Source organism: Coturnix japonica, chromosome 2, assembly GCF_001577835.2.
Source record: "Coturnix japonica isolate 7356 chromosome 2, Coturnix japonica 2.1, whole genome shotgun sequence".
Classification (NCBI taxonomy): domain Eukaryota; kingdom Metazoa; phylum Chordata; class Aves; order Galliformes; family Phasianidae; genus Coturnix; species Coturnix japonica.
In genome coordinates, this window is record NC_029517.1 from 74,111,389 (window position 1) to 74,183,477 (window position 72,089).

At 41.1% G+C, this 72,089-nt stretch overlaps 1 protein-coding gene across 8 annotated transcripts; it reads right to left on the minus strand.

Moving 5' to 3' along the window:
* Positions 1-18,185: 18,185 nt before the first annotated feature.
* On the minus strand, positions 18,186-54,585 carry BLVRA (biliverdin reductase A). 8 transcript variants are annotated; one of them, XM_032443013.1, is made up of 12 exons: positions 53,822-54,088; positions 46,811-47,069; positions 43,449-43,554; positions 41,424-41,555; positions 39,155-39,274; positions 38,200-38,297; positions 36,697-36,804; positions 35,848-36,019; positions 23,057-30,580; positions 22,599-22,680; positions 21,071-21,252; positions 18,186-18,371 (listed from the first exon to the last, which is right to left on the minus strand). In XM_032443013.1, exons 4-9 carry the CDS (start codon positions 41,540-41,542, stop codon positions 30,307-30,309), a joined length of 891 nt encoding a protein of 296 aa, XP_032298904.1. In that variant the 5' UTR covers positions 41,543-41,555; positions 43,449-43,554; positions 46,811-47,069; positions 53,822-54,088; the 3' UTR covers positions 18,186-18,371; positions 21,071-21,252; positions 22,599-22,680; positions 23,057-30,306. The 8 variants fall into 8 exon arrangements, with proteins under 8 accessions (XP_032298904.1, XP_015710390.1, XP_015710394.1 ...); XM_015854904.2 differs by lacking the exon at positions 43,449-43,554 and having other exon boundaries at positions 53,822-54,095; XM_015854908.2 differs by lacking the exon at positions 46,811-47,069.
* Positions 54,586-72,089: the final 17,504 nt, after the last annotated feature.

Genomic DNA, 72,089 nt, shown 5'->3' on the forward strand with positions numbered 1-72,089 from the left:
TAGACCCTTTTTCCATGTATCATGTACTTTCTTCTTTCTGCGGAGCTTGCACATGAGCTCCTTACTCATCCATGCAGGTCTCCTTGCACCTTTTCCCGATTTCTTAGTCACAGGGACGCACCGATCCTGAGCTTGGAAGAAGAGCTGTTTAAATGCTAACCATCTCTCACAGGCCCCCTTGCCTTCTAGCACCCTGGCCCACGGGATAGCCCCAAGTAGGTCCCGAAGGAGATCAAAGTTGTCTCTCCTAAAGTTCAGGGTAGCAATCCTACTTTTTGCTTTGCTTCCTCCACTCAGGATCTCGAACTCCACCATCTCATGGTCACTACATCCCAAGCTGCCCCCAACTTTTACTTCCTTAACAAGTCCTTCCTTATTGGTGAGAATAAGGTCCAGCAACGTCCCACCCCGCATTGGTTCCTCTATCACCTGCATCAGGAAGTTATCTTCAATGCACTGCAAGAATTGTCTGGACTGCGCATGCCTGGCCATGTTGGTTGTCCAGCAAATATCTGGATAATTGAAATCCCCCATAAGCACCAGTGCCTGGGAGCGTGCTGCTACTTCCAGTTGCTTTTAGAAGACCTCATCAACTTCATCCTCCTGATCAGATGACCTATAGTTCACACCCACAACAGTGTCCCCTTTGCCAGCCTGGCCCTTGATTCTCACCCACAAGCTCTCGACTTCTACATTACTCTCCCCCAGGTGGAGTTCAATACATTCTAGCTGCTCTCTCACATAAAGAGCAACTCCACCACCCCGCCTTGCCAGCCGATCTTTCCTAAAAAGCACATAGCCCTCCATGACAGCATTCCAGTCATGCGAGCTGTCCCACCACGTCTCCATGACTGCAATGAGATCATGGCCATGTGACCGCACACAGAACTCCAATTCTTCCTGTTTATTCCCCATGCTTTGCGTGTTGGTATAGAGGCACTTGAGAGAGGCAGCATCTCTCCACCCCTCTCCATGCCTTTTAACTCCATTGTCTGCACCCAGCGAGTTCTGCTTTAAGACCTGAACTGCCGCCTCAGACCCAGCGGCCCTCAAAATAAACAATGGCAGACTGCCCCATGCAGTGCCTCACTTGGATGTGTCTGCAGTCTTGGAAGCTTGATTACCCTACGTTCTCCTACAAATGGACCTTGAGCTTGTTTGGAGGTTCTAGCAGGGGAGCGCAGCTACTGTATACCCTTGACTGATGAACGGTACCGTCTCTATCGGGGAAGGTCGTCCTCTTTGACCGAGCGCAGCTTCAGGAGGGACGCACATGGAGCGGTGAGGGAGGAAGGGGACACCCGCCTAGCCAGCCAGATCAGCCGAATCAACCCTGGCGATCAATGGGGTGACAGATGTCGCAGCCAGATCGCCCTCACATCCATTATATTATCCATCCTCACATTATAGCTGAAAGTAAAGCAGAGAAAATATTATGTTTCCAAACAAAATAAATAACTGATCACTTTGTCTCCTTGAGTCCTAATAGAATATCATCAGACCTGCAATTGTAAGAGTGTACATGAAGTAGCTCTAATAGCTGCCCTTTCATCCAGCCACCCTTGCTTGTAGAAATAAAGACAAATGCAGCACGTTACAGTTCTTTTCAGATCACTAGGCCAACCCAATCTAATTTATGCTTGCAGCCTTTAATTTTAACTAGGTCAGTTTATTCTGATACCACAGAGAAATCCATCCTGACAATGTAAAATTACAAAGTATTGGGAAAAATACAAAAGTGAAATTGAACATACAAGAACAGCAGTGTTCAAAATGGAAAATACTGTGTGAAGCTTTTGCAGGAAAAAAAAGAAACGTATTTTAGAGCAATGTAATTGGGTGAGATCCAGCAAGCTATTGAAATCAGCAGGGGATCTCTTTCTTGATTTCAGCAGGCTTTGGCTCACAGCCATTGTTTTTCATAGTTCAGAGAATCAGTTTGCTTCTTTGACTGTTGAGGCTGAATTGAACAAATAATACTAATTTTGATAATGTGAAGACCAGCTTGACTAATTCAACTATGTTTTGAATGCCTGTGTGCACACAAGCTCTACTGCCAGTAATGCTGAGCATTACTGAACCAGGACCCCAGGAATGCCGTCAGCATTCTGAGCATCTGGGTGCACTGAGGGGTATGATACCTGGAATGCTGCTTTTGGAGATATTCAAGAGTTGGTATGTATTTTAATATTCCTAACTTAGAGATTTAAATTAAATTAAATGTCACTGGAATTATTTTCTACTGGATAGATTTTAATGAAGTTTTAAACTTATCTTTCACTGTAATGAAATAATTATGTAATGCAGGGATGTGTTCTATTGGTCTGAATTAATAACGATTGCTTTGTATGCTGTCATTTAATTCCAAGGAAGACGAATATACAAATATATTCTGTCTGCAGCTAAATGAAGCAGAATTCTTCCCATTTGTGTTTACTGATACAAGATATGAGCTTTCTCCTTTAGACCATCTCTTACTTACATTTCCTCCTTCACCTTCTCCTACTCCCAAAACTCATGGAGTCAATTTTGCCTCTAGCTAAAGAAGCCAAGTTAGCACTTTGAGGCCGGATAATCTTTGCCTGGCTGCTTGAAGCAATGTTAGCAGAGTACACAGAGCTTACTCAGTTACAATAAATGAAGCATTAAAGCCTTCTGTTACAGGCAGGGAGCAAAAATAAATCCAAGCAGCTTTGAGAAACAGGAGGGTGGGTTAGGATAAAAAGCTGTTTAAAGGAAGTGTGTAGTCAATGCTGAGTTAAAACAACAGGTCAATAGGAAAAAAAAAAAAAAGAGGAGATGGTGGCAGCATTAGACCTTGTGTCTCTGTACTTCATCTTTCCATCCTTCTTCTGTAGTTATTCTGTATGCAATGAAGGCATTAAGAAAATGCTTGGTGCTCTGATGAGCTTCAGTAATTCATTCATTTTCTGCAATAGTCCCACCTATGCAAGAGACACAGATTCTTCAGGGAAAAGTTGTAGAAACCCCACATGTGCACCCCAGTGAAAGTTCCTCTTTGTCTCAGCACCCTCATGCAGTATTCACCACACTTTTTAAATTTTCACCTCTAAAAAGTAAACAAAAAGAGACAGATTTATTATCTAGATATACAAGATTAAAAAAAAAAACTAAAAAAAAAAACCCAAAAAACAAAAAACTGATGCCTCTTTTCACCTGGACATGGTTAGTTTAAAAGATCTCACAGGTATCTTCTCTGAAGGATAAAATTTCTATGCAAAACCAAGCAGATAAATTCTTAATGCAATCTTATCTCATTATACTGCTGTACACATAAACTGCCTCCAGAGAATAAGAGGAAACTGCTGCCAGCAGAGTGCTCTGATCCACAAATTATTAGCACTCCAGCAATAACACAGCCAAGACACTTTTCACACCTTCTGAAAGCCATGCCTTCCTCATATTTCATGCTCAAACACACTCATCTTCAACTTCAAGCAGCCTCAGGTTACTCCAGTTTTAGCCCAAAATCTAGGTTTTCCCAGCCTCTCATGCTTTACTGCATAAAATGGCCTGAGCCTCTTGTTTGACCTGAAGGAGAAGAATTACCAAGAGCTGTGACTTTCCCTGGATTTAAATTTCACCATAAGTTTATCAAAAATTGATCTTGCCACTAATCCATTTCTGAGCGAACTCATTATTCCATGTTTCCATGTTAAGAAAAGAATAGAAGCATAGAATATCACAAATTGAAAGGGATCCACAAGGATCATAAGGTCCAACTTCTGGTGCCACACAGGACCACACAAAAATCAAACCCTGTATCTGAGAGAGTTGTCCAAAACCTTTTTGAACTACTTGGTGCCATGACTACCACCCTAGGGAGACCAAACTCAAATCTCAGTTAACTTCCAAATTAAATATCCTTTTAAATTCTTTGCAGTTTGCCTGCTTATCTTTCAACCAAGGCAAAGACTAACTGGCCATAGTTCACAGACCAGCGTGATCCCCTATTAGCATTAACTGATGTCCAGCAGTAACACTGCAGCTGCCTTTAACCTTGTCCTCATAGCTTTCTAGGGTTTCTCATACTTGTCCACTAAATTTTTGGGTGGAGAAATTTGTTATTATACTGACTCCAGATCTGATCTGCCATCCATCACTGCATTATCAACTATAGTAGCAGGACATGGAAATGTTTTTCTTTCCGTAACAATATATGTGTCAAGAATTTCTGAACTCTGCTAACCACTTTTTTTTTTTTTTCTTTTTATCTTCTCCCAGGAGTTTGAAATGTGTGTAGGTTAATATAAGAACTGTCTCAACAGGCTTTTTGCAGTGTGGTAAATTCTAGGTTCCTCTTTTTCATGAAGTGTCACGTTTTTGCCATATTGGTAAAGCTCCCATGATTAAATCAGAGGCCTATATATCTGCTGTGAGTATTTGGGGAATTTGCCTAGTTTGTACAATTTTGCATTTACTTCTGATGGTGGAAATTCCCTTTTTACTGATTGTGTGACAAGCAGCTTCTTCTGTAACAACTCTCATTTCTCTGATTTCTTTTTCAGAAGAGCACATTACTTTCCCTCTCTCTCCCTCCACCTCCCCTCCCCCCCTCAGCCCCAGCAATTTGTAAATATTTCTGTTACTATTCCCAGCTTTAGCACGTGCTAGGGTATGTAGAAAGATTTCCAGTGCTTCTGTGGAGCTGTTGCTAACATCCCCTTTAGGGACCAGACCTGGTCCACTTTCAGGGGTTAAGCTTGAATCTTACAGGAAGAACCAAAATCCTTTCTGGCTGCTGGAGGTGAGAACCATGGGAAGTGCCAAAGAACTAGGAGACAACAGGGAGAAGCAGGAGAACTTGCAGAAGCTTTCTCTTGGAGGGGAGAGAAAGGTAGAAGTGTAACCGAGCAGGAAGAGGCTGTTTTCCAACTAGCAAAAGACATTTTTAAAGCTGACTTTTCTAATCATTTCGCTTTAGCTAGCAAACAAGAAATAGGCATATTTATGAAGCAACACCTAGTAATAACCCAAGCTGAACTCCATGATAGATGATGAAAAGTTCAGAGGCTCAATAAAGCACTTTGCATTTCTGTACCTTTCAGAGTTGGTGACATCAGCCAAAGAAGTTCCTAAATTAAACTCATTTTTTCTTTTTCAGGTCCTGGTAACCAGAAATGGTTACTTTTTACAGAGATTATTCAGGCATCTGTCTGCTGCTCATCTGACTGTGCAGCATTTTTGTTGCTTCAGTAATTTTGTCTGTCAGCTTAAGGGAGAGAAGAAAGAGGTAGACTTTAAGGGTTCAGCTAATCCAGGATCCTCCACATCAACCATAATGGCATGTACTTGTATACTCTATACTTAGGACTTAAAAGAAGAGCACTACTGTGGCCATTTCTAAACAGTTTTCAGTTCAGAGCTCTTCTTATTTCTGTTGGTACTTAAATGACAGAACTGGTATGACACATTGCTGTCCTTAGCAGAGCATTAAGAAGTTTCACTCATTTTAGCTTGTATTCTGTAGTTAACCTAAACTGCCTCTTGACAGAGTTTCCCCATTTCAAAGTCTACCATGTTGTTCTTCCTACTGCCCTTCATCCTGGTTGTATGAGGAGAGGAGTTAGGTATGTGGATACCTGGACGCTGTTTCCCATGTGGCTTAAAAAGTAGTGGTTTAAAAGTGCTGGAAGGTTTGATCCCTGCCTGATTAGCTTTTTGTTTAATGGCATGAGTTAGACTGCAGGCAGTTAATGTCACTGTCCATCAACATTTGGTGATAACCCATAGCTGTGAAAGATACTCCAGAGCCAAACAAGGCAGAGAAGCAAGGAAGGAAGAAGCAGGATCATCTGTCCACATCACACATTCCTATCTGTTTAAGATATCTTAAAAACTTTCTTTGCATCTGTGTTCAAATTCATGGCAAAGTACAATTAATCTGATATACTTTCAAGGTGCTTTTGTCTCTGACCATTGTCAGAGCAGGTGAGGTTCACTAAAACCTCAGGTTATACAGAAATGAATAAGGCATTTATTTCCTCATCTGTGCAAGCAGGAAGGAGCTATTATATCTGACAACAAGTCGTGTGTCTCTCAAACACATTCCTATCTCATGCATTTTTTCCATTATAATGAAATCCAGATTAACAACTTGACTATCATAACTTCTTGCTTACCTGACTCAAATCTACAGGTCTAGTGCAATTCCCTTATTCACAAATGGAAGGAATCTCCTAGCCACTTTTTCCCATTTAATATGATTTCGTAGTTATTTTCTGTGTCTTTTGGTACTATCAGATTTATTTATGCATGAGAGCCCAAACCGCCTACGCCTATCACAGATCCAAAGGTTCCTGTTACTAGCCAGGTCACTGTTAAGTTTGTTTAGCTGCCTCAGCCTAAGCAAAACTCTATTTTATGTCTTGTTATCCTGTTTTCCACATTATTTGAAGGACTTTTCTCTAAGTGCCTGTGATGCCTATCCCTGGACTGTTTTATACTTCAGACAGTTCTCCTGACCATGACAAATGCTTCTCTCTACCTTTTCTGATGTCCAGCTTCCTGGTTTATACAAAATATATTTTTCCAACCACTTCAAGCACTATGAAACAGATGATAATCTCTCCTTTCCACCCAATTTATCAGTCTAATTCTTCCAGCATTCCCTGTGGTGGGGTCCCACACTCCTTGCTTTTGCAGTTTACTCTGCTCTGCGGAGTACTGCAATGAATGTCAGGTTCTCTGTGAATGCTCCTTCACTGAGGCTTATAGCCTGCCTCAAGCTATGTTGACTGGTTAAACTACACTGCAATGCCCCTGTCACTTCTTGGCCCAATGCACATGGGGAATCAAGCTGGCCTGATCCTGAGCCTTCATCCCACTTCTGAGAAGGGACAGCTGTGTTGCATCACAAAGTCTGATAAAAAAGTAATAGACAAACATCTAGGCAAGTCTCCCCATCTGGGCAGCTTCCCCATCTGGATCCTCCTGACTATAGGCTTGGCAATACCAAGCATATGCACTGCTGCTCAAACAAGCCCCACGGGAAAGTACTCCTTAAACCTGGGCTGGCTCTTCACATATCAAGGAAGAATGTGTTGCTAATGCTTAAATTCTAATATACATGGGTACATGATGAGCTCCAGTCTGTCCATATTCTCTATCATTCTCTTTGAGTCCCTTCTCTTCCAGCAAGTAGCTGAAGTTGATCAGGATTACAGGATGCTACCAATCTATTTTAGTCATCTTCAACATTCAGCCTGAGATAATGCAAATAAGCAAACATTTTCAAAGAATGGAAAGGAAGTGGCATTGATTTTCAGATCAAGTGTTGATTGCCCAATGTCACTAACACTGAATACAAGGAGTATTTTCAACTATCAAGTTCTTTTTTTCTTGGGCAGACAATTCTAGTCATTAGATGAATAACGAAAAATGGCAAGGTTATACCAGGGGAAAGACCTCGTAGAAAAAAAAGAACAAAAAGAGAAGAACAAAAAGAAAAACTATGTATCTTCCATGTTCTATATATATTTTTTATTTTATTTTTATTTTTAAATTAAATGTGAACTTTACTTGACAAAGGATTTTAGATTTTGTATGAATTTAGATCCTGTATGAATTAGGATTGATTTTCTTATCCTAGGAATCTTTCCACATGGGGTTAGCAACACAATTTGTCTTCTCCTTGATCAAAGTTTAATCAAACAGTAACAGTGGAGATGCAAAGGTGTAAAGGCAGAAAAATCAAACACCATGCATAATACCTCTTAATAGAAGTTCAGCAACCATTAAAATAAATAGACTGTCATTGTTTCTATGTTCCTCAATCTGAACAGATGAATACATGAGATTTTATCTTCATTGCTAATATAACAAGACTAGACAAATAGCTGGGTGTGTGATGTTCTATCAGAACAATTACCTTTGACAAATTGCAGTGTTTCCCTGAAGGAAGGAAAAACACTCCTCATTTTTAAATTAGTCCCCCAGGTCCATCAAAAACAAATGTAACTGTGAATTAAGGACAGAGGTCTGAATTACAAACTCATATGGGGAGTTTTGAGGGCCAAATCCTGCAGACCTTATTCGAAGAAAGTACCTTCTTTAAGAGTTAAGACAAAGTAGATTCACTTTCAGTGCATGAACATGAAGAAATACAGAAAGTTGCAAGCTTCATTCTGACAAATGAAGCACAGCAGGTGAACAGCACATAATTATTTGCTCAGTTATTCCTGGAACACGGCATTCATTTCTGCCAGAGTTTGGAGGTGAGGTATGGTGCTCAGTCAAGAATTTTCTGATATTTTTCATAGAATTGTTTGAGTTGGGAGGGACCCTGAAAGGTCATCTAATCCAACTTTTCTGTAGTGAACAGGGATATCTACAGATAGATCAGGTTGCTCCAAGTCTCGTTCTGCCTGACCTTGAATGGCCCATACCCATAACTGCATAACCACTCGTCATATCCACTAAGTAACAGATCAAATATAATGGCTTTCTCTTACAGAAGTTTGTGAGATTTTTATGTGGCCCACAATCTATAATTCCACCCTCCTACACACAGCAGAGAGTAAACTAGCCGTGCCACTGTGCAGCTCAATCTCATTACCAGCTGTAGCCTGACAGCAGTTTAGATACTTGCTTTCCAGGAGGGGAGTAGATTATAGAGCCAGGGAATTTGGTTTAATTGCACTAGGTGTGGGGCTGAGCTGTCAAAACTGGTGCAGGTGTGCCCTTTTGCCCTGACACTCTTCTTCCCCTTCCAGCACAGAAGCAGGCTGCTGCTTTCTACAGATCTGATGGCAAGGACCACTATAGATTGCACTTAGCCAGCTCTCCTCCCTTTATTCTGTGATTTATTAGCTAATGCCTGAAGATAATTCCAATGTATTTGGCCTCATTATGAAAAGATGAGTACTCAGTTCAGTAATCTCCTGAGATAAAAGACAATGAGAAAAGAAGGGAATAAAGTATTTTATGTACTTCAGGCCTTTTTCTGAAGCCTGTTCTCCAGCTAGATGGCCAGCCTTGACCATGCTGCACCTCAGCATGCCTTAGGTACTGCCTCAATGGTAGTATACACATTGTTTTCTCTTTCTTGCACAGATGGGCACTTTTACCCAAATTAAGAATCTTAAAAGTAAAAATGGAATAGGAATACTCTTCCTGGAAAAGCAGCAGCCTTTAACGGTTAATCTTTGTCTGTTCAAATCCAGACTGATGACTTCCAACGCATGCAAAAATAAAGCCCTGAGAAGAGTGAGACCTGCCACCTTCCCAGTAGTTGAGCTCACAGCAGGGGCTAAAACCCAGTCCCATAGCCCTGACTCGAAGTGCTGAAACCATACCCTGCCCAACAATGTGCAGACCTTCTACTGACACCTCGCTGACTGTAAGGCTGTCCTGCTAAGCACGAATTATGAACTGATCTGGGTTAAAAATAACCATCTTTTTCCTCTCAGCTATTTTTTTTTTATTTTTTTTTTTAAACCCAGATCATCCTCACAAATCCAGACCACAACATCTCTCTAAGTCATTCATCTGGCAGAAGGACTGCTACCCAAGCACAAAGGCAGAATGGGTAATCCTGGGCTTAATGGATTGCATCAGCATTTGCTGATGGTCCTCTTTCAAAACAAACCATTCCTGTGTGCAAAACCCCACAGCCTTGCCTTAAATAACTGTCTGGTACCTGGTCAGAAAATAATCTGTTCTCTGTCATTTACTGCTGCTTCTTTACTGAGACTGATGCTCCCAGGAATCATTACCTTCATCCAATTCTGCATTGAAGTAAAAAAGTAGCTTCCATTCATTACATTTCAGTATCATCTGCTGGTTCCTTCTTGTGTCTTATGAAACTTTATAACCGTTCTTCATTAATGTCACAGCATGTATTCTGTGACTAAACTTTGACTTTATTTGCATGCAGTTATTACACTACCTTTCTTATCTCTCTTTTCCTCCACTACTAAATATGTAATCCAACTCAGCATCTGTACTGTCATTCCTGCCTACTGCCTCTTTCCTCCTTTTCTGTCATGTAATTTCACTATCTACTCTGTGTAGAAAAACTAAGGGAGTTACAGACTGTGAGCCTGTACTGTTTTGCTATCTTACATGAGGCCAGTTTAAATACCTCCTGTCAATAAGTGTCAGTCGCACTTCAAAACTGTACTACAGACCTTCATCTAAATGCAGCTGCTCCAGCAACTCTTAACTGACAACACTTCAGCTAATTTTACAGGACAGATTGGTTTGTAATGCACATCCATTCTGGGCAGAAATCATTCCTGATAACCACCACTCAGTACAGTAGTTTTCTCTTCCCTGCAATAACAGCATGCTTCAGGAATTCCATTTTCCTTTTCTGTGAAGTGGGAGAGAAGTGGGAGAGAACACAGACCTCCCTCTCAGTTTCATAAACATCCCACTATCTTTTTTTTCTTTACTCCTATGCCATTAAACACCAGGCAGTAAATTTCTCTCTTGGAAGTTATCAACCCATTCTTTTTAGACATACACACTCACTGTGCTTTACAATAATTTCTCACACTGAAAAAGTGCTTCTTGTACACTCATTCTTAGAAATATATTCAGCTCCAGCTCCAATACTCACTACCAAGACATAGAAAGTGAACATAGTTTCTTAAGTTCTCCATAGACTAAAATTTTTGCAAATAAATAACTTTAGGGTTCACACTAACTTTACTACACCCACAGCTCCCTATTCTGCCATGAGCCTTTGGAGTACCTGTAGTCAGTGCAATCCTTCCACAGTGTATTTATAATTTAACCAGGTAGGTGCTTTTTGCCAGACTTTTGCAATACACATCCCGCAAATGTAGATATGAAGAATTCAGAAATGAGTTTAGCAATATGTGATTGTACTAAATACAGTTCAACATTTTTCTTCTGAATGTTCCATGTGTCCATATGTTCAGATCCAATTTCTGTGTAATTACCAATTAGCTCTACATTAGTTTGAATGTGTCATCATAACAAGAAAACTGTTTCAATTTTGCCTTTTGCTTTGATGATGTAAAAGTGTGCACATTTACCTTGTGCTTGGCTCAGGGCATCTTTGTTGTTTGCTGCCTCCTTGAATCTGAAAAGTCAAGAGCTATGCCAGTTCCTATATCTACCTGCACTGGCATGCAGTGAATCCTCACACTAACGACATATATGCCTATCATCTCTCTTTGATTAAGGAACAGTCCTGGGGAGAAGTGTAATATCTTTTTAGCTGTGAAACACTTTTCTGCCCAGCTTGCCTTTCCCACAAACATTTCTATTTTTCTTTCTCAGCTTGGGATCCATCAGGGAACCCCATTGGTCCCTGGTGGTGGTGGTGATGATAGCTTCTGCTGCATCCCTGTTCCTACAGGAACTCTTGCCCAAGGGTGGTGTGAGCAAGGCCAAGGAGCTGGAGGATGAGTTGGAGGATGAGAATGACATGCCATTTACAATGAATTTACGTGCTGAATCTGTATGGAGCCTGTTCAAATGCCCTGAATCTAGAAATGTTATTTATATTCATATCCCAGAAAGGAGACAAAAGTTACTCCAAAAGAAATGCAGGCTGTCAAGCATGATGGAATTGGCTTTCAGACAAAATCTGTGTTGTGTTATGTAGGCACAAGAAAGGTGTTATTCCTCTTTGTAAAGCCACTTATTTACATATGGATGCTATTTCTCATCAGTATTCTTAGGTTTCAGGATGCTACATACTCACAGTATAATTGCACTTCAGTATAGGACAAATTACATTTAATGAAACTCTGTGTGGCATGGAAGGAGTAGAAAGGATTAGTGTGCTGTCAGCTTCTTCTCACTACATCTTTTAGCCATGGCATTTGTCTTCATGGCCTACTCTGGACTAGCTGGTGGTTTTTCTGGCTGATGTACTATTTTGTGCCTGGAGCATGGTGCCACCAAGAGGGAATATGCTTGCTTCAGAGCCAGGTCTCAACAAGGCCACTGTCCTCTCAACTCTCCTTCCTCTCGGCAGAAATCTCTTTACATATTTTTCAAAGATGATCACAACAGAGTTTTCTTTTGGCCTACATCATTCATGATTTGCCTCACACATCTTTTCCTTCTCTGAGTTACACCATTCACTAGCAGAGCTCTGAATAACTGAGTGTAAGAGCTGAGAGCATGAAATTGTGTATAGTTCCTTACTCAACTGATAAATCTCATAAAGTTTTGGTCTCTGACTCACAGAAAATGCAGAGTGAAGTCTTTTGAGGCCAGTCCTACTCTGCTTGGCACCTCCTGAAAGGACTGTGGACCATATATGTGATTTCCTAACATCCATGCTGCTTCGCTGAAACAGCAGGACACAGAGGAATACTGTGTGTGCAGGACTTGAACAAATAAGGAGTTACTTTGTGTTGTGATCAATGGTCCTATGTCTGGACAGGTTGTTCAGAGATATTGTAGATGTCCCATCCCTGGAGGCATTCAAGGTAAGACTGGATGTGGCTCTGGACAGTATGCTCTAGTGGTTTACAACCCTGCTCATAGCAGGGGGGGTTAAAACTTTGAGGGGGGTTAAATCTTTGAGGTCCCTTTCAAACCCAGGCCATTATATGTTTCTATGATTCTGTGATTGTTAGGTATCCTATGCTAAATCCATTTCTAGATCCTACAGAGTCACCACCGCTGTGCTAGAAGCAAGCTACACAAGTGTGGCTCTCACTGGAGTGTACAGGTTAGCCTCAGAGCCAATAAGCTATAATTGGTGGGATTTAGAAAATTTGCTCATTTCAGTAATTCTATACAAGTACATAGCAAAGCCCATTCAGCAGTCCTCAGAAACAACTCGTAGGAAGCAAATGACCAGTAATACGAAAATCCAACTGTTCTGTTCTACAGAGTGTGCCATAGACTGTACACAGAGCTAGCAAGAGTTGGTGTTCTTTGCTTAGACATTTCCTGCACTGCTGTGTGCTAACAAGATTAAAGATTGATTTTGTTGTCTGCTGGGATGTCTCAATAATATATCCTTCCTGTTTTCCTTCCTTCCAGAGAGCAGACATTGACCTGCATGTGTGACAAACAAAGCTGAGAAACAAAAGGGATCTTATCTTCCAAACATGTTGTTTCTCCTGTATACCATGATCATTAAGTGGCGATACACAGCAGAAAAAAAGGAGACAAGAGAGGCAGTGGAAGAGACAAAGGTGAGACCATTGCTGATTTCAAGGCAATGTACCAGACTTTGAAATATACCACTTATGATGACAGTGAGGAAATACTTAAGCACTTTGCACATTGGTTGTTCATGCAAACATGCAGACTATCTGACACTACCATATGGTGAGGGATCCCATCCTCTAAAATGAGAGTGAACCCAAGCACAGTGGACCCCCAAGGACACTTTCCCTCCCTCCCCTAACTGTCCACATTTATTATTTTTCCTGTTCCCCCACCTTGTGATATATGATTCCAAATTCCTTTCTCTACATTCTACTTGCAAGCTTAGAACTAAGTAGGGTGCTGTATAATACACAGGAATCTGCTTTTCATGTATTGGCCTGGCACATGATGCTCTAGATGCTATATTTATACTTCTTAACTGAACTTCTTTTTACTCAAATTCTGAACAGATTTGCAGTATTGTGTGTGTGTGTGTGTGTGTTCTCTTGCTGAGAACTATTTAGGTCTATCAATAACCTCTACTCCTTTGCCCTCACTCTCTGCTCCTCCCACCAGTCTCAATTGCTCACTTAGGGCTGACAACCCTAAGTTCACTATTCTCCCCACACAGTAATGTTTTCCCCGGTGAGATGCTGAATTCCCTCCCTGCTCTCAGTACTAGCTCATCTACCAATTACTTAAAAATCAGGCATCATTTCTATATAAAAGTACACACAATTTTCATAACAAAGCTGTCGCGGCAACTTAAAGTTTGTCATATTTTAACATTATGCATAATTTGCAAAGATGCACATTATTAAACACGTTCTGGTATTCCCAATTACTTGCAAATTATTCCATTACCAGTTCCCACTGCTATATTCAGTCAACATCTGTCATCCTGAAGAAGACTTCCAGATTAAGTTACCACTGTTGCTGAGCATCAAGGAGGAAGGGTGCTTTGTCATCATGCATGGAGAAGAAATAGAGTAGATCAAAATCTAACTTATTTCTGTCTCTACCAGAGAGCTTCAGGAGGATGGGCTGCTAGGAAATGTGATTACCTCTGTACGCATCCACTGAGCCTTAAGATGTGATAAAACAGCTGTTGTCATCTGTTTCCAAGCATGTTCATTCTGCACTGATACTCACACTTTTGTCAACTACAGTAAAGTATCTATGCTGAAAGATCTAGGTGCAGATTACATAATCGACTACATTATGCTGAAACCCTAGGAGCCCTGACTCTCCTGCTTGTTTGTGGCTGATAAAACCAGACATTTCATAAAAAATCTGCTCTGCATTTAATTCACTAATTTCATTTCCTATTTTATTTAACTTATGAGCACCTATTCCTATTTTATTTGACTTATGAGCACTATTCTGAGCCTGGAACACATTGCCTTCCCACAGACTCTCACAATATGATTTGCACAACAGCATTCCAGTGATATTCTCCAGCATCTCTGAGTTGTTACAGTTATTGCACTAATACAGTTTTCACCAGCACTTTTGAAGAGCTGCTATTATCACATGGTATATGTAGACGTCCACTGTGATGTGCTACAAATTCATTCCCATATTAGTAACGGATGCAAGAGAGGCTGTTGCTAGCTTAATTTAAAGTCAGAATTATCTGTAATCTATACCTCTACTCAAGTTAGAAATACTGTTGTTTTCTATGCTTTATGAAACACTCGAAGATGAGATCTGTTGCCTTGTACAAGCCCCAGTACTCTTTCTCCTCTGCATAAGACTTTTCTTCCCTCTCTGATTTTGCTAGAGGAAGCAGAGGAATAATGGTGCAAGTTCTGACTTGCTACCTATGGAGGTGTCTTTTGACAAACATCCATTTCTGAGGTGAATGCCTTTATATCCTACCACTTCTCTCTTGCAGTGTACTCTATGAGCTTCCCGTCATCCACATTCTCTTCAGTAACTACCAAACTATCTATCTACTTTGATATGTCACAGCATTTCTTGGCTTTTTCTACCAGGACATCAGATGCTACAGTGCTCATCAGTTTTCAACTCTGTGACCTTCTGCTCAAGTTTTTGGTTTTCACTTTCATCTTCTTCTTGATTAATGTGTTGAATTTTTTGCATCCTTTTTCAAGGCCACATTTTCCTCTGCTATAAAAATCCTGAATATCTGAAGCCATGTCCTATTCCTGTCAATATTTTGTTTGTTAAAAGAGAGAGAGAGATCTAGAAATTTACAGCGCCTGTTTCAGGCACATTCTGACTTATTTGTATAACATTTTTGAGGGTTTCAATACTGGAGGCTGCTGAATAATTACCTGCACATATTTCCAGAATACCTAATGTCCCATAACTCTTACCTACTGATTTTAGTAATTATAATCCATATTTTCAAGATTGGTAGCAGTCTGATCTGCAAACTGGCTACAGATACTACTGTTTTTATCCTCTGGGATCATCAGTTTCTTGATCTTTGAATCTTCATCATGCTAACTTTATAAACACTCTAAAAATCCCTTATTTCTTCACTGATACTAATGCCTTTCTTTTTTAGACTCTTTTGATGTCACCATAGGTCCTTTTATTTTGAGTCTCTCACTCAGTAATCAAATTTAGACTTTGTGCATCCTTCATGGATACATCATTTCCTCTCACTTGCTACAGCAATTGTTTTTGGATTACTTGATATCTGTACATAAATAGTCTCTTTTTATTGCATGGCCCACAGATCTGTGAAGTCTCCCACAACAAAGGATTTCCATCTGTTTGCAAATGTTGTAAAGAGCAATTAACAAAATGAATATAAGAATCCAATATTATTTGGAAGAGAAAGACCTGTATCAAATAAAGAGACAAAAAGATTTTTCTGAGGGAGTAAACCATAGGCAAATCAGCATGATCAATAGAAAAGCAGAGTGCTTCATCTATGATTTATCAGAAATCACATGTGCAACTAATATTCTGCCTAAAATATCTGCTATGTTCAACCTGAGGGAACTTCTGAACTACTTCCTGATGACAGGGTGGATGAATGGGCAAATGGACAAAATTGCAAGAATAGATATGGAAAATAAAAGGCAAAGCAGGCATCAAGTGGACAGTGGAAGAGAGTAAAGTACTACTAAATGGGAATGTATCCTTTCTATCTGGAAAATTCTTTTTCCTCTCTAATCTGTTTCTTTTATATCCAGTTAGGGTTTTGCTCCTGACATTCTGTTCCTTGTTTTATCTTGCCTCTGTCGGAACACCTGTATTCTGTCTGCTGCTCTGTAGATCCATCTTCCCTCTGAGCTGAAAGCTTCTTTCTAGTCTCCCTATTATATCTTAATTGTCTAAAAGTCACTCTATCTCTCCTGAATATTTGAAAACTCATTACTTTTCCTATTCTTTCCCCAAGTCTGTCACTCTAAATAAAGGCCTTCCTTCAATAACTATGTATACACCTCTTTCTAACTTTTTCTCTTCAGACCACATCACTAATACATATCTTTTTCCCATTGTTGCCTGACTGCTACATTATGCAAGCACTCCAACTTCAGTTTTTGATTTAAAATGATTTCTTCCATTTCCTGAGTACCTCACCTTTCTACCCAACCAACTCACTCATACTTTCCCTCCTTCATGCTCTCTCTCTTCTTTAAAAACCAGCCTGATTCTCCCTCTTACAGGTCCCTTTTTCCTCTCTCTGAGAATTGCTCAAAGGCCCACTCTCAACAGATTTTTCTGCCAGATGTTTTTCTGCCTTTGCCAAAACCTTAGTTTGACCTGCAAATCTCATCTTGCTTGATGTCACTGGGCCTCCCTGACCTGCACCCAGCTCTCTTCAAGGCTTTTGCTGGTGTGGAGCCAGCCACAAAGGCTTCTCAAGGAATAAGAGAGTCACAGTTTCTCTGACACTACTTCAGCTTCTCTGCAACATCTGGATTGGCTCTTCTAGCAAATGTTAGAAACCAAGGAGAGAATTATTTCCACTGACACCAACAGCAAGCTTTAACACATGGCTAGCAGTAAAGAAGATACTACAGTAGTAACATCAGTTCCATCCAGCATTTTGCAGATTTTTTTTTTTAATGTTCCATATGTTTTAATAACATCAAATATTTCATGTTTTCACTGTCTTGACTTGTCTTTAAGACCCTCCAGCCAAACTATACAAACTGTGCTCCTACAAACCTCATTAAATAGACTAGTAAAATCTGGTTTTGCTTAAATTTACTCAGTGTCACAGTATTTATGAAGGATCTTGCACAAATTAGGCAAGATGCTCCAAATTTTACAGTAGAACAAAGATAGCAGGCTAATAGAACCAGCAGCAGGAGGCAGTAAGTAGGTATTAACAATAAGGATATTCAGAGGATTTCTCTGTACTCCAAAGAAAATGGATTCACACCTATTAAAAAAAACAAAACAAAACAAACAAACAAACAAAAGCTGATTATAATAATCCTAACCTGATCTAATAGTACTCATAAATTGTCTTCATTCAGTTTAGGTGTTTAATCCAATTGTACTCCGTGTGTGTACAAATAGAGGCATTACCTGTTTGGCATGACAGAAAAAATATGGTGTCCACAGCACTTAACTCTAGGAATTATTAGTCAAAAGCAGATTGAGTACTAGATTTGCATACAAGATGAAAAGGGTCAACAATTTCAGAATCACATATGGTGAGGGAAGCTTGGTGAACTGCAGAAAAAAATGTCCTTTTACGTGACAGGTGCAGAATTTGCCAAGCCAGGAGGTTCTTGTCCTTTTATGAGCATAGCGTGGAGCTATGAGATGCCATTTTTGCAGCCAGATCAAGACAGACTGTCACTAGACCTCTGAATTCTGAATATCTGACTGAGGGCTGCATTTTCCTGGTCAATAAACTCAAATCAAGACAATGGGCAAGAAAAAGGGCTACCAGACCTCAATTCTGACATTGTCTAAAGCCAGCATAGTACAATTCATGAGGTGAGAACTGTTTAATAACTTCAGACACATCTCATTTCCTGAGAGAAATAACTTTCCATCATCTGGGTTTACCTAGTTTTGGAGAGCATTCATACTGTTAATGATTCCTGATCAGAATCAATGATATTATTCCCAAGGACTGTTTCAAGGGAAAATTTATTCTCTTCTAGTCTCTATGTCTTCTCTGAATCCACATTGGACATGATGATCCTTGGCTCCTCTAATCTCTCCCCAGCCATGAGTTCTTGCAGCTTCTCTGAAGCTCTGATTTGGAACAGCAATGCAGATGGAGAAAAATTTCCCTGGGGGAAAATGCCAGCTCCCTGTTTGGATATAGAGATCATTTTCAGACATCCTTCTTTTTCTCACAGGACTAAAGTACATCCATTCCCCCCAAGGGTCAGCCCTTTTCCCTTCCTCTAAGAATACTGCTTTTCCCATGTCAGAAAATAAGTATTTGTAAATAAATGTGATCAACTCAATCCTTGGCCTGGCAGAATCTTCTCACAAAATGTAACAAAGAAGTGCCTCTCAGGGAGTGAAATCTATGATAAGTTGTATCTTAAGTAATACTCTAAATGTTAAGTCTGCTATATATGTGTTGAAGCTTTGTTGCTCTTGTCGTTATTCATAAAATGAACAAATCTTTGGGACTTAGGAAGAAATGTGTTATTTTGTACTTTTTTTCCCAGACATCTTTTCCACAGACATCCACCTGAGTACCAAAGCTACAATTATACACAAAGTGTTGTTGCATGGGAAATCTATTGCTGTCATTCATTACTTTTTTCTTTTTTTTTTTTTTTTAAACTTTTAATTTAGGTGATTCTCCAGCTTTCTTTGTTACTCCATCCCTCCCACTGCCGACGAAAATTGTGATCCTAAGCAAACAGCCCAAATATCTTAATGACAGCCTCTGTGTTGAGGTTTGCTTCAAAACTAGGGCCACTCTCCACAAGAAAAAATTACAGCTGAGTGTGGGGACAAAGAAAGACATTATGAACAAAAGACCTTGCAAATGAGTAAATGAGCTTGGCAGCTACTTGTGCCAGACTTAAACATGCATGAGGCTCCTGGCCAGTATATGTGACCAAAGAGTTATTACGGGTGTATAAAAGTTTGTAAGCACAAACAATAGAAGTATTTGTTCTGCACCTTCAGCGGAGTCAGTGCATTGCTTGCCACAAATGGCACCCAAACAGGGATCCTGTATCAGAATCAGCCTTGGTAGATAATCAGCTATCAAGCTGACCAGTAGCAAGGAATTAGGGCTGCTGGAAAGAAAGCAGAATCCAGGGCCACTGAAAGGAAGATGGACTCAAAAAAATGCTGAAAGGAAGCAGGACGAGGCTGCACAGACACACGCAATGGATCATAGAATCACCAAGGTTGGAAAAGACCTAAAAGATCATCCAGTCCAACCATTCAACTATTACCTATTATGAGAACAAGTATAACAAAGGAGCAGGAGGTGGTCTGCAAAATTCTTGCAGAAGCACCACGGAAGAGTGAATAGCTTTGATTTAAGGTGACTTTTGGATGCGGGTCCCTCATACAGTAGTATATGTGGCTATGATCTATGACATAGAAACATAGGACAAAGCCGGAGTGAGGCTGTAGGTTGCAGCTATGCACTCTAACCCTGTGGCTAAAGATCCTCTGGGGCCCTGGAGATGTGTTTACCCTTTGGATTCAGACTAGTGAGCCCAAGGAAGGAACCAGATTTGCACCCCCCTGATCTACATGATGTTTGGCGTGATATCTGCAAAAAGCAGAGCAGGAGGGGGGCTTTTATGTGGTTCAGAGATTGCATTTGTCTCTCACCTGCCCTATGATTTGGATTTTAGGATTCAGGCTCTCTCCCCCTATAGGAGTAATCTGTTGACCTCTCTTATGAAAAGCTACACTCCTTGTCCTCATGATTGCAAGACCTTGGCACAATTGACAAGTACTCAATATATGACATAGATGGGCTTTTGGAGAGAATCTGCACAGCAAAAGGTGCTGGGGGGGAAGCCATCAGAGCTCAGCAACTTGCAGCAGAGCCTGCAGACCCTGAGCCTGTGACTCATCCACCACCATAAGCTCTCTGCACCTGTCATCAGCGTGTGGGAGTGGGAGCTACAGAAAGCTGCTGCTGAGACTCAGTAAAAAGCAACTGTACCAGACTCTGTTGACTGAAGTAGTGATAGGTCTTTCCTTCAACATCTGAACCCTTTCCAGGATACTGGACATTGGAGGAAAATCTGTCTCTGGCATTGTCTGTGTCAGGCAGGGCAGAGGGCACAGCCAGACAAATCCCTAATGATGTCTGCTGTGATGGACTGGAGTATGGGTGCCCAACCTTTTGTCTTGCCTGGTCTGCGTTGAGTGAACAGGAATTGTCTTTGGCAGCATAGACAAAGGTCACTCCTAAAGTAACACCTCCTTTCTTTACATGGAACTACAACAGATACAAAGAACACAGTAACACTATTTGGTAGAGCAGAATCTCAGCAGCAAAGGACTGCTGACATATTCAACACCATTACATATGCATTTCCTCTAGCAATGAACAAGAGCCTGCATGTCATGCTCATAACAATCTATACCACTGGAGCTAACCCATTGTTGCTGTCACCACTGCTGAAATGTACCACCTTCCTCCACACTCGGCTCACATCCACCATTTGATCTCCATAAATATTCAGCAAGTGTCAAAGAATGTCAGTGGGTGCCATTTATTTCAGCATGGAGGTATTCAATTCCATACCTTTGCTTCATACACACTTCTATCTGTCATTTTGCCATTTTGTCAGATTGCCCTTCTGCTGCTATTTGTCACATGGCAACAACATGAAATGGAATATTGTGAGGACCTCTACAGCCTATACAGGATATTCAACCTCTATAGCCACACTTCCAACATCCACCTCTAATGTCATGGGCTATGAGAATAAGGTAGGAGGCATTACTTCTATCACTAAATGTATCATCAGCCATGCGATGGTAGGAGTGAGGTCTGGGCCTCCTCCAATACTACCTGAGAGCAATGGTTCTGTGATGATTCTGCCCTGATGGAGGTGAATCTGCTAATATCAGCTCTTCCTCCAGCTCTGCATCCACCTCCGTCAGCTCCTCAATACTCTCAGGTGGGTCCACCTTCATCAGTTCAGGGGTACAGAGTTTCCCAGTCAGCAGCAGGAGCGTAATCCATCTTTCCTCCTTGGAAAAAAAGGCACTTTGGTAGCTCTGAAGCTCAAAGGTAAGTTGTCACTGGCATCCATCAGTCAGTGACTGGAGTTTTGGGTGGAGGGATCCCTACCTATAGAGCTTAGAACAAAGAATGTAGAATGACTTGTGACATCAGGAGGCCATGGTGATGCCATTCTAACAGTGTCCCACAGTGACCAAAACATGGTGGTGTTGGGATTTGGGGCCTACAGCCTAAGACTTGCCACAGTTTAGGAGGAAGGGTGGGAAACCCGAGGGCCTGTTTTCCTGGGATTGTTTCCCCTGTGCCGTTTTGCTTGTTAAAGAGAATGACTTCCCCTTGGGTACAAGGACCCATGAACTCCAGACACCTCTACATCCCACGTGAGTGGTTCCTTCAATGAGAGGATGGAAAGTGTTCCAAGAGGGTCCGGATGGTCTCCATTGTCTCCACCAAGCTGCTTACAAGTGGAGCCACCTGGATTTGGAGCTACTGCTGTCATTTGGGCAGAACTAGTTGCAAAGGCAAGTGAAGGGATGAGCAGCAATTTATTGGTTGGACTGGGTACGGTTGTCAGGCTGCTTTACAGATTTTATAACTGAAGACACGGGGATTAATCTTTGGTAAAAGATCAGAGCCCTAAGATATCATAGCCAACTTTGTTCTTTTAAGTGAAATAATTTGCTCAAACAACTGGATAATGTGTACAGTTGTACTCCAAATGTGCTTTTGGATACTTCTATGTCCCATGTAACTGAAAAGTCCTTAAATCCACTGTTAATGTAAAAATCACACTCTGAGATGAGAAGACATCTATGCACACTCCCCTGCAAATCACACGTAACTTACTTTGGGTATAAATTTAGGCTTTATTTTTGCAAGCTGAGTTTTGATGATGGCTCTGCCCTGATGGAAGTGGATCTACTTTCCTGGGGGTGGCTCCTTCCTGAGGTACAGCTCTCCCACACCATTTTCCTTGCCGGATAGAATGGTTGCCCCCTGGCCTGGCATAGACATCTGTTGCAGTGTTCAGTCCCCTCTTCATCCCATGCCTGGGGGCTGCTCACTAAGATGTGCAGGAGTGCCCCAGGAGGGTGGGGATCTCCACTATCCCCCAGCTGCCTGGCTAGCTGCAAGTGCAGTCATCCTGGTGCCTGACAATAGTGATGAGGGAACAAAGCATAACACCCTGCAGGCAGCCAAGGGAAGTGTAATCTCAGAATCAGACTATCCTGAAATGAAAGGGGCTCAAAAGGATTACCAAGTCCCAGCTCCACCTACAAATTTCAAACCATATTTCAGAGAGTGTTGTCAAAACTCTTCTAATTTCAGGAGGAATATTTTCCTAATAACCAACCTGACTATAAAATATGTCCTCTTCCTTACTGTAGGACTGCCACTAGGGCTGGCAAAGGCAGGTACTCAGAAAGCCATGGTGGCTGAAAGAAAGAAAAAAATCTTAAGAGCTCCTTCCTTGACTCCCTCAATAACACTACCCTCATCATAGAGATAGGGACCATGTCTAGGTCTTGTACAATACTGGCAGTGCAATAAGTTGCTAGCATGCTTCTCTTCTTTGTAGTTTATCCATAGATATTTCATTAAAGTGCACCAAAAAGAAAGACCTCACAGCTGATGGAGTGGAAGTTGGAAGAAGCAGGACCAGACTAGCATACATTTTATCTTCAGCTTGTGGTTTGTCATTTGAACGAACTCTGATATGATCTGTGCAGTCAGATGTACAGTTGGAATAAGGCAAGAATAGTTTTAAATAGATAAGTATCTAAGCCAGACAGTATCTATTTGAAAACTCACCAACTCTGAGGCCTTCAGTCAAGATGGAAAATGTTGAGGCTTACCACCAGAATTCCACAAAGGAACAATCTCCAAAAAGAGTCACTGCCTTAGTGGTAGTCAGCCCTTAAATGAAATCTAGAAGAGGTGGAGTCAAGCTCCACCCCTTCCAGGAGCACAGCTGAATTACCTTCACCTGTGCTCCCACAGCTGACTCATTGCTTGCCTCAGGTGGTCAATCAGAGGTTTAGGCTGTGATCAACCATTTCCCTTACACTCCACCCCTTCACAGCATGAACCAATGATTAGGTGAGCTTTTCCTTATTACAGAGATCCAACGCAATGCTTATACAATTTCCCGTTGCAATCTATGTTGACATAATTTGAATGATGACTGATGGAAGTTCACGATATTCTGTGGGACAGTGCTTGATTGGTGTTACAGGAGGCAAGTAATCATGAGGTGTGAGTCTATCTGTGTTTTCAGTCCCATGTGAATCATCTTCCAGTGGTCCTAGAAGCTCAAAGACTTAGGGGGAGTAATACAGATGTTTCAAAGGCACTAGGAGGGGAAGGCCCATCAAAGGGCAAGATACAGGCTGTATTCTTATCTTGGGTCAATACTTCAGCTTGTACCGGATTATGCCCCGGTAGCCGATACCATACCCTTTGGCCAGATATCTGTGGTTGCATAACTATATCTGGCACCAAAGGAGCCTTCTTGATCTGCCAAAGGGACATAATGGGTGTCCCTCTGGCAATAAAGATCAGAGTATTGACCACAGTGTCCGTAGGCCATGTACCTATCACCAAGGGAACTACTGAGCCTCCCACCTCCAACAATCTCACCCAAGGTGCAAGTAGGCCACACACCACTTAGGTCCTTCCTGCACCTTCCAAGGCCACCTTATCCTATGGGTTCCTGGTTCTAAATTCTCAGGGGCAGGGAGCAGATTATTTTCATTACCAATATGAGGTCTTATGTGATTATCAGTGCCTGTAATTTGGATCCTAAGTAGATAGGCCCATACTGTTTGTAGTATTTTCAGGGCACTAGGCCTGCCATCTCGAGGTCTTTCGTTCAGGTCCCACAGAATTTCAAGTAGAGTTTCTTTGTCCACCCCTGCAGGGACTGGGAGTCTGTCCTCAGGACAGCCTTGAGAATACCATTATAACATTCAATGAAGCCTGCCCCCGTTGGATTATATGGCAAGTGGAATCACCATTCAGCATTGTTCTGCCCAACACTATATTGTTGCACCAGTGAAATGAGTCCCATCCTCTTTTCTGCAGATAGGTGGTTAACAAATCTGCTTCTTGTCCCACTGCATCTGAGTTGGATATTAACAGGAGATCATCAATAAAATGATATAAATTGACATTATCCGGTTTTTCCCATTTAGCCAGGTCACGTGCCACTAAATTATGACAGTATGTGGGTGAATGCACGTACCCTTGTGGCAGGACCTGAAAGGTCTATTGTCTGCCTTCCCATGTAAATGCAAACTGATCTTGAGATTCCTCAGCAATCAGAATACTAAAGAATGCATTTGCCAAGTCTAGGACGCAATGGTGTGTTTTGATTACTCAATGTATCCATTAGAGAGGCAATATTGGGTATGGCCGCATGAATAGGTGGTGTAACCTTGTTCAGTTCTCTATAATCCACTGTCGTACTCCATGTTCCATCCGACTTCTGCACTGGCCATATAGGGGAATTATACGGGCTATGTGCAGACCTTATAATACCTACTTTTTCCAGTTCCTACACTGTTCTCAGTATTTCCTTTTGCCCACCCGGGAGCCTATATTGCTTCACATTAGTAATCCAGCGTAGTTTTGGAAGACAAATAGGCTCACGTTTTGCATGGCCTCTCAATATTGCCTGTACCGCCCAGATACTAATACATCTTTGTCAGAGTCTGAACTCTCCCACAGTCATCTGGAGAGCCAGACCCCATAGGATATCTATGCCCAGAATATATTCTAGGACTGGGGCAATAGACACCTTATATTCCCAAGGTGGGAGACACCCAACCCCCAGTTTCAACCAGGTTTGGGTGACTGGAATGGTCTGTCCCCCAAAACCTCCAATCATCACTCTGTTACCCTTAAATTTAGCTGGATCACTGTAAATTATGGATGCTTCTGCCCCTGTATCAACTAGGGCCATAACCTTCTGAATATTTTTCCTGGACCAAAATATTGTTAATTCTACATAGGGCCTCCGGTCCCATCTGGAGGCCCTGGGGGGACTGACATCCCTTGTCACGCCATAAATTGGGCTAGAGTCAGGTCTTTTACCTCTGATGTCTAAGGTATTGTGGCCTGAGACACCTGAGGTGCATTCTTCTTTCTATTAGGGACAATAAAATCCTCCAAATTCCAGGTTACTGTTGTCCTTCTTTCTATAATTCTTACCCTTGGTTTTCTAGGGTAATTTTGAAACTTGTTCATCCTTCAGCTGTTTCCACAGGGCAGTAATGCAGAATTATGTTCAATATGCTGAATAGAGAAGAAAAAATAGCATATTTATCCTTAAAATGTGCTGTATTTAAAATTGTTTCCTTGTTAAGAAAGTAGTTTTTAAACTTCCAGGCATTCATTTAATTATTCTTTGGAGGGAACTACACTGGAATAAACACAGTAACATGAACAAACCATTCTATGAGAAATCAGGGCTATGAAAAGTTTTTCATCAGTTAGGAAAGATCTGGTTCCAGCCATTCTGCAAAAAGCTTCCCGCAGTTTCAGCAACTTCATACTAAATTTAGGTCGCAAAAGTGCACTGCTTTATTTATCATTTTCATCACAGTACTTTAATTTAGTAAATAGAGACACTGAATTCAAATTTCACATGCAATTTTAGCTAGATTTTTTTTTTAGTTTGTTGTGTTCTTCTGAGTTTTTTGTGGGTTTTTTTGTGTTGGTTTGTTGTTTTTTTTTAATTAAGCTCTGATTTATCTCATGACTATTTTTGTCCACAGTCCTTAAAATACAAACATTGAACTGGCTTTCAGATATCCCAAGTGATACATTATCCATGAAGGACATTACTTCTGCATGATCTGTTGTAATTTTTTCTTGATTATCTGTTGGTATTTAACACAACATTTAAGAATTATTTTTATTTATCTCTTGCATGGATAACACCCATATATAAAGCATCATAAAGCCCCAATTTACTGTACTAGTTGTTCATTATATGGAGGTAATATAGCTGCTTTACAGACCAGTTGCTGTTCTCTTTATATGGGAACCTGTACCAGGGAAAAGCGGTGACTCTCTGGTGAGTCAATAGGATGACAATTCACACTAGGTATGGCAAACAGCAGCATTAGTAGGCAGCTTGCAAAAATAGCAGCAGCAACAAAATCAGAAAGTCAGTTCATACTGAATGCCACCTGTAATGCTCTGAGTATCAATTTCCAAAGAAGTTTTGAAGCAGTAACCAGGACTAAACACATTCTCTACATCAGGCTATATATACTAGTTATAAGAGCTAGCAGGTATGTTCAGAGGCTATTATTTGAAGTTCCTAATTACAATATTTTGGACTGCAGTTATGGTTTTGAAGTTTCTTTTCTCATTTACCTGCACACAGTTGGGTCCCAGTCAGGTGTATGCATTGTTAGGACATGGACAAGAAGCACTAAGTGAAGAGCTGTGCCAGCTGTGACACAGGCAGCATTCCCACAGCTTCACAAGCACTGCTACGTGGCAGCCCCAAACCTCATGAGCCTTATGCCTCTGTTCAGAAGTGTTGGTTTTAATCAGCATGGGTCAGCAGGAAAGCAGAAGCTACAGTTCTTATTGGTGCTCCACCATTAAGTGTGAACAGTGAGAAAATACTTTTGATGCAGGCAGTTTTAGGTGGAAAACCAGAAGCTGACCAAGCCCTTCAGTTTGACCTGTATGTCCACATGGGCAAACATCACTGAGGAGCAGGACACATTTATTCAGGTGAAATTACCCAAACCAGCCCTGTCTAGTACCTGAGGGAGGCCATTCAGAGCTGACTCAGGTATTTTGTACAAAACCACGGTGTAGTGCACAGACACCTCCTGTCTTCTGATTTAGGGCTGAATTTTGCTCTGATCATACCTGTGCTGAGTAACTTCCATGAGTGAAAATACAGGTTTGTCAACAGACACCTGTAATTTCATTTAATCCAGTCTCTACAGATAACAGCTTCCAGTGCTTAATGCTAGCCAAAGAAATTGCTTCCTTTGTCAAAAATCTTAAGTTATTTTTCTGAATCCACTTAGCTTTCTGTTGTCAAATTTTATTCATTTTCCATAGCATACTACATACCACAGTGTGCAGATCTCTTGCCTGCTGGAAACATGAAGTCAGTTGTCTCTCTAGGCTGCAACTGTGGGCCACTCACCAGTACATTGTGAGGCTAAAGACTGTGCTGCCAGCCTGAAGGGACCTAACATCTTGACTGAGAGCTTCCTGCAGAGATCTCACATCCTTGTTTCTTTGCTCCATGGAAATTTTCCATTTCCTTTATCTCTCTCTGAAAATGAGTTTGGAACAAACCAACTCCTGTACATTTCAGCTGAGCTGTTCAGTTGAATGGATATAGTGGCTCCATGGCAAGAGACAAAGCTCCAGCCTTGAGGAGGCCTCCTCCTTCACGCAGGAACATTTTACAATATAGCGCTTTCTGCATCAACTCCATAGCATTAAGCAGAATTAACAAAGCATACGTCAGTGGACTTCCTCAGCTGTGCCACAGGAGCAGGGACAGTTCCAGCAGAAGTAGCAGCAAACCAGATAAAAAGAACATATGCCAACCTGCCCATGCTATACCTCATACTTAGCTTTTTCATACTCCTATAAACTAGCTTGGTTCAGACTGTGCCAAATTCTATCCGAGAAATTCTTCTGAAAGTATTTCTGCTATTACTAAGCTACATTAAACCACAAAGAAACCTCTTTCAACACCTGTTTTAGATTATATTTATCATATTCAAAAAGGGTACTCAAAATAATCAGCTTTTGTATAGAAAACTGGAAGTGCCCAGCTGAGATTTAAACTTTCATGAATTCGTGGGCAGGGGGCAGACTAGGAGCAGAGGAGCAGGAATTTTGTGGGAGGGATCACAAACTGAGATAAGGTCTCTGACCCCAGGACACCTGTATTCAAAACTCTGAAACAGGAGGAGACAGCTGTGGGCTTTAGAAAAGGATCACAGCATGCAGTTGCTGGCAGGACTTCACAGGGCATAAGGAGTGAAAAGGGGAATAGAACCCTTTTGGACAGAGACATTTTCAGCCCAGACAATGGGAATTCCTAACGAAGGACAACAGAACAAAAAGGAATTATTAAGAACTCCAGTTTTTTCTTGGTGAGTTTGACACCTGAGCATGAAATCTCCCCTCCCTTTGCTGTCCCTCACTGACTACCCACTGTCAGTTACTAAGTGGTATTCACCCCAGACTTACAGATGTGGAGTTTGACAGTAAACAGGAAATTGCGTGTTCTGTCATATGTAGTGGATACACATACACAGCAGATTTTAATTTCATTTTGATCCAGGATGGACTTCTTGTGTTTTGCCATGAATCCAGTTGGGATAAAATCCTTTCCACTCATTCAGCATCAGGTCCACCCAAGCAAAGTCCATTACAGTCACAAATAAGTCACTGAGAACTCTCAGTAAGGGATCTGTTGGGGTGGACAAGCACATGATCTGCCTTCACAGATCTGCTGGTGACACACATGGATTTCAAACACTTGAAATGCTTTTCACTTATTTTAACAGATATAATAGATTTAAACATATTTTGTTTGGAGAATTCATTTACATATCAAGCCCTAGTTGTTCCTAAAATCTGAATTATTTGAAGAAAGAAAAAATGCAGCCTTTCCTTCTTTTTCTGACTCAAACTCTAACTGAACTGTGACTAACTTCAGAATAAACATGATTGACTTAATGGAAAATCTTTTTCCATCAGTATTGTGTGGTAGTAGTTATATAAACATTCATAACACATAAAGTCCTATTAAAAATTGCCCAAGTGATAAAATAGTAAAGAGATGATGGTTCTGCATTTTAAAGAACAACTAACTGTGCAGACTGAAGTGTGCTTGTAGCAAATGCTGTAATTAGAAAATAAAAGGCAAACAGAGAAATTGCTAATAGTTTTGAACACCATTCAGGCTTCTCAAATAAAATGATTTTTTAGGGAAGTGATAATGTCTTCATATGTAACCCTGGGACTACTGTAAAATGCTAAACACCCATCCCCATAGGTGTGATAATTGGTAATTGCATGGCTATATTTGCAAATTGCTCAATTTTCTACAGTTCTATTCTAATTTTATCACTATTTCTAATGAATTTTACAGTTTCCAGGAGAACACTAGTTACTTTTTTCTTAATATCAGGACATACATTATTTTTAGGTGAGAATCGTTCACATGCTGAATCAGAATACAGAACACAAATGAAGGACAGTAACACAGTACCCCCAATACAAACACACACACAAAAGAGAGAGACAGAAAAAAAGAAAAAAAAAAAGAAAAAGGAAAGTAATCAGGTGATGTATTAATTCAATATATTGTTTCAATCTCTGCAGGAAAAACACTTCTGTGTTGGCACAGGACACCAGACAAGTAGAATTAACTTAACATGTCACCTGTCAGAAACAAAACATTTCTATTCTGGTTTGATACCATTATAGATTCTATTTGAAGGTAGATGATTTCCAGTGTGAAACACAAAACAAAACAGGCACAATTTCTAATAAGAGCAAACACATAAAGCAGTTCAGAGTACCCAGAAGAAAAAAGTTGGGACTGAGGTGGTACAGCTTTTGCAGATCAAGCAGAAAGGTTGAAAACTCATTTAGAAATTTGTTCTAGATAATCCTATAGGTCTCATTTTCAGATATATCTAAATAGAAGAGAAAGAATACTCAAGAAAGAAAATCATGTTATGTATTTCCAGTCCTCCATGATCTGATCTCAGGAACATTACCAACTGAACTGCTTGGAAGCAACCACAAGAAACCTTGTTGCTGCTAGGTTCCTGTCTGCCTGAAAGGACAGCAACGCATCAGAGCAGAGTAACGCTGCTTTGTTCCAGCAAACATCAGAAGGCATGGGGCATACCCCAGGTTCTCCATGTCACACAGAGAGCCTAGGAGTCACATTCAGTCAAAGAGATTGTAATAAAGCCGAAACAGCAAATGCCTGATGGCAACACTGAGCTCTAGACCTACAGCTTCCCAGTCTGCCTCTTGGAAGAGCACCCTCAAGAACAGATTTTCTCTGGCTGTTCACACTGCTGTTGAATCATCCCAGCAAGGTCAAGACACCGCAAAATTCGCCATTTCTCAGCAGCCAGCTCCTCTTTGGATACCTGTCCCAGCAGTTTTTTGGCAAAGAGGTTCTGATCCTGCATGAAAAGGCCCACAGCAGACCTTGGGGCTTGAGGGAGGTTCTCCATGCAACCACTGGTGAAACAGAAATTGATTTTCTTTTCACGTCTCATCCCTGGTCCTCTTTCTTCAATCCAAGTCAGAGGCCTATTATGGAGAAACAGTGGAACAAGAGATTATTTATGAAGAAATTGAATCAACAGTTCTGCTTTAATCATGTTTTGCAGTATTTACAGAAAATACCCTAGTAAATGTACCTTTTTTAAATTTCAGTCACTGCATGTTAGTTTAAGATGTTTTGATTAACAAGCCTTTTGGCCAGTTACAGAGCTGAACACTATGTTATAGCCTTAACTCTGCCACTGCTTTCAGCACACTACCTAAATTCTCTCCAGCTTCATTTTCTCTGTGCACAATGAACATGTTTAGCCATCTTGAGAGGTATAGAGAAGTTTAATCTATTCATTCAATTTGGATGAAAAGTGCAAATACTTTGTGAGTGATTTAATCACAGCTAAACTTGCTAGGCCCTCAATATATAGTCATTCCCCTAGCAAGAATAAACTGTCAGTAAGATACATAATCATGACCCACGTGCAAGCACCTTAAGGGAAGTTCTCCAGTTGTCCGGGACAAGTGATTGCCCAGAGAACTGCACCCTTTAGAATTATCTGGACAGCACCAGACAGCAAGGTGTCTCATGTAGATACATCTGTACTTTCTTTGAACATTTTTCGGACTTTTCAAATACAATGATAGCACTCAGTCAGTCCTCGATACTATGCCAGAATATGTCAATTTGGCCTGCTTCAACTATGTAGACTCTTAGACGGTTCTCTTAAGTCATGATAGTCACAGGTTCCTAGGCAAGCAGTGGTGTGCTGGCTATCAACAGCGTTACTTCACAGGTCCTCATACTTACCTTCCCAACTTCCAGCTCAGTTGATGACAGAGAAAGCATGGAAGTACTGTGTTGCTGCAGAGGTTTATCAGATTCCTTGGCCTTACATGGCAAACACTTGCAGAAGGTTTGAGGAATGGTCATCAACATGAGCTACTTACAATCCTCTTTTCCAGTTCTTTTTTCATCTACATAAATCATACTGTTACTTTCTGCAGCTCATTCATCAGTACTCATTACTGCCTCTGATTAGAAGGTGCACACTGTTTTTCTCACATGGTTTTTCATGGCTCTTCCACAGTCCTTTATGGCCTACTTCAGTCTGCCGCTCACAAATTATGAGAGCATCCATGGGTGGAGGAATTAATTCTGTCCTCAAGCACTACTCATTAAATCTTAAATACCATTAGATCAGGAAGTCCTTGTCAGTCTACCCTGAAAACATTCTGCAAAACACTTAGCTTAATGGTTCTGCACCTCTCATCTTCCATACTTTAGGAGATAATTTCTACATTCATATCATTGTAACAATTACTTTTTGCTCACCAATATTTCCACACACACCCTAGAAATTAAACATGCCAGAAGAAATGAATCAAACAGATTTAAACTACTGTAGGGAAAGAGAAAAAAAAGGATCCAAAACACAGTCAGCAAAAAAATGCATACAGGAAAATCCCCACAGGACTAATAAATGCGAATCTCTTGTTGTTCAGGAAGTCCTAAGGCTGCAGGCCACAAGGGGGCCTGAGGGCTGCATCAGTCTGTGGTTTTTATGTTCTCATTCCCTTTCCCTGAGACATCTCCTGCTGACCACAGTCAGAGGCAGGCCGCTGAGGTGGCTGGTTTTCTCTGACCTAATAGAACTGTTTTTTTTAATTATGACAGCAAATAACCACGAAAGGTTTAGATCACTGTTGTCTGAAGCTGCTTTATCTCAGGTAGACTGGTGTGAAGAAACTATTAGGTAGATACAGCCAAAGGCCTCTACCACATAACACTGGGGAGTACATGAGATGATCCAAAACAGGCAATATTAGTATGGGGTCACATCACTGGGGTGATCTATAGCAGATGCAGATTAACGGTCACATTCAAATTTATGCCATCTGGAAGCACAATTGCATAAGTCAGGCAAATTTAAAAAAAGACAGAAATGGCTGATTTAGATCAGTGAGCAGGAAATGTTAGTTATGTTAGTTTTACTGATAGATTTATCCTCTTTTGTGGTTGGGTTTTTGGTTATTTTCCTAAAGAGAGAGATGTTTCACTTGATTGCTAACTAAAACATGTTAATTTTTAGCTAACAACTTCTACATTAAAATTTGTCCTTTTTTATCACTACAAAGGCACATATGCTGCAACTCTGCATACTGTTTAAGCAGTTATGTTGCTTAAGTACCAGGTTTGCATTTCACATCAGAAAATTATTTTTTAATAGGGCTGAAAAAAAAAAAAAGCCAAACTGATTTATAGAGTCGTTTTATCTTTCCAGATTTTACACCATCACAGCTCTCACAACTACATTTTATTCAGATTAGAAGATACTTCATCTTTTCTGACTGTCTGTTGTCTCAGATGATATGTAACCATGTTGCTTGGACTGTGCTAGCTGAAAAACCAAAATGAAGAAAATGCTCTTTGTACCTGCAAAATAATTAACCTGGTTTCATTACTAAAAGCATTCTGGGTCTACTCAACATTTAATGCAACAATTGACACAGAAAAGCACGCTTTACATGTTTTCTGGATATTTAGTTATTTTTTAGACTTCATAAGCTTCATTCTCTATACAAACAATTTCGAGCAGTTATTGTCAGAATATGTTTTCCGAAAATGTCTTCTGTTTCTTTTAAATATCCTGTTTCATGTGTTGAAAACACCAGTAGTATTTATTTACTAAGCAATCAACAAGGGCAACCTTATTAACATCAGAACATATGTTGCACAAACCATTATCTGTCCAGCTTGTACAAAAAGTCCATTTTTTGACATTAACATAATCCAGGCTCTATAATACTAGGACAGGAACTCTAGTCCCAAACCAGCTGTACTGTCAGTTGAGGTTTGTCTTTTCCTGGATTGCTCAACATTTTGTCACATAAAGGCTGTCAGCTCAACTGCCTTGGAAACACAAAACAGGAAGAGGTAATCTCTCAGATAGCTGAGCTTGGGACATTAATGCACATCTCCAAAATTCGCCTGAGACAGATTAGCAGCCAGTGCAGGCTAAGCAGAATGGACATACCATAGCCTTTGCACAAATCTCTACTCAAGCAAGAACAACACAGGCTGCTGTGCTCTGCACCTGCTGCATTCTCTAAGGCAGAAAGTGGGCTGAATTAACCTGATTTCTCAAAGTAAGTGCATATATGTCTTTCAAAGAAGAGTGTGCAGAACTTTCCCATCCCTTAGTGAGATAGAACTTGAGCATGTGAGAGCTGTAAGAACATCACCATTGCTAACGGGTCGTAACTTCACTTGGAGAGTGGGCCAAATTCCCTACTGTCACACATTTACTGACGTCAATGGGGGAAGGTCAGCAGGAAATACGGTGCAGAGACCAACAGGCATACTGGAATGCTAAGTAATTTTCCAGCCAGTGTTAAGTTATTCTGAAGCACAAAACGACTGTCACAGGCATAATGAAAACACTCATGGCAACAAAATACTTACTTACTGACTGACCCACATGCAGAGTTAGCCACGAGCTAAGAAAAGCAGGTATTTTTCAGCTGTGTTGCAAGAAAAATAATCCAGGAACAGCTCTGTACCTAATACATATCACACATGGCAGCTAAGGACTACTTACAGACAGGCCAGCCAGAGAAATTCTTAAACCATCCACTAGTTCCACCTGCTGGAACTAGCTCAAAATCTCACTCTACACTGAGTTTTGCAGACACTCTCATTACTTTCAAATTACTAAGAGGGTAAACATGGACGGTGTATGGTGTTCTGTTCTCTCGTAACTAGAGAAATTATTTCTTTTATTTAGAGAGGAAGAAAGATCACTAAGACAAGATGCTTATCCCATCATAAACTGAAACAGGCTTTGTAGGAGCTCAGCTTCAACAAAACCTGCAGTGAAACTAATGGTCCAAGTGAGCCTTGATTTTTCTCTGCCCAGATATATAGTTTTACAGGTCATTATTTTTTTTAACAAAAAACTTACTCAAAATTCTTCTAGCAGTCAGCATTCATATTTGTTTTGTTGCTATTGTCTGTTTGATGGTATTTGCTGTGTTTTTAAGTTTTGGTTCTACATATGTGCAACAACAAAAAAAAGTAATTCATTATAAACAGAGGTTGGTCAGGATATTTTCCTATGTCATCATCTTTCCCCTGGTTCTCCCTAGTCTTATTTGCCTGTAAGGGCAGAACACACTTTATGGAAAAACAGGAAAATGTGAATGAAAAGAAAGGAACGAGCTGTTCTACCACCATTCCTACCTGCTAGGAAACATACAGAGATTGGTAACTTCTCTACATCTTTTAAAGTCAGACAATTCTTATGTTGCAGCTCTAGCATGCTTCAGCCTTTTTCAGCTTCCTTGAAAAGGAGATTACCTCCATGCAGATGGTTTGCAATAATAAAAATGAAGAGTTTCCAGCAAAATTCAACACCATCCTGTGCACTGAGTTGGGCACTTCATTCTCAGAATGCATAGCCCATAAGATATTTAAAAATATATTTTATAGCAAGGTCACTAAAAAGTAACCTGAAAGGTTATTGTTAACATAATAAAATGGAGTATTATAAATTGTAGTATTAGAAGAGTTTTCTGCAAGGAAGTCATACAGCAATGGCTAGACAATCTAAATAATCTTTGCTGCTAGATTCTGACTCTCACAGTCTGACAGACTGGTGAAACTTAAATGAAAAAGAAACAACCCAAAACAAGATATGGAACAGACTGATGACCTATTCAGGAAAAATCAATGTCAGTACTCCAAGTTAGACATTAATCAAGAGCTGACCTCTCTATAGTGACAAAATACAGTGCTTAAAATGTGTTATTTTCTCTTAACCTTCAGCTAGTTGCACATCGCTACAACATTATAGTGCTACATGCTACGTATTATGACTACTCCAGTGGATTTTCAAATAGTTGCATATTTCCAACCTTTAAACAAGGGTTAGTGTTCAACATACATCTAGAATGTGTATTGTTAAACAAAAAATATCCTGCCTCTGAAAGCCTTTTCTGGATGCAAGAAAAAGGCTTTTCAATCTAAGGCAAAGGAAATGCATAACTGCATTGTGAACCCATTCCCACATTCAGACAGCAGGAAAGAACATTTAAAATATTCTTGTGGTCTTCCACAGACAGTGCCTGGTTGTGGCTCTTCTTTACCATGATTGCTACAGGAAATAGTCTCAGGTCTCTTTTTCTGGCAGCACTCTAAAACCAGTATTAACATATTCTGTTTCCACAAGAGAAAGGATGTAGACCTCCTACAAATGATACCCAAACAGGCTGGCTCATCTGCTACCATAAGCATTACTCACTTCTTGTCTGCAGTCTGAAAATGAACAGTCATTCTAGAATAATTCTTATCCTTCTGTTCTTCTCTGGAGGCAGAGGTAACAGTGAGGTCTCCGAAGAGGTCAATCAGCCAAGTCAGTCGGGCAATTCCACTGAAAGCTGGGAATCCTGCTTTTGTTTCATCGAGGACACTGCCTGGTGCAATAGCAACAGGAAGACTTGAGAAATGGAAAATAATGATGCGTGCTGCACAGGAAAGGCTGAAGAAACTGCAGTATTGCAGGTTTAGAAACAGAGTGTAGAAAGGCCATCAGTGGACAAACTGAGTAGCAAGTCAACTAACACGATCAACCTTGAAATGGATTTGTTGGAGTGTTATGACAGAGAATACTGCACCAAGTACATATGCAATAAGCCTTAGAGATGTGCTGAGAACCGAAGGGTATGTGTGGATTCACATGTGAATATACGATAGAGAAGAAGAAATGCATAAAAATCTCTCCCATCACTGCCAGGGCCAAACACTAGTGTGGAAGGCTAAAAGTCTCCATTGGAAAAGTGGACATGTCCTCAGAGCTCACATTGGTATTGGAATGAGGGAACTAGATGATACCAAAATACAGGAGAGATGAAGAGTCTGCCCCCTTGAAAGGCACAGGCTTGCTTTCTTCACAAGTGGTAGTAGAAAGAGAGTAAAAGTAGTGTTTTCCAGACCCTTCTGTAACTTTAAGGAAATATCAAGAGGTGATATTTGTATGTCTAGTCAATTTACAGGCAGACTGTTATATAAAAGCTCTGGTCTGGAAGGGCTGGATCCCTGTGATGCAAGCCAACAAATCTGGTTGAACTTCAATTTCCACACAACTACTGACCTGTGAAATGTAACACTCCCTTCACTAGGTTTTTCCCAACCACCTCCTTCTTTAGCTGCTTGTATTCTTCAGTCAGAAGTTCAATATGCTCCACGTGGAGGACTTTACCTGTCATTAATAAACAAATAAACAAATCAGGCCAGATTAAATAAAAACTTTCTGTATGAAACACATCTAAGCAGGAAAGGCTTCACCAGCCACGAGTAAGAGCTCACTTAAAAATGCTCTCAAGTATGGCTTGCAAAATTACTTTAGGAGGGAAAAAAAATGCAAGCCCTATGTTGAGGCATCTGTTTGGGTTTGTGATTTTCAGGAGATAACGAATGCAGAGACTACAGTAACAATAACCACTATGTTCAACAGGAACTCTGCAATGAAACCCGACACCCAATTAAAGCTGAAAAGTAAGATTTCAAAGTAAAAAATGAGTGAATTCTTGGCCTCTTTCCCCTCATGTTTCCCTGTTCTGCATTCTTCTTCCCAGAGAGTAGGAAAGAAGATGAAGCAATAAACCATACTTCAATTGTTAGATCCAGATGGTAACAATATGATAAATAATACCCCTTCCATTGTAATTAACTGGGCTACTCTGGAAGAAAAAACAAACAAACAAAAAAGCCATCTAACACAAATTAAATCTGGCTTTCATTCAGTATCTGTTTTTCTTGTAGGTTTTCAAGAGAATCAATTTAGGCTGCTGAAAGTAGCTGCTGCTGCTTCAAGAGCAGACGTATAAATTTTGCTCAATGGAAACCCATTTTGCTAGCAACAAGGCAGCAAGTGGTGTTAGAATAAGGAAAGTGCAAAGCAGAAACCCTATACCTTCGGTACTTTAGGGCAAAAAGGATGTTTTTAAGAAGTGATAATATAAACAGGGCAGCCTATCCAAATGACTTGCACTCTGATTCTGTCCAGCATTGCTCTTTTTCTTGCAATCCAGTATATCCCCACTTACTGACCTCAGCTGAATTGCCACCTTATCAACCATGGTACTGCAGGGATGGGGTCACAAGCTTTTTGCAGTTAAAAACATCTTGATTGGGGACAAACTTTCTTTCAAACTGGGATGTCTTGCTGGACTGCAAAAGCATAAGCAGCTGTGTGTGACCAGCATGTCCCAAATCCTAGAAACTAGGGGAGCTGTTTCCAGCTTTATTTTCAGGGAAAGGACAAGGAAGTGCGTAGTCCTATGGCTGTGTTTACTAAATGCTCCACTATCACTGTGACAGAATTTCTCTTTAACAACACTACTAGTAGCAGAAGCTAAAACCTTCAGTGAGGATAAACAAACCTTACCCAGAGCTTTGACATCTGTGTATTTATCTCCCCATTGGAAATCTGAGATTCCCCACCTTAAATCTAAGATTGACATCTCTGAGACATACATACTCTGTTGCAAACTGTAATTAATAGTGGACTGCAGGGTCCTGCCTTTGAGTTTGATGCCTTTAGTGCTATTCAATAGGTAATACTGTTTGTAGCACTGAGAACAAATTCCATTACCTTTTTGCTCAGCCATCTCCCAGAGCTCATGGGAGGCCTTAGCAGACAAAGCCATGGGGTACTCAACAAGGACATGTTTCCCAGCTTCTAAAAACATTCTGAAAGGGATACAAGATCAGACTTTAAAAAGTATACTGTCACAATCATTTCTCACCGCTGTGCGACATGAGCCAGAAATGTGAGCTTGCAGCCCAGAAAGTCAACTATATTCCAGGCTGCATTAAAAGAGTGGCCAGCAGAAAGAGGGAGGTGATTGTCCCCCTCTACTAAGTTCTTGTAATGCCCCATCTGGAATACTGAGTCCAGGCCTGGGGGCCCCCAGCACAAGAAAGACTCAGAATTCCTGGAATCGGTCCAGAGGAGGGCCACTAAGATGATCTGGAAGCTAGAGCACCTCTTCTATAAAGAAAAATTGAGGGGACTGGGCTTGTTTAGCTTGGAGAAGATCCCTGGGGAGACCTCATTGTGGCCTTCCAGCTCCTGAAGGGAACATACAAACAGGAGGGGGAATGACTATTTACATGGGTTGATAGTGATAGGACAAGGGAGAATGTTTTTAAACTAAGACAGGAGATTTTAGGTTAGATATTAGGAGGAGGTTTTTCACTCAGAGGGTGACACAATGGAACAGATTGCCCAGAGAGGTTGTGGGTGCCCCATCCCTGGTAACATTCAAGGCCAGGCTGGATGTGGCTCTGGGAAGCCCTGATCTAATGGCTGGCAACCCTGCCCACAGCAGGGTGGTCCTTTCAACCCAGGCCATTCTATGATTCTATGAACCCACTACAAGGCTTATGTGGTACTTAGGGAAGTCACAGTGATGACTTCAGGTTTCTTCCCCTCCTCGGGTGTCCACATGCTCTCCTGCAACAGCTTTACATAGACACTTTATGCTCCTAAGTTAACATGGAAGGTGGAGGCAAGGGAAAACAGCAGAAAAAGCAACACAAAATACCTGATGGTTTCCTCATGGCTTCTGTTTTCTGTGCTGATAAAGGCTGCATGAATCTCTTCACTTCTTAGAGCATCTTCCAGGCTAATCTGCTTGGCCTCATTAATACTGCCAAAACTTCTCCTGTATATTTTGCATAAATACAACAAGAGCATAATCATTTCAATCCTTTCTTCCCAATTGTATGTTCTGCAGCAGCACTTAGAAACTGTTGCTATGGACCACTGAGATAAATGAAGGAAGCTTGTGATCCACGAAGGGCAAAGCACTTACAGACAGAAGCGGAACACAAAAAAGAACAAAACAAATGAGTCAGTGTATGGGTGGTGGTATCGGTACAGACACCATCCACCTGTTGAAACATATTTTTAGAAGCGTCTTAGCAAAAGAGAGGTTTTAAAAGAATAATTTGAGGGAGACCAGTGTTCCTGTGGGAGAACTACTCCCCAGCGTTGGCCTCATGGACAAAAGCACCTGAGTTGGCAAGACAATATGCAATGCAATGGACAAAACAAATGCTCAGCTGTGATGGCTCGTGACTTGCAACACATGCACCAGGCTAGCAATAAGGCGAAGGCTCCCTTGTTCAACTCACTGAGCACATCTCCACCTGAAAACAAAACATACATCCGCAGCAAAGGCCCTTCACATTAGTAAAGAATAGAGCATACAGCTTGGTTGTGTTATGGTAGATGACGAAGGGGATGAGGATAGGCCAAAATTAGGACTTGAAAAGAAAGACAGGCAATGCTTGTGCACGACTGGAATGCAAAGAGAAAGGCAGTACATATATACAAGCAAGCTGCCTGTGAACTGTGTGTTTCAACAGAATTGTTTCTCAACAGAAGTAGTGGAAATCCTATCTTTAGTATTGTTCCAGACCAGCTGTAGCAAAGGCACCAGAGAACCAGGACTGCATTTGGCAGGGAGATAAATTGGATGACCTAATGGCTCTCAAGCAGCCTGACTACATGACTTAAATATAGTTGGAAAAAATACATTCACAGTCTGAGAGCCACACATGTACCCCGTAACCATTTAAAACCTTTATGCTTATTGTTATGGAGCAGACAGTCTAGCAGGAACACTAAGAAGGAAGTATACGCATAACAGTCCCACTAAATTTCTGTTGCTCCAATCTAGCAAGAAAAATTAACAATGCTCTCTGAAAGGCAGCCTTACTGTAAGTTCCAAATTATGGGAATTTCTTTAAAGTTACAGTAGCTGTTTGAAAAAAAATGAATAAAAAGAACTTAACGATGAAATTGCATTGTGAGGAGCTTTACAATAAATAGTTTCATAAAACTGTATCTTCAATACACTTTTAAAATTTGTAAACCTTATGTTTTTTAAACATCTAGGTTTCACACATTAGCTCATTAGTATAAATATTGTATGTCTGTACATCCTGAACCTACAGTAAATTTAACCCAGACAGAACTTTATCACAGAAATTCTGTAGTGAGAAGGTCTCTTCCTTTTTATTTTTGAAGAGAATCACTTCTGCAAGGTATCTTGTCAAGGTAGCCTGTTCTTTCTTGCAAAGCTTTCTATGCTCATTTCCTAGCTGACACTCAGAATGACAGACACATTTGCAAAAATTTTCCCTTTGCAGCCAGCACCAAGAGAAATGTAAAACTTCTGATATTCACTCTGTTCCTACCAAATTACAGTCCTCCATATGAAAAAGTATGTACATCAGTGTCACGGAGTTCTCTCTAGAGCTCACTCCGGTACAGTGGGAACAAACCCGGGGGAGCAGGAACAAAAGTCCCCCCCCCCTTTTCTCTAGCGGCACTGTACGGCACGGCGCGGCGCGGCCCGGCCACGTGCGTTTAGGGAGAGGGGAAGGGAAGGGAGATTGCGATTGGGTCTAACAAAAAATGAAGGAGAAAAAAGGTGATCTGAGAACGAACGGCAGTTTAATAACCTAATAACGCTAAACAACAACAAGAGAATTTCAACAAAGAGAATACCAAGTCCCCAATCTCACCAATGGAGCTGTGGAAGGCGGGAAGCTCCGACCGCGTCGTCTCCTCGCAAGCAGCCGGGCCAGCAACCCTGTCCCTTTCCCCACTTCCCCTCCGGTGCCACTCCCCACATGCCCATTTAAGGCAGTCCACAGAAAAAAAAAACTTGTCCCCTTTACTCCCATTATTAGGCATGGTGTTCTGATGTGGAATACCAACACCAACCAAATTGCAAAACCATAACAATCAGAATAAAGAAACATTACAATATACACATTACATATTAAGAAGAAATGTCTAACCTGGATACAAATCCAAGGAGCTTCAGATGCTCTGAAGGGCTTGAAGGTATTGGATTCATCAAATCTCGAATACGTGCTAAGCCAGCAATTCCAACTCCAACCACCACAATCCCAAACATTTTGTTAACCTGACTAGAGGAATAAAGAAAAACATGTTTTTTTTCATTTAAGAGGGTAAGAAACAGCTGAGGGGGTGGGGGGGGGGGAGCTGGGAGGATAGATTATTCTTTAACTCTGCTTTCATAAAGCCAAACCTTACTCACATGTCATCAAGTATATAACAGAGATGTGATGCTAAAAGCTACTGAGTTCACTCAAATCCTTTTGAAAGGTGTTCAAGTGGTTCATCATATCACAGAACTTGTCTTAAGACCAGTATTTAATAGATAGCATATCGCAGCCCCACCATAAAATCCTTCCTTTCCATGAACGGATGGCAGACTTTGAAAGTGAAACATTTTTCTATTTATATGACAGCTTCCTTTCTGGAAAGAAGCCAAAAAGTTCTGCAAATCCAGCAGTTTTATATAAAGCTGGCTGACTTCCTGAGTGTATGCAATGCATCCTGCCCTGGACTGTCATATGGCCATTAACTGCACAGTAGGACAGCCAAAATACTCTAAGACAAAAAGCAAAGATCTTGTCTTTCCTGATGTAACTGCTGGCATGTCCCACACAGCCAAGATGAAACCAAGCATCTGATAACTTGGTCAAGACACTTGACATTTCCATGCATGAAGAAAGCTCTATGATCTCTTTAATGACAAGCAGGTATGTCTTAAAGATTTATATCTCCCGAGTGCATATCCCTACCACAACAGCATCATAGGGAGAATGAGCAGGGCAGTACTTTCATTGGCCAGCTCACTGGTGATGAACTATTTCTATTATGATTTGCCCTTGATCTGTTGAAACTGAAGTCAATTAGCATAACCTTTCAAACCTCAAATGAGAACTATTCATCTACCACAAAGTAATGCTTTGTAAAGTAATTTTAAAATTTATGGGAAAAAAATAGCTTTAAAACAATCCAAGTCAGCCTCTCTGCTTTTTGTTTGGTTGGTTGGTTGTTTTTTGTTGTTGTTGTTTTTGTTAATTTCATCTAACCACACCTTCCCTTCAGACCCTGCTTCTTTTCTGGTGGCCCTCCCTCCACTGTCAATCCCAGCATAGCCTTGTGCCATTTCCCTACTCATCTCTGAAAAACACATGGCTTCAGCTCCTCTACACTGTCACATCAGAATGCTCTAGGCAGCATTAATATCCACCTTTACCATGGCCATCTCTGAAGCTCTTCCTTGGACTCACTCTTGTATTCAATATACTTCTTTGCACCACAGAACACAAAACTGGACAAAGCACTGCAGTTGTAGCCATGTCCTTCCTAAAGCAATCAGGACACTGCTGACCTTTGCAAGAAAAGGACAATATGGACTGAAGTTCAGCTTGTTCAGCACCTTCTGCAAGTTCCTTTCTAGTGTTCCAGCCAGGAACTGGTGCACAGTTATTCCATCCAAGGCACAGCTCTCTACACTTGCCTTTGCTGAAATTCATAAAGTTCCTGTGCCATTTCTTCAGCACGCTCAGATCCCTCTAACAAGCAGCTCTTCTTACTGGTGTACTGATCACTCCCCAGAGTTTGATTTTACTCATAGAATGGCTGAAACTGCACTCAATCTCATCATCCAGGTAGTTAGAAATGATATTAAACACTATCAGACATGATATCAAACTTTGAGGGATGTCACTAATTGACTGTGCAAATTTGAATTGCTTGAACTTAATGTCACAGATCACAAATATTTGAGCCAGTTTTCCACACACTGTACAGCTTACATACTCAGTCCACACCTCACCAATGTGATCATAAGAACACCACAGAAGATCACACCAAAGGCTTTGCTAGAGTCAAACTTAAAACTATTCACCATTTTTTTCTTGTCAATAGCACCAGTCATGGAAGGTGACTGGACTGGCCAGGCACTGTTTGTCCAATAGTAACTGTTCACAAACATCTTCTTGTACCTTACATGCTTGCATGTCTTCCAGGAGGACTTGCTGCATTGCCTTCCCAGAGACCAGGATGAGGGTGACCAGTCTGCAGTTCCTGTGATACTCACTCTTTCCTACCCTGAAGACAAGATAAATGCTTATCTTTTTGCCTCACAGTAACATCAGATGTTCAATGAGCAAAATCACTACATCACTGTACATCTCTGCTATGGGTAATGATATATTACCACAGACTGTTATCCTGTTCTGAAAACTGGGAGGTCTGAGAACAGACAGGGGTAAGCTGAGGCATAAAATGCACTAAACACTTTGAATTTTCCCTTGCCTCTGGCCCAATGGAACAGCAGACCCACATTTGGTCTTGTTGCCACAGAAGCCCTTCCTGTTGCTAGCTTAAGCGCCAGCTGAGAGAGTATCTGAAAGCTGTAGGCCTTACAGTAATACTGAAGTGATGTGCACAGTCGGGACAGGCAGCAGCCAGGAGAGGCAAAGGAGAAGAGCGACGAAGAGAAGAGCCTGATCAGGTGACCTTGCCAGGAGTTATATCTCCTCTCTGACAGCAAAGCCCACTGGGGAATGTAGTTCTTCTTCTCTTCTGGACAGATACCCAGAACTGGAGCATTAACACTTTAGCTCCCAGCACACTACATACACGATGTTATGATGTGGAATACCAGTAACCTGAAATCATAAAACCATGACAGCAGAGTACTAGTGCTCTCTTGCCCTTCAAGGCAGCCTCCCATGAGATCTTGCCAATCATGGCATGGGTCACTTTCATTAGTCCTAACTAAAGGCAGAACTTGTGGAAAAAAATAATAAAAATAAAAATAAAAATAAAAATAAAAATAAAAATAAAAATAAAAATAAAAATAAAAATAAAAATAAAAATAAAAGCAGAAAGGAGATGATGAAAGTTGTTTGAACACTAACATGCTGGGGCAGCAGTTTGTGGTTTTGCTCTGCCTTTGCTGGAACCTTGGGATAAAACCCTTCTGCAAGAAAGAGATTATCAAGAAGGCAACACCCAGCACTCTATCACTGTTACTTCTCTTCTAGAACATGAATTGAACAGAAAATGAGAGCCAAAGATAAGTAATCTCTAAAACCTGTCAGGCCTGTTTACCATCCATCTGCATGTTTTGGAAATAAGCAACAGCACCTAGTAGTTTCAGAACTGCCCTTGAGCTGTTTATAACAGTCTTACCAATCCTTTCCAAGCATATCTCCTTTGCTAGTATCCCTTTTTCTGGCTAACACATGTCAGTCCACAACTTCCTGGTAGGTACACAGAGCCTGGTAGGTGAGTTAAAACTTCAAGGCAGCAACTCATCAGACAACAGTCTCACTCTGACTAGCCCTACTACACCTTGGAATAGCCAGAGCAGTCTTCTCTTCCTGACTTTTAAATGCAAATTGAACAATACATCTGCATGCTTTTACAGTTACAGGCAGGTTTACTTGTCCAGGCTTTCCAATTAAATTCTTTCCAGCTGGTTTCCAAAGCTTAAGTTACTTGGAGAATCAGCCCTATGAGGAAAGACTGAGAGAGCTGGGGCTGTTTAGTTTGGGGAAAAGGAAGCTGAGGGGAGACCTTATTTCTCTCTTCCAGTATCTGAAAGGTGCTTACAGTGAGAGCTGGGCAGGTCTCTTCTCTCTGGTGACAGGATGAGGGGAAAGTTGCAGCAAGGTAAGTTTAGGTTGGACGTTAGGAAACACTTCTTTACAGAAAGGGTAGTTAAACACTGGAATAGGCTCCCCAGGGAGGTGGTTGAGTCACCATCCCTGGATGTGTTTAAGAGCCATTTGGATGTGGTGCTCAGAGATATGATTTAGCAAAGCGTTGTTAGGGTACTATGGTTAGGCTGCGGTTGGACTTGATGATCTTTAAGGTCTTTTCCAACTTGAGTAGTTCTATGATTGATATAGTTAGATTGAGATCTAGCCCACAATTCACTGTGTTATCGGTGCCCAACAAACATCTTCACTAAAAAGTGAAAGTTAACAATAAACAGCAGCTTATAAATGATATATTGTCTCCAACATTAATAACTGAGCAGAGTGGAAAATGTTATTAAAATTTACTTGTTGCAACCTAACTCCACCAACTCCAGAGCCCATGGCTGCCCTGACTCACATCCCAGAAAGGCTGCACTCCACATCCTGCAACTCCGTACTGGCAGTAATAACTTTTCATAAAACTCATAAAACTGTAAGAGGTACTGTAAGAAGCTGAAGATCTGTTTTTAATACATCCCATCTTCCACCCTGTGGGAGACAGAATCAGAAGTGCTGTGAAATGCCTGTGTGAGCATGAATGACCATCTTGCCCTGTTGCTCTTCTCCACCCCTAGTGAGCACTTGTGGTTCAGATTTGGTCAAAAGAGTCATGAGAAAAAAAAAACAAAGCAAGTAACACTTTTGAGGCACAGTCCTAGAGACAGGCATACAAAAGAAACCAAGTCCTTCTTGATCTAGCTAGTTTTGTTTGAAAATCTGCCCTGGAATACTGCATTATTTCAGAAGGGGTAGGGGGAATAATGGTGATTTCTGGGGTCAGTTTCAATGGTGGTCCTTGCCTATTGTACATGCTTTGCAAGAGACAACTGATTTCTACATGTGACAGCAGATGGCCAAACTCCTTTTGAATATATCTGCACTGCTAGCTCTGAAACTGGCCAGGAAGGAACTGAACTCATCTTTGGGCACCCCCAAAAAAAGCTAGGGAGAAGAAATGAAGGAATCCAGTTTTTAATTTTTTATATTAATATAATTATATATTAATTATATAATTAATATAATTATATATTAATATATTTTATTTCATAAAATATATACTAAAACCAAACATACAAATAAAACAACAACAACACAACTCTTACCATGAAATTTCCAGGAAATACTCTGGAGAGAATTAGGAGTCTTGTGAAGCTTCTGGGTGGGTAAGTAAACAATCCCACATAAGAGCTATTAGTTAACCAAAAGGCTGTAGTTGATTAGTACATGAATAAAGAAAAGAGCCACAAACAATCTCAAAAAAATATATTTTGAGCTTTAGTGTGCTGCAACAATTTTAAAAAGTGAATTTGTACATGGTTATAGAAGAAGAAAAGAATGTTTTAGCAGACAAGTGTCAATTTCTTTAAAGCCCAAATTTAGATGAGGATTCAGAAGAACAAGCTGTAGTATGGAGCTATCAGCAATTCACAAATCCTTTTTTTTATCATGGGATCAAACAATATTATAGCTTCAGTTCATGTCTTTGACGGAACACAGCCAGGAGAAAACAGGTCTGAGTAAATTCTAGCTCAAATAAAGTATATGACGCTATTGAATGATCTCCTTTTCCTCAAAATGCATTCTCCAACCCTTACCTGCTTAACACCGGTGCAGGCACTAAATTCATATGCATTCTCTGGTTTCAAGCTGAACCAAAATAAAGCCACCATGATCTCTGCACAGGTAAGCAGCTGGGGAGCCACAGGAAAGCTCAATTTCCAGGCTGTGTTCTTATTTTCTCCCAGAAGTTCTCTTGGTAAACCAAAGCAAGCAAATCAGATCCTTTTCCTGGTCATTCTTCCCAGTTCCAAAGCAAGGGAAATCTCTCTCTACTGCAAAGCATCCTTGGGCAGACTGATGATAAATGTAAGGCAGTAAGTAGGTATTACTACAACCTGCGTTCTTCTTCTTTGCTGTAGGAAACCACTACACAGATTAGGCATCTAGAAAAGGTGGGTATAACCACATTTTGCATTCAAATACCTATTTAAAACAATACAATAGAAAGTACAACATTAAAAAATTTCTTATTTCTTTTTTCTTGCTATTAAGTTCAATTGAAGTCCTAGCCCTACAAGTAATTAATTATATGCATACTTAGCCTTAATCATGACTAATCAGATTGATAAATGAGAATACTCATAGAATTACATTAGGAAATAAGAGATTTTGCTACTAACTGTAACATTAGTAGGCACAAGAACAAAGCAAATATCCAGCCACAAGTATGTTCTTTTAATATCTTTATGAACTCAACCCAAAAGATGATACCTATCTTCCTGTCACTGCATTCCAGCTTTGTGAAAGGCTGGTCTATTTTGAGAATTGCTCCTACCCACAAATAAATAAATAGATAAAAAGACAGACAGATAGATAGAGATAAATATAATATAGTGCTCCTGCTAGAAGCTACCTGCAGTCACCATAAAGATACTGCTTGCTGTGGCTGATGAAACCTTGTGTCCATCATAAGCATTTCAGCTCATAACACCAGGGGCCTGCCCTGTACTCTCTTCAGAGTAAAAAACATACACATTGTCAGAAGCTGCTCATAAAATTGTAGTTGGTCAGACAAATTTCCCAAATTCCCTACCCTGGAAAAATGTTTAAATTCTTGAAAATAAATTGACATTGATTGAAAGTCTGATTTATTACTAGATTAAGATAACTTTGAAAGTAGATAATGTTTAGCATAACATTGTAATCTTAAAAATAATTCATACTAGTAGCTCTGTCATTTTTATCAGTCTACCCCTCTTCAGCAGGGCCTGGAAAATGCAATCGAAGCTCTCAATTCCCATTAAATTTTGGAAAGCTATAGATGACAGCAACTGCTCTAGTGTAGGAGAAAAAAACAGCTCTTGAATTAAGAAGAATAACCTTGGTTACTCAAATTCCTGATAATTTTACAGCCCAATATTTTCATGCTATTGGCCATCACAGAACTCAAGAATTGCCACTAGCCAGCCATTAACTTTTTTTCACATGAGCAGTCAGTCTGCAATTTTATGTCTTTTAGCAGTCAAGCAGTCCTCACATTATACTGCTCTTAAGAATATCCAAAGAAACTGAAAAAATCCCCACCAGCCACTAGAGGAAGCGCTTGGTATGATGCCAATATATATTAAAATAAATAAATTAAATGAAATTAAATTTAAAAAAAAAAGTTAATTAAAGACTTATATATAAAGACTATAGGAACTCTGATAGGTACTTTTCCAAAGTGCTTCAACTTTCCAGCGTATCTTATGTAAAGTTTTAGGAAAGACAATGCTTTGTGCTTAACTGGACGCATTTCAAAAGTGAGTTCTTCATCTCCTCTTCCAGCTTATAGGTCTACCCCCTTCAAACCTTGAGATTTCTAAAATGAGAAAGGCAGTTTTATATAACAAGTGAATAACTGAATTACTCAGAAGTTTTAGATTTCCAGTACGGTCAGATAGCTTTGAGCATCTCTAGACCTGAAACTTCACATCTGCTAACCCAAAGCTTGAAGCCACTAAAAAAAAAAAAAATAATTTCATACAAAACAGTCCCAACTTATAGCTGTCTGTCTACTCAGATTCACAATCACCAAGAGTCACTGTCTAGTCTCAGAGACCTAAAAACAGCCATCAGCAAAAGAGAAGATTCTGACTCAGTCCTCTCCAACTACTACCAATATTCAAAAAATATGTAGAGAGAAATGAATACATACCATGACACACACATCAGGTACCTCCGTTCATTACACAGGAGTATGTATAATGAATAGAAAACGCACTAAAATTGATAATCTGACTTGATGGTTGGGTCCGTGCAGTAACATTTGCTAAAGAAGGATACAGGGTGGATTGTGACAGTATTCTAAAGGTACTGTAGGTTCAACATACTCTGTTAAATCCTGCTGGATAGGGATTGCTGAGGCTGCTGGCAGCACCTACAAAACTCATGGCCTTCTCCAAAATCTCAGTACATCTATATACAAAATTGGTGAACTGGCTTAAAAAATGTTTTACACTTCCCAATCTACCTTCGGTGGTGTTCAATGGTGTTAGTGAAGCTAATGGCCTGCTCAGATATTTTAAAAACACAACCCAACTAAAAACAGGCAAAAAAGTCTACTAGTGTTTACCAGTAATTTATTCTAACCACTGTGGTTCAATAACTGGATAATATCTTGTCAAAGGCAGGACTGGTGCATTTGCCTAGCTTTGCAGTAACTTAAGCAAACTCCCACAAAAGTTCAGGTACCAGCAATACTAAAGTCATGATAGGCAGGCAATGTAACTTGTAAGAGAGGCAGAGAAAGAACCCAATCGTGGAAGTAAGGGATTTCCAAAATGAATACTTCTAAATGATAATTACAGATATCTTTCTCTTTCCTAGATTTTACTTAAATATATGCACTTCATTTTTCTGCAGTAATTCGTTGAAAAGATTTTCTTAGCATTAGAAAAGAGCTCCAATTTTCTCCTACATGTTGATTTCTGTAACTGCACCATTACTGTAAATGGCCACTAAGTTCTGAAAAATAGAAAGTGGCTGTACTGAACCGTTACCATCCTAAGCTATCAATGGCAGCATAAAAAATATTCTGTAGTGCACCAGCAATCCTGTTCATTACATTTTTCAGCTTTACAGCTTTAAAATAATTCAGTCTAAATGCATTCTTTCTCATTATTCTGAGGTTCTGGGTGAATGTACAAGGTAAAATTCTATTATTTAAGCCACATTATTTCAGGCTTGATTGTGGCATCTTTATAAAATTGGTTTCAGACAAATTATTTCATTATTTGGCACTATAAAATCATTGCTTTAGAAGAGAACACAGGTCAAGAGTTCATTTGCCTTCTCCATCCATATCTTATGAATCTGATCTGATGGGGACAAGAATCTCAGTCCTTTACATATCAGTATCTGTCATTAAGTCTAAATACAGATAGGGATTTATACAAATAAGTTAATCACACCCTCAACCACACACAGTTCAGCCTGAGAAAAATTAACTAATTTCTCTGAAGATAAATTTGAACAAGCTTCTGTGGTCTCAAAATTCCTCATTAAATGAGGAACTAACCCATCTTTTGTTGCTAATCTATGTCAGAACACACACTTATAAATACTAAGTGCATTCTCTCTAGAAACAGAAAGGTTCACAAGGCTTTACAGCTTTTAGCATAGGTAAATCCTTCCATGGTGCTTCAGTTGGAATGACCATGGTCTTGGCTCTTCCCCTCACAAACCATACTACTTTTCTCTTACTTAGGGATTATGGGATGATTTAATAACTCTATATTCATTGGAAGCTTTCATTTGCTCTCACTCACAGAACAAAGGCAGCAGTAAGACAATAAAGATGCTGACTACACATTTCACTAAGAAGGGAAAGTAATAAACACTGCAACATTACTCGAGCCATGAGAACAGCTTTCTTTATAAGCAAGCATAGAGCAGCCTTTAATGTACCATTCAGGATAGTTACTATAACATAGCACAAACACCTGTTGCCCAAGCCAGGGTCTTCTTAAGTAGTTTACAATGCTATACTAACAAGAAAGAGGAAAAAGAAAAAAAAAGAAAAAAAACCAACAAAAACCACAGACTTCTTTAATTCTGTTGAACTTACGTTATCAAAGGAAGTTCATTTCTATTTAACATGGTGAATTTCACTCACTTGGAATAACTGGATTAGCAAATCCATGTCATTATCTTTCCCAGACAGGTGAGTTTTATGCAATATTTTTCCAAGTAAAACAGTAATGCTGTGATTGGGTTGCAAACATTTGTGTAAAGAATGCTTGAGTTCAGTTAAATTTAAATAAATAAATATAATAATAATAATAATAATAAAAATCCAAAGCTGTTTTTGCTTACTTGAGAAGAAAAAGGTCAAAAGTATTTTTATATTTCTGTTACTACTGAGCTTCCAGATGTAAGCCCAACATATTTGCCCTACACGGATAAGAACATCGCTCAAGGCTGGCTCCTGAGGAGGTGGACAGCCCCTTGGCAACCTTTGTTCTAACAAGTTACAACAGGGCATGTAAACATTCCATGTTTTCTACCCCAGGATTAAGCTGCTAAGCACCTTATCTGTCTAACAGGTTTTCTTCTGCAAGCCCCATTCACCCCCCTCTCCATCAAGTAAGGATTCTGATGCCTTACATTATTGCTTATGTTGTCCTTTATTAAGCAAGTTCTCTTACTACAATAAGCAGTAATGGCAGTTTTCAGAAAGATTGCCTGAAAATTGAAAGATTTTTGCTGGTCCTGCATATGTTGATATAGCTACATGTCAAACAAATCAACTTCTTCCCCTGAGGAGTTATTCTCCCACTGCAAACTTTCCTGACAAATATTGAAGTCCTTGCTCATGGTTTCTCTACTTCTTTCCAACTCTGGTTTACACTTATGCCCTCTGCCTGACTACTGCAAGAGAAGCACAGACAGAACTACAATGGACAACACCATCAATGATGGAAAACATTTATTCCCTAAAGCTTCTTACAAAAAATCTGCACAGAAGTGCATGAAGCACAATATCCTTCCTATAAGCCATAGACAACTGAGATGACTTTAGACTTAACATTACAAAACAAAAACACCAATGTGCTTTTAAGTCTCTTATCTTAATTCAGATACCCAAGGGCAAGACAGGAAGTGATCTCAGTTGTAATACAAAATCTTGTCAGTTCATGTATAGACTCACCTTCACCTGTTTCAACAAGAGTGATTTCTTTTCAGTACATACAAGAGGCCCTCCTACCATCCTGTTCTATCTTCTAGAGTTAGTTTCTGAACTTAGTGAATACTACTAGTTTGACCCTCAGTTAAAAGGATACATCTCAGAACTGAATGTGGTGGTATTCTTGTTTATTCTGGAAATACTTGGTTAGCACGAGAATTTATGAAGTATTGACAGTTTAAAACAAAACAAGAACAAACTTCAAAGACTGAGTCTCATTTTTTAGCTATAGAAAATTTGCCCTGCACTTTCCACAAGTTAAATACAAACCATACTGAATTGATTAAAACTCCACTTTCTTTCCAGAAACTAAGTTTACATGCTAAAGAAACTGAGATTGGTATTAGAATAAAGGCTTTTGACAATGTTCACATGAATTTACCAGGACAAGTCTACATTACATTAGCCCTCAAGCGTAAGGGAAGTTCCCTGATCCTACAATAGAAATCATACTAATCATTATTATTTTACCATCAGTCATGGAATGTCTAAGTTCATAACTTTAGTGAACAAGTGTTTGCTAGGTGTCTGTTTAGTTAAGCTTCAACGGAAGTCTTCTGGCACCTTGAAGGAAGGTTCATGCTATTAGTTTCCAGTGGAAACAATGATTCTCTTTGTAGTGAGGCAGTAACATAATAGTACTACCTCTCTACATAACTACATACGTTGGTGGAACAAAACCAGTGTTTTCTTAGAAAAATATTATTAGTTTATAATCATAAAATTTGTAAAGGATATTTTCTTCCAAGCTGGAAATCTCATCAGCTAGGCTGGTCTCCTTTTACTTAGCTGAATTTTGAACATTTAACTACTGCTTTTCATTTTGTGAAAATTAAACTTCAAGTTGGATTTGTATTATTGAAACAGATTTGTCTTTATTTTCCCATTATTCACATAGATGACAGAAAGATGCTCAAGCATAATCTTTTAGATTTCTGGCATGGTGTCGATTTGCACTGCATTAGCCAGAGAACTAACAGCTGAATGACTACCTTCAGCTCAGGAAAATTAATTTGGCAAACCATTTTAAGGGGCTTGATTTCACAGAATATCAATTAAGTAAACTGTTGTCCTAATTAACACTAGCTTGATTGTTTGAACAACGTCCAATAAAATAGTTCAGAATAATGCCAGGAGAGTTATATAAACGCTGAGCCTCCCTTTCTATGCATAAACAGTCATTATGCCTTTTTTTTTTTTTTTTTTTTTAAACAGAGATAAACGATAGCTGTGACTGAAGGATAAATGAAGAGTCAGCTTTACACACAAATTCCATACTGTATCTGAGAAAATAAGAATTGCAGCTTCCCCACCAAAAGTTTTTTGGATATATGACCCCACCACATTCCTTTCAAAAATGTAAATATTATCATCACTACACTAGGTAAACTGAAGTACATCAAGGGTTATGGGCCACTACTTCAGGAGATGTCAAACGCAGGAGATGTCAAACGCGTGCAGCAGACAGATTTTAACAGGACTTGCAGGAAGCTCAGCACTCCTTTGTGCAAGCTCAGGAAACAATCTGGGAAAAGGTTTTGAATGAACTTTTGCTGGCCACCCACGATGCTAACTGGATACTTTTCTGTCGTTTATAAAATAATTCTCTGCTTCGCTGCAGGTCAGTCATTTTTCTAAAGGGCTTTTCTGTTCTATCTGTTCCCCCTGTCCCCGACCATGGCCTGTCCCCTCGACACGGTGGGAGCCCCTGAAGCAGCTAGGAAGCCCAAGAAGTGCAGGACTCCCATAATTCTTCCCAGCAGAGAGGGGAAACGCTGGTGACAATAAATTTTCAGAAAGGCAGAGTGGATTCACAAAACAAAAACGGTGCTTCCAAACCTTAATTGCTGTTAGAAGATTTTAAGTAATAGTCACTAACCTCTTAAATTCGCAAAGGAGAAATGTGATCTTGTTTAATTCTCCTTCACTCCCTGCAGCTCCTTCTTACACAACGCTCTGCAGATCCAGCATATCAATGCACTGCTCGCCCTGCTGCTATCATCGCAGCAACACCCCCTTGGCCGGGAGTCCAATAAGGACATCGTAGGGGCGGGCTATGGCCAGAAGCAGCTACAGCCGCAATAAGGTAGGCACCGGCATTGAGGCTTCGAGCTATCACCTCACCCAGAAAACGCTGAGAAGGGTAGGAAGGGACAGATCCCCCGGGGACCTGGGAAAGATCCCAATTAAGCCAAAGTAACAGCCGTCCCAGCGAGGCACTACCCGGACCCCAGCGTGCCAAGGCTTGTTGAGGCTGGCATCCATTAGCATTTCCATCCACGGGCTTCATACTGTAGGCTGGGAGTTTCAGCAGTGCCAAGCCTCTCATAAAAAAAGCGATGACGTCTGTGCCTGGCTTTGCCCTAGCAAGCTGCATATGGAAAATTGCTGTTGGGACAGTCCAGGCATTACACAAGCGTTACACTCAGGGCTATTTCCCCCCTATCTGACAGAGACTGCTTCCTGGTCCACAAGACACCAACGCTAGCTTCAGCAATAGCTTTTCCTTAGAGAAACACTCTGCCGAGCTCTTTTACCCTCTTTACTAACCTTGCAACTTGGGCTTCTTATCTATATGCAGGAGGACTTGTGCTCAGGGCTTGAAAGATAAAAGCCTGTAAAGGTGCAGCTGTCTTCCCAGATGCCAGTAGTTCCTGCAATAAACAGGATATGAAAGGATGAAAATGTAAATCCCACAGCTCACATTATATCATGCTGATGTGGGGCATTTACAGACCATGCTAGCACCTAAAACTGTCGAAGTCAGACTAGAGATACAAATATTAAGAAACAAACAATTTGCCTCAGATGTAAAGTAAAAATAACTGGTGAAATCAGTAACAACACACTTCCACCTGAGTGTGTTCTATTTAACCTGTGTAAGAGAAACTGTTGATCACAGCCTGAACCTCTGATTAACCACATGAGGCAAGCAATGAGTCAGCTGCAGGAGCACAGGTGAAGGTAATTCAGCTGTGCTTCAGGAAGGGGTGGAGCTTGGCTCCACTTCTCCCAGATCCCATTTAAGGGCTGACCACCATTATTATTATTTCTGGAGATTGTTCCTTTGTGGAGTTCTTGTTAGTGCCTATTTTGAAGACCTTAGAGTTAATGAGTCCTTTTCCTTAGTTACCCTATGGCTATCCCTTTCCTACTATATTTGTGTTATTCCAACTATACATTATACTTGAATTATTTCAACCATACAGTACTATACTTGTGTTATTTCCACTGTACAGCCTGTATCCAGTAAAACTTAGGTCAGGCTGTATTTCAGTAAGAAGAGTGTAATTTTTTATTTTTTTTTTTTCCTTCTAGGCTTGAGAATTCAGTTATGTATCTCTTAATTTTTTTTAATGCTAGATTTCTGCAGGATGGGATTGCAATGGTATGTAACATACCTTTTTCTTTTGAGATTTTCTTATTCGTTTCTTCCATGCAGTGAACTTCCTCACTAGCAAATAGTCAGGGACCCACTTAGCCTCCTTATAGCTATATGTTTTTTTCTATATTCGTGTTATCTGTGTTATCTGAGCCACTTACAGAGTCCTAATACAGACAAAGCCTGCATGGTCTAACATAATGTTATCTGAACATTGGGTTTATGCTGATATGATTATGGTGAATGTTTCAAAATTCTTTCCCCTTCCTCTCAGCTGCTTTATAGCATCACAATCCAAGGTGGCCAAGGCACAGATCTACCTATCAGAAGTTCTAATTTATAGTGATAACACAGCTGCAATAAGTTGGAGCTCCAAAGTATGATGAAAGGATTACTTACAAGTCTGATGAGCAGGAAGTTTGAAGAACATCAAAGCATGAATGAAGGCCAGCAATATATGTGTTGTACTGCATATAGAAGTACTGTCAGACCAGGATGTATGGCATTTAAAGATACACAAAGCAAGTTCAACATATGGTATAGCTAATAACTAGCATGTGATTCTAAGCTTAGCATAAAGTAATGAATCAGTTAGCACATGATAAGAAACCATAATGAATAGCAGAATAAATGAAATAATGCATGCGGACTGAGGCAGTTGTAGTTCAGTGTTCAGCTTCAATAATAATGCTAGTATTAGTACAGCCACATGTTCCATAGTATCCAAGACCCATTTGATCTCATAATTAACCTTATGAAAGAGAAAAATCCCTACTTTTCTGACAGATCAGCTTCTAAAACATGGGTGGGAGTGGCAACAGAAGGCAGAACAGGAGTACAGAAATGCTTCTTCTGGAAATTCCTGCATTTAGGTTGGTTTAAACTTGTTGGGCAATGATACTTTCTGGCACCACTGCTTGCTGTTTGCCCCCATGCTATGCCATAGGTTTGTTTATTTATTCAGATGGCTAGATAACAAATGAAACACTTGGAGCCAGACCTGAGCAAGGTTAGGGAGTGGGTGAGCTGCTTTTTTGATGGCTAGAATGGAACCTGGACTCCAGAGTGTGGGAATCAAATGTTGCTTCTGCATTTAGAACAAGATAAGGATATTTTATTTCAAGGTCTCAGTATACAAGTTAAGCAATTTGTAGTTATTAGGTAGAAGTCATAGGTACAAAGACTGCAGCTCCTGTCTGCCCAGCCATCTGAAATAAAACTACTGATTTTTGGTGCTGGACAAATAAGACCTGAGTAATAAAGGATCCAAAGATGAGAAGTTAAAATAATTAACAATATACCTGTATAAACTAGCAACAATGTACGTTTTAATGTTTTGTTGTACACACTGTAAAATACAGAAGTTGTGACATACCTAAGGATGTGCCTGAAGAGATATCTGGAAGGACTGGAATCAACTCCCCCCTCCCAGCTCTTTGTTTAAAAAGGCCTCTGGGACAGAATGTAAGAAGCTTTGAAGGGAATCAACGTATCAATATGATAAGACATCGTGGAAACAAAAATAGCAGGATGGCGACTGACTGGCACAAGATAGCACCTGAATTAACAAGTTTCAGAATGTAGTTAACAAATGCAGGCCTCGGGTAACATTGTAACATGGAAAACCCAACCAAAGGGGAAACGGGAGGGGAAAACATATGGGAGACAAGGTATAGAAACTGTAACATCATGTCCTTAGGTGCGCTTTTGCAATCAGGGTGCCTGCCATTGCAATCATGATTAAAAACTGCTTTTATCATCTATTGTCCTGACCAAAAATTATTGAGGGTATTTCCAACAAGAGTGATGTTGTGGCTGTAAGATGATCAGGAAATGTGGCAAGCAAAGCTAGATTCTTTAGGATGGTGACTGAGGAAAACTGACTTTGGAGCAGCAGCAAATTGTGGCAGGAGAGTCACGGACACTGTTGCTGGTGCAGAACCAAGACCTTTATTGTCAGTGCTTACAACCTTTTATATCCATGCAACAGCCTCTTAGTCACATGTACCAACCAGGGTCCTCATGTGTGCTTACATCTGGTTCGTGTAGCTACCAAGCTTGTTCACTCACTTTGTTCATAATGTCTTTCTTTGTCCCATATCTCCCCCTTCCTTATTGGTTTAAACAGCAAGCACTTGGTATTTATATAAAGAGTATATACCAACAAACATGCAAAAAACAAAAAACCACATTAATCTGCATGATCTTTTAGACCCATGGTCCCAAACCTTGTTACCACCCATCAAACTAAACCCATGAGTTTTCAACATATAGCTTTTGCCCCACAAATCATAGATTTACTGAGGTGGTTGTCATATTGCTTGATGCTGAGATATTGGCTGTAGTATCCAATATCTGGTAACCTCAGTTGGCAAAATCAGTTGGGAGGATACCCAGAAGATTGTCATGGATCTGAAGAAGCAGCAGATGTTGATGGTACAATCAAGCAGAGCTTTATGACTTTGGCTGGAACACATTGTGGTCCAGCACCTGTGGAAACAGGCATAACCTCTTCCCCATTGACCAGAACCCACATTTTTGACCATCACAGGTATCCTCCCTGAGAGTGCTCACTCATTCACCATTCATTGAAGCAAAACACTGAGCTACTGGTGGTCCACTCTCATCCTGCCACCAGTTCAAAAAATTTAATAAATATGTTGCTTTGGCCAGTTTCTCAGTTGGGGATGCACCACACATTCCCCTTTTTTGTTTTAGCAGCATGGCCTTCAGCATGCGGTGGGTGTGTCTGATAATAGCTAGGCCTGTGGGTGAGTGTGGAATACCTGTAACTTGTTTAACACCCCAGGCCTGTAGGAAGAATCTCTAACCCAGGTTAAGACATAACTCAGGCCACTATTTGTTTTTGTGGTTCATGGAAATCTTATAGTTGCAAATGCAAGCAGGAGAGGCTTAAAAATGTCGCATGACTTTTCTTGGTGTGAGGGGAGGCTATGATTGCATCAGAGGATGTGTCCACTCTAACATTAACAAATTTCAGGCAGCCAAACTCAGGAATATGAGTAACATCTGTCTGCCACAGTCCTAGTGCCTTCAGCCCCCTTGGATTGACTCCATAAGACAACAGTGGTATGATCTGGTGACCAACAGGGCACGCAGTAGTTATTTGGCACCTAGTTCAATGTAAGTCCAAATGATTTCTGTAGTGTTTACATATTTTGATGGAAAAAGGTATGCAATAACTGTACCTGTTCAAACTAATTTGGTACAACCACAGTACCTGCCAGTTTATCTCTAAGTCTATTACTTTCTGTTAATGGTCCAGGCAAGGTGGTGTGGGACCAAACACGTGCAGTGAAGTAACACTCCTTTCATGTATTAATCAAAACCAAAAGGGAATACAGTAATGTGGATAACTACTCGTTAGACACCTGTATGGGAAATCACAGCTTGAACCACTGATTAATTAGCTGAGGCAAGTGTTGGGTCAGCTGTGGGAGCACAGGTGATCTAGCTGTGCTCCCAGAAGGGGTGGACCTTGACTCCACCCACTCTGAGACCTCATTTAAGGGCTGACCACCACTGAGGCAGCATCTCTTGGAGATTGCTCCCCAGTAGAGTCTGCCTCAGCTATTTGGTCCAGGCATTGACATTGGTGAGTTTTCTTTACTCTGTCATTCTATGATTCTGTAACCTTTTACTACTTATCACCATCCTCTGTTACCACCTTTACATTTGGTGAGCCAGGCAGTGTAGCCTGTGGATACAGGTAAAGAGATGTCTTTCTTGTGGAATATGTTTAGCTGGTTCAAGAGGGAGAAGGCCATTCCTTTAGGAAAGATCCTTCCTGGGCAAATCCCAGGATTCATGGGATCCCCATATTTCCAACTTGCGACTATTATTGAACAATGGGGTCCCTTATGGGTGGTGGACAACATGTCCCCATTTCGTTTAACTGAATATTTTCAAGGATTACATAAGGACATACTTACTACCAGAGAAAGACAAATGGCTGCGTCTATAGTAGCCTGGCCCTTACTAACTGCTTTAAATCAGGCCGAAATGAGATCAAATGATATTGAGCATGAAAATCAATTATTAAAGGCTCGAATTGAAAAGCTAGAAAGTGAGCTCAGTTTATTAACGGGGAAAAATCCATCATTTTTTTCACCAAATCCCCAAATTAGATATATTACAATGAATGATGAACAAGATCCTAAAACAACAGATCAGGACAAAGTCACCAAAGCTGATCTGGAGGAACCACCTAAGGTGGACTTATTAGAAGTCCGTCCTGTGGTGACTCAAAAGACAAAAAAGATCCAGGACCAGCCAACAGGGGTGCCACCAGATCAATGGCCCCCTGCCGAGTCTTACCTACATGTAACAGCCCGTCCATATACGCCTACTGAACTCATGGACCTAGTGCAACGATTTAGGCAAAGGCCAAGGGAAAGTGTTCCGGCCTGCGTCTATGGGATTCAGGGGCAGAAAGTGTATTAGTTAGTGGACCCAAGGTATCTAAACTAGCAACTATAACCATCCATCCTGCCATTAGGCAAAGGTTATATGCAGGGACCCAGTTCCCTGATGAAAATCATTCAATCATAGACTGGTTGATGGCTGCATGCCGCATGGTATGATCAAATAAATCTGACGTACTGGTAAACATGGGCATGTGGTCTTCCATGGAGGACCTTCAAAATTATATACGGGAATTGGGCATGCGAAAAGCCATTTCTGAAGATACATTCGATAGCCCTGATATGGTAAAATTTTCTGCAGGGATGAGGGACCTAATACTGCAACAAGCTCCCTCACATATGTATGGAACATTAGTTTCCATATTAAATCCATTGGTGGCTTCGGAAGCAGCAGTTCAACAAGCTGCTCAATTAGTAGCGGATCTGGGGGAGACAAAGCGTTTAAGAGCTAAGCGCAATATTAGGGTAATAGAAGATGCAGAGATCTTTCCAATAACTTGAACTAGGAAACCAGCCCTGCGAACCCCTCAGTCGGGACCTATAAGAGTGTCCTGAAAACAAATGTTTGGTGATCTTCTTCGGGCAGGCATTCAATTTACAAAAATTGATGGCCAGCCTAACCATGTCCTCCTTCAGTTGTGGAAGCAGCTGAAGGATGAACAAAAATTTCAAAACCATCCTAAAAGACCAAGGATAAGAATCATAGAACGATGGCCAACAGTAACTTGGAACTTAGAAGATTTCATTGTTCCTAGTAGAAAAAAGAAACCACCTCAAGTGTCTTGGGCTACAATACCTGAGACTTCAGAGGTAAAAGATTTGAACCTAGCCCAATTCATGGCATGATGAGGGACGTCAGTCCCCCTAGGGCCTCCAGACGGGACCGGAGGCCCTATGTAGAATTAACAATATATTGGTCCTGGAAAAATATACAAAAGGTTATGGCCCTAGTTGATACCGGGGCAGAGACATCTATAATATATGGAGACCCAACTAAATTTAAAGGTAATAGAGTGATGATTGGAGGTTTTGGGGGACAAACCATTCCGGTCACCCAAACCTGGGTAAAACTGGGGGTCGGGCGTCTTCCACCACGGGAGTACAAGGTATCCATTGCCCCAATTCCAGAGTATATATTGGGGATTGACATCTTGTGGGGCCTGGCTCTCCACACAATGGTGGGGGAGTTCCGGCTCTGACAGAGATGCATTAGTATCCGAGCAATACAAACAATATTGAGAGGCCATGCAAAACATGAGCCTATTTCTCTGCTGAAGCCACGCTGGATTACTAATGTAAAACAATATAGACTCCTGGGTGGGCAGGACAAAATAACAAAAACAGTGCAGGAGTTAGAGAGAGTGGGTATTATAAGACCTGCACATAGCCCATACAACTCCCCAGTATGGCCAGTGCAAAAACTGGATGGAACATGTAGATGACAGTAGATTATAGAGAACTGAATAAGGTCATGCCGCCCATTCATGCGGCCGTACCCAATATTGCCTCCCTAATGGACACACTAAGCAGAGAAATTAAAACATACCACTGTGTCCTGGATTTAGCAAATGCATTCTTCAGCATTCCAATCAATGAAGAATCACAAGACCAGTTTGCTTTTACATGGGAGGGCAGGCAGTGGACTTTCCAGGTCCTACCACAAGGGTACGTGCATTCTCCCACCTATTGTCATAATTTAGTGGCGCTTGACCTGGCTAATTGGGAAAAGCCAGATAATGTCAATTTATATCATTATATTGACGACCTCCTGTTAACATCTGACTCATTAGAGGCGGTAGGACAAGCAGCAGATTTGTTGACAACTTATCTGCAGAAAAGAGGGTGGGCTATAAACCCACAGAAGGTGCAAGGTCCAGGGTTATCTGTGAAATTCCTGGGAGTAGTTTGGTCGGGGAAAACCAAAGTACTACCCAGTGCGGTAGTAGATAAGGTTCAGGCATTTCCAGTCCCTACGACATCTAAGCAGCTGCAAGAATTCTTAGGTATATTGGGGTATTGGCGCTCCTTTATACCTCATTTGGCGCAGCTATTGAGGCCATTGTACAAACTCACTAAGAAGGGTCAATCATGGGATTGGGGGAAGGTAGAACAGGATGCTTTTCAACAGGCAAAACTGGCAGTTAAACAAGCTCAGGCATTGGGTATATTTGATCCTACCCTCCCAGCCGAATTAGATGTTCATGTTACTCAGGATGGTTTTGGCTGGGGCCTGTGGCAATGCCAGAGTTCTGTTCGAACCCCCATTGGATTCTGGTCTCAGGTTTGGCATGGAGCAGAGCAAAGGTATAGCATGATTGAGAAACAGTTATTGGCTGCCTATTTGGCGTTGAAAGCAGTAGAGCCAATAACGCAGACAGCAAAAGTCATAGTAAAAACTACATTACCAATCCAGGGGTGGGTAAGGGATTTGACCCACCTTCCTAAGACAGGGGTGGCCCAAGCACAAACGGTAGCACGATGGGTCGCCTATCTGAGCCAGAGAAGTAGTCTGTCTTCATCTCCACTTAAAGAAGAACTACAGAAAATCCTAGGCCCAGTGACATATCACAGTGATGCACCAAAAGAACCGATGGTTGCTCCACCAGAGAAGAGTCCTGTTCAGGAAAGAAGATATCCTATTCCCGAAGATGCCTGGTATACGGATGGATCAAGCAAAGGCAACCCGAGTAAGTGGCGAGCGATAGCATACCATCCCTCTACTGAGACAATCTGGTTTGATGAGGGGGATGGTCAGAGCAGCCAATGGGCAGAATTGTGAGCTGTGTGGATGGTTATAACTAAAGAACCTGGTGACGGTGTCCTGAACATCTGTACAGATAGTTGGGCTGTGTATCGGGGGCTCACTCTTTGGATTACGCAGTGGGCTACTCAAGAATGGACTATCCACGCCCGACCGATTTGGGGTAAAGACATGTGGTTAGATATATGGAATGCAGTCAAATGCAGGACAGTACATGTCTACCACATCTCTGGTCATCAACCTCTGCAGTCACCAGGAAACGGTGAAGCTGACACACTGGCCCCAATCCGATGGATTGAGAACTCACAATCCAAAAATATTGCCCGTTGGTTACATCAGAAACTACGACATGCTGGACAAAAGATAATGTGGGCAGCCGCTAAAGCATGGGGGCTGCCTGTACAACTATCTGATATTGTCCAAGCATGTCAGGATTGCGATGCTTACTCAAAGATGAGACCAAGACCATTGCCTGAAACAACATCCCACATTGCTAGAGGATACAGTCCTCTTCAAAGATGGCAGGTTGATTACATTGGGCCCCTCCCTCGATCTGAGGGGGCGAGATATGCCCTGACCTGCGTTGACACAGTAAGTGGACTGCTGCAAGCCTATCCAGTGCCAAAAGCAAATCAGGTGTATACCATCAAGGCACTTACTAAATTGATGTCTACCTATGGGACACCTCAAGTTATTGAGAGTGACCAAGGGACTCATTTTACTGGTGCAATGATACAGCGCTGGGCAGAAGAAAACAACATTGAATGGCGATTCCACCTACCATATAATCCAACAGGGGCAGGCCTTACTGAACGTTACAATGGTATCCTCAAGACTGCCCTGAAGACAGACTCCCAGTCCCTGCAGGGGTGGACAAAAAGACTATATGAAACCCTGCGGGACCTGAATGAAAGACCTCGAGATGGCAGACCCAGTGCCCTAAAAATGCTGCAGACTATATGGGCCTCCCCTCTTAGGATCCAAATTACGGGTACTGATAATCAGGTAAAACTGCAGGTTGGTAATGAAAATAATCTTCTGCTCCCTGCCCCTGAGAATCTAGAACCAGGAATCCATAAGATAAATTGGCCCTGGAAGGTGCAGGTAGGACCCAAATGGTGTGGCCTACTTGCACCTTGGGGGAGATTATTGGAGGTGGGAGGTTCAGTCACCCCCTCGGTGATAGGTACATGGCCTACTGACATCGTGGTCAATACTCCGATCTTCATTGCTAAAGGGACACCTATCATGTCCTTATGGCAAATTAAGACTCCTCCTCTGGTGCCAGATATAGTTATACAGCCACAGATATCTGGCCAGAGGGTATGGCATCAGCAGCCGGGGCATAATCCGGTACAAGCAGAAGTATTGACCCAAGATAAGAATACGGCCTGTATCTTGCCCTGGAGGGCGGATCTTCCCCTCCTAGTACCCTTGAAACATCTATATTACTCCCCTTAAGATTGATTCTAAGCCTCTAGGACCATTACTCTGGACTGATGAAACGCAGACGGACCTGCACTTCAAGATGATTTGTCTCCGGTAACATCTATCAAGCACTGGCCCATGGAAGATCATAAACACCCATCCAATCATCACTCAAATTATATCAACATTTATGGCGACGGGAAAATTGTATCAGCGTCGCGTTGGGTCTCTGTAATAGGGAAAACTCACCTAATCATTGGTTCACGTTGTGAAGGGGTGGAGTGTATGGGAGATCACAATGTGAACCACTGATTGATCAGCTGAGGCAAGTGTGGGGTCAGCTGTGGGAGCACAGGTGAAAGTGACCTAGCTGTGCTCCCAGAAGGGGTGGACTTCAACTCCACCCCCTCTGAGACCTCATTTAAGGGCTGACCACCACTGAGGTAGCATCTCTTGGAGATTGCTCCCCGGTGGAGACTGCCTCAGCTATTTGGTCCAGGCATCGACATTGGTGAGTTTCTTTACTCATAACCTTTTACTATTTATCACCATCCTCTGATACCACCTTTACAACACCTCTTTTAAATATGCTGCTTCTATCCTGGTGACTATTCCAGCAACATGTGCCGAGTCTGTAAAAATATTAATAGGGTCAGACCATTTTTCAAATATCTGCACCACCACAGCTAACTCTACTATCTGTGGAGTTCCCTCTACTATATGAATATCAGACATCCACTGTCCTTGAGAGTACTGCCAAACTATAAGCAAACATCCCATCCTTCCTGATCCATCCATAAAGACAATTAATGCATCTAACTGAATAGGAGAGCATTTAAGAAGGTCCTGTAACTGCAAATTGGATTGCAATGATCTGTGCTCTGGCGGATGAACTGATATTGTTCCAGGAAGTCTTCCATGGCCACCTGAAAAAGCAGTGAACTTCGAAGCAGCCATTGTAACATATTTACTGATACTGGCAAAATAAATACTGAAGGCTTCAACTCACTCAGTGACAATAGTCTTTGCAGTCCCCTGTTGTATTAGGCGTGCACCAACACTCAGGATGTAACGCGGTAGTCCTTCCCCTGCTTGGTTATGCATATGTAGAAGGGGTGTAGACGAAGTAGATAGCGGCTTATTTAAACTGCTAACACGCATAATAAAACACCATTTAGCTATTCACCATATTGGTGTGGATGTGTAGTTAAATGGGCCCCAACTGAACCAGGTCGGATTCGCAGAGGCTTAACGCTAGAATCCTGACGTGAAATGAACCACAAGTAACAAGTGGTGCCCCGTGTGAGGATGTTAGGATTCAAGGCGTTGGAAATCCTCTGCATGCCTGTCGGATGAAGAGAGCCTGTGAGGTTGGCGGCAGGCTACCAGCGGAGGACCACGGTACTGCGGAGCTGAACGAACTTCTTCGTCTCGGATCGACTATAGAGCAAGTCTTGAAGGTACTGCTTCAGTTCTGTAAGGACTATTGTAGGAAGAATGTTCCTTCTAAGAAGGACATTGCGGCCGTCATTAGTTGTCTTGAAAAGGAGAGGGAGCTTTCCTCTCCTCGGGTGATTTTGGATCACAATAAGTGGGACTCTTTAACTTTTTCGCTCTGTGAGCGCGCAATGAATGAGCAGAAAGATGCTGAGCTCAAAACGTGGGGGTTGGTGCTTGGGGCGCTGAAAGCGGCTTGGAAAGAAGGGAAGATAGATGCTCAGGTTGGGGCTGCTTCAGGAATTGGGTCGGGAGGCTTTTTCTCTTACAGATGTGAGGATTTGAAAGACAAAGACAAGGTGGCGCGAGCCATCCAGACCGCACCCATCACTCCGGCTGAGCAACAACCAGATGGCCCTGTCCAGCAGCATTCCACACATTCTCCACATCCTTATCTCTTGACCAGCAGAAGCCTTCCTCTGAAGCCCCACCACCATATCCAAAGCAACCGTTATACCCTTCACTGTGCAGTACCGCTCCACCCAATCTGGGGTAGGTGGGGAAGTCTTGCGCCTCTGAGCTAGGTGGTAACATCCCAGTGGGGGCGGGAATGTCTCATATCACAGAGATAGGTGTTGCCGCCCACGAAAAAGGGGGGGGGAGGAGGGCAAGGAAGGAGGTGTGCCCAAGATCTGGAAGAGAGCAGCAGTGGGGAGAAGGATGCAGTTGGGCTCAGTGATAAGAGCCGCGGGAGAGTGTTAACGGATCGGAACAGGATTAGAGAAGGGGTGATGGATGAAGGTAGAACTATGAATACCTTTTCGGTCACCATAGGGAACAATGGGCCGGAGTGGGTACTCCTCGATTCTAAAGGGATTAACAGACTGGTGGAATGTATAGAGAAAAAGGGGCCCCGCCCCAACACATTAGGACGGGCCAACTTGCGTGTGTTAAGAAAATTCCAACAATATCTCTTTGGAGACTCCACCCCTGAGGATGCAGTCAAGGTCAGATAAACAGTTGCTGATAACTTTGAGAAGTCTTGTTTTATCTAACTACTTGAGTCTGATGATTATTTTCATGGTAGAATACTGATATACCTCTTTTTTACATATTTTGGTTGCAATTGTATTATGCTTTTGTTTGTTGTGGTTGTGGATTGTGATTGATATCAGTCCTTGGATCTGTCACAATTTGGTTCAGAGTTTTTTCAGGTCACCCTGGATTTCTGGTACTCCCTTCACAGTGATAATAATCCCTTCTGACCCTTTCTTTCACCTCTTTTTGTCAAACTGATTATGATTTGCATGTAACTCCTCCATGGTGTTTCCAAATTCCTAACAAATTGGGAAATGAGCCAAGGGACCCATCTAATATCTGTTAGATGTGGTCACAAAAGAAATCTATCATAAAGACCTTTGCACTGATGTTTTTCAGTGTCAGCTCCAGCCCAGTGGTATCAGTGGACAATAATCATCCTTAAAACTATACTACTTAAGCAAAAATAAAAAATAAAAATAAAAAAAAGAGGGAACGGAGATGGCACTTCCAGCAGGAAAGCTTGCTAGAATGACATATGTATTGAACTTTTAAATCAAGGATGTGATGATGGGCAGCAACCAGTAGCCCTCACTTCGTTTCAGTTAACGAGGAAAGAGTGAAAATTCATGGAAAAAATACGATAATATTAAAGAATTTGGAATCAGGTTAATGGGAAGGCCCATTCCTGATGATAACTTGGAGGAGAGGAAGAATGCTTAGGATAAACTGTATAGGTTATTGTCACTGTCTTTGTGATTGTTAGATGTTTATGGTATATGAAAGTATAAATGCAATTGGTATATGGAAATGTAACTGTTAATGCTATAGGGATGTGTAAACATTAATGCTATATGGAAGTGGAATTATTAATGTTATGTGCAACTGTAATTGAGGGTACAAATAGTGGAATTGTGAAAAACAAACATAACCCAACAACTACAAAAAACAGCGAAAAGGTTACAGAACAGCAGTGAGTTAAAATATTGAAGTTTGATCTGCTCTAGCCAGAGAAGTTTAAGTGCCAGCAAGAGAACACAAACCCCTGCGCTACCCCCCCTCACTGCCTACCCACCCCCCTCGCCGACTGTCAAAGTAAACAAATCGTTACTTCCGAATGGGGACAAAAGCAAAACATTCTGAGTGCTCGTGCCCCTAGTTTAGTGTTAATCACTGCCCCTGCTAGGACCAGTATTACAGACAAAGTAAGTGATAATTTAGTGTGGGTGGTAGAAACCCGAGGTAGGGATAAGAATGCAGCACCAATTGCATTCAGAGTAACACAGTAACACAAGAGAGCTCAGCTGACTGAGATAATACAGAAACCCCTCAAATTTGAAGACATGGATTACCTGATAGCTGCCAAAACAAAGGAAATAATGCATAACATGGACAATTAGTTTACTAAAATTTCTCAGACTTAATGGCTATCGAGTGTCTCCACAGAAAACCCACGTGGCACGGCCACCAGTAACCTGTTTGTGCTATGGGATCACTGCTGGATCACGAACCTTTGGGAACAGCGAGGAAGAAAAAAATCTGCCAGACTCCGGAACCACAAACAACTAGGAAGCCCCAGGTTTTCCTAGGGATAACAAGGTGGTTTCAACTACAACAATGGAACACTGGTACAACCATTCTATGTCTCATACAGGTTGAGAAAGGCGAATACAATCAAGGTTTACCTGCAGTAATTAGACACGGACTCTGTGGTTAGTGCGGAACAAAAACTTTTATTGTGAACGATGAACTTCAATAATATGCACTTGGTCAAGTGCCCTATTAAACATGACTCTCTTGCCACATGTGGCAGTGCTGGATCTTCCATCCTGCCCTGAGGAGGATAGCATTGGAGCTGCGCTCGTCCCTCTGGTGCCATCCTGCGGCACCCAGTCTTTGGAACGAGGCACAGGCTCTGTCAGTCTCATCTCTGTGTTGTTGTACCTCAGCGGTGTCTCCCGGTAGTAGGAGATAAGGTCCTAAAGGCTGTCAAATATTCATTCATTAATAAGAAGAAACCTGTGGCTGCTGGCATCCTGCCACCATTGGATGCAACAGCGCTGCACCTCTCCATTACGCCAGATGGACAGAATGCATTCCCCAATGAGTTTTTAGTTCTTCCTGACAAGAAAGGAGACATCAGGTGCCCCCATCTCAGTGCAGTACTCTGTCAGCAGCCACTCAGCAATGTGCCGCCCACTGCGCCCTGCTCCCATCCTGCCATGGAACCATTCCTGCGTGAGATGCCGATTGATGTTGGGGTTCACCTCCCTCTGTGCAGGTCGTCTTCCTCGTCTGCTCCAGGCTGGGACGTCATAGAGCGGGTTCCACGCGTAGGTTATGGGGGCATCCATGATTTGAAAATCTGCGGTCTGCTCTCTCTGCTCCTCTTCTATGATTTGAGGATTCACTGTCTGCCCCTTGTCCACGATTAGCTATCCACCATCTGATCCTTTGTCATACATGAACCCATGGTCTCTTGCCACTCACTCCAAGCCACCTCAGTTTTGGCGGGTCTTGCCAGTGGTCTTCATAGTATCTGCTCACACCCATGCCAGGTGCACAAGCTAGATGTCCCGTGATCATGCCAAGATGGTCTATCTGGCAGGAATTGTTACAATCTTTTGGTTTTCTCCCTCTTTGTCTGCAGAGCTGTTTGCACCTCTGAAGGTCTCTTTCTAGTCCAAGCAAGAATGTCTTCATTTTCTCCCAATAATATACACAAGGGGACTTGGACAAATTTGTTGATGGAGCCTGGGAATTGTATGGAAGCGAAATTGTGGTGGTGGAATTGGGAGGAACGGTGGCAGCTGTACTAGAGCAGGACCTGAAGATCCCAGGATTAGTTTTGCCCCTAGAGGGCTGAACGCAATGTGCACACAGCAGTGCAAAGATATTAGTTTTCTGACAGATACAGGTGCGTCTCACTCTGTACTGCATCAAGAATTACTACCCATAGATGATTTTTGTAACTATAGTAGGAGTAGGTCAACAAGAAAAGCTTACCAATCAAATAAAAAAGGGGGCTAAGGGTAAATTAAGTAACAATGGAAATAAGTAAATAAGTGACTATAGCTGTAAATAACTTTCCCTGAGTAGTCTGTATTGTAGAGAGATCTCGTATAGTGGTTTGTTCTGTTTTATGAGCAGGTGTTCCACCTGGGCTCTGTATCATGCACTGGCCATGCATATATGGAGCACATGTGAAAAAACCTTGCAATCTCTAGCAAGAAATAAAACAGGAGAGAATCTGTGATGGGTGAGAAAGGCAAAGTGTACTCTGAAGCAGGGGACGCCCTGCAGGCACTGCCTATCACATCCACCGCTATTGTGTTCCTTCTCTCCCCTTTTGGTGGTTTGCCAACCTCATAGTTGTCAATAAGTAATAATACATTAGCTTAGAAATTTCCATTTATAGAATTGTCTAAAATGAAAGCTGGAATCAGTGTGTATATGTCAACTCAAAAAAAAAAATGACCTTACATGTAACCTTATGTTTAGTGCATTATCAGTCAAGGTTTTGATTGAGTGATGATGATTATGTTAACATTTAAGTCCCCTGCAGCTCAGCGACACTGGGCCACTGCCATCACGGTCCTTAATGTGCCACAACACATCAAGACAGACAATGGCTCATTCTTCATCTCACAATCTACTCAAGGATGGCTTGAGCATTGGGGAATATCTCACTCAACGGGCATCCCTGGGAATTCCCAGGGGCAAGCAATTGTGGAGAGGGCCAACCATCTCCTGAAGGACAAGATACGTGTCCTTGGGGAGGGGGAGGGTCACAGAGGTAGGATCATGGTAGCCCAGCAGGTGGAAGTATTGGCACAGCACATTATGCAATCAATCATTTTGAACGAAGAGGTTATGCCGCAGTAAAGGATAGAGAATCAGGAAAAATTTTATGGGTCCCGTCGAGAAAAATAAAACCTGATACAGTGATCACCCAAAAGGGTGGTCTGGGAGAAACGGAAAACTAATTGAAAGCTGAGCACATTTCTTTCAGGCATGCTGTTTTACAGAATAGAGCTGCAATAGATTTCCTGCTGCTGGCTCAAGGGCACAGGTGCAAGGACTTTGAAGGATTGCTTACAACATATGTCACAGTTTAAACGAAAAATCTACCTGCATCTGTGATAATATATATAATGTATATAATTATATATAAATATATAAAATATTATATATAAATAATAATTTTGTCAGGATAGTATCTCTGATAAAAGCAGATTTTATTTGCAATTGCAATGGCGGGCGTCCCACAAGCAGGAGAGCATGCTTATGGATGTGATAAGACAGCTTTTATACCTTGTTTTACCCTCCCTTGCTTCCCCACTGGCTGGGTACTCCAGGTTCACAATCTTATCAAAAGGTTTACATTTGTTAATTACTTGTTAATTTGTGTGTTATCTGGTGTCAGTCAGTAGTGGTCCTGTTGTCTCCAAGATGTCTCAGTACTCTTCTCATTCGTATTGATATGGTGATTTTCTTCAGAGTCTTTGTTAGGCAAAGAGTACGGAGGGGAGTGCCAGATCTTCCTCAATACCTTCTTCAGGCACTCTCTAAGGCATGTCACGAATTGTCCTTTTAATTTGTGCAGGATATTCTTGCAATGTGTGTGACATACATATTTTCATGCTGGCTATATATAAGTTGTTACTAGCTTATATATGTATGTTGTTAATTATTTAACTTCTCCTTTAATTCTCTGTTACTCAGGTCCTGTCTATCCAGCACCAAAAGTTTTCCATCATCAAGGGGTTTCTGATTTGTAAAGGTATTTACAAATTTGTAAAGATATTTACTATTACATCTAACTTGCCTTTAACTGAAGGCCCAGAAGTTTTTCAGACAGGAGCTTCAGTCTTTGTGCTTATAACTGTTGGAAATATCCTCAATAATTTTTGATCGGGACGGTATCTCTGATAAAAGCAGCTTTTATTCGCGATTGCAATGGCGGGCACCCTGATGGCAGAAGCGCACCTATGGACATGATGTTACAGTTTTTATACCTTTTCTCCCATATGTTTCCCCCTCCCCTCTCCCCTTTGGTTGGGTATTACAGGTTACAATTTTACCCGAAGTTTGCATTTGCTAATTACATTCTGAAATTTGTTAGTTCACTTGCTATCTTGTCAGTCGCCGTCCTGCTGTTTCTGTTTCCAAGATGTCTCGGTACTCTTATCGCATTGATATGTTGATTTCCTTCAAAGCTTCTTTCATTCTGTCCCAGAGACCGTCGTTAAACAAAAAGCCTGGGGGGGTGGGGGGGGTGATTCCAGTCCTTCCCGATATCTCTTCAGGCACATCCTTAGGTATTTTTACAATGCGTACAACAAAACACTAAAACATACATTGTTGCTAGTTTATACAGGCATATTGTTAATTATTTCAACTTCTCCTCTTTGGATCGTTTATTACTCAGGTCTTCTTTGTCCAGCACCAAAAATCAGTAGCTTTATTTCAGACAGCTGGACAGACAGGAGCTGCAGTCTTTGTACCTAATAACTTCTACCTAATAACTACAAACTGCTTCACTTATATAATGAGACCCTGAAATAAAATATTCTTATCTTATTCTAAATGCAGAAACAACATTTGATTCCCACATAACTTACTCTATCTACCTAATCTCTATGGAGATATATAT

Excerpts from the sequence above, each read along its gene's own strand:
- BLVRA (XM_015854904.2), bottom strand. The coding sequence starts at position 46,848 with ATGCATATGAATTTAGTGCCTGCACCGGTGTTAAGCAG. Across the intron at positions 39,275-41,423 it reads CTCCTTGGATTTGTATCCAG|GAGAAGTTTTGGCAGTATTA; the intron begins GTTAGACATTTC and ends CAAAATATACAG. Across the intron at positions 36,020-36,696 it reads GGGAGTGTTACATTTCACAG|GCAGTGTCCTCGATGAAACA; the intron begins GTCAGTAGTTGT and ends CTATTGCACCAG.